General features: G+C 49.6%; 1 protein-coding gene across 1 annotated transcript; it reads left to right on the top strand.

Annotated features, from left to right (window-relative positions):
• Nucleotides 1-10,006: 10,006 nt before the first annotated feature.
• Nucleotides 10,007-60,606, top strand: ADCY10 (adenylate cyclase 10). The gene is made up of 29 exons (XM_036442936.2): nt 10,007-10,177; nt 10,623-10,828; nt 13,790-13,886; nt 15,517-15,605; nt 18,820-19,011; nt 20,367-20,485; nt 21,467-21,543; nt 23,015-23,204; nt 25,933-25,988; nt 28,875-29,028; nt 31,219-31,411; nt 32,147-32,233; nt 35,565-35,839; nt 36,683-36,819; nt 42,305-42,433; nt 44,062-44,340; nt 44,477-44,767; nt 45,486-45,549; nt 46,099-46,330; nt 47,955-48,062; nt 48,527-48,702; nt 50,219-50,375; nt 53,566-53,770; nt 53,849-53,945; nt 54,717-54,832; nt 56,283-56,400; nt 58,062-58,257; nt 59,623-59,811; nt 60,320-60,606. Exons 1-29 carry the CDS (start codon nt 10,009-10,011, stop codon nt 60,479-60,481), a joined length of 4,560 nt encoding a protein of 1,519 aa, XP_036298829.2. The 5' UTR covers nt 10,007-10,008; the 3' UTR covers nt 60,482-60,606.
• The last annotated feature ends 3,678 nt before the right edge of the window (nt 60,607-64,284 follow it).

The raw sequence follows: 64,284 nt of genomic DNA, 5'->3' as shown, positions 1-64,284 counted from the left end.
TGCTCCAGCCCAGATCCAGGCCCCAGCAAGCCCAGTGACAGTCCCCAGGCAGGCCCCAGGGGGTAAATGTCTGATAAAGGGGTCGGGGGGATGTCTGGTGAAGGTGGTCAGGGGTTGGGGGAGAGGGATCACTTAAAATGGCACAGGAGGATCAGAGGGGGCAATCAAAATGACACAGGAGGATCAAAAGGGGTTACTAAAATGGTAATCCCCCCCTCTGATTCTCCTGTGCCATTTTGATTTCCCCCTCTGATCCCCATCTGTCATTTTAAGTAATCCCCCTCCCCCCACCTTAATACCCCAATTCCTTTTTTTTAACCCCTAGAAATGAGCACAAAAAGAAAAAGCTACTCCGTGGGGTACAAGAAAGGAATCGTGGAAGACTCTTGGGGCCAAAATCTTACTGCTTTCTGCAAAGAGAAGATGTTGAGTATCCGATTGGTCTGAAAATTGCGAGCAGAGTATGGTAACCTCATTGAACAAGTGGACAAGGGAAATGCTAAAAAGCGCAAGTGTGGATCAGGCCGGCAACCATCATTTTCCAAGCTGGAAGACCTGATCTGTGAAAGGGTTGTTGACAGGAGAGCAAAGGCTTTGGTTGTGAATAGGGCTCAGATTCAAGAATTTGCCCTTGCAATGGCACCACAGTTTGACATAGCTCCCAAGACTTCAAAGCATCACAACACTGGCTGGATAATATCCTTCAGTGAAGTGAACTGTCTTTAAGAAGATCTACTGGTACAACATTGTTTAGGTTGGAAGATACTCAAGTTATTAAGCGAACACTTGCATTGATGATGCTGACTTCTCTAAATACAATCTTTCCAACATGATTGCTATGAATGAAACTGCAGTGTTTATGAGCCAATCATCTCAAACAATTGAACAGCGGGGTGCCTCCTTAGTGTACATTCCCTCCACTGCTTACAAAAGTGCACGTGTTTCCTGTATTTTGGCAATTCGTCAATGGCATTAAAATCCCACTTTTAATCATTTCTAAGGGCAAGAAGGAAAAGATTGAACGTGTTTTGGGCATTTTTATTCTTGAAACTGAAAAAGCCTGGGCCACACAAGCAGTTATAAGGAAGTGTTTAATGCTGCCGCTTGTTATACGAGGGAGCCAAAGAGGTCTGCTAGCCTGGGATGCAGCCAGCACTCACCTCGCGAAAGACATGAAGACATTTCTTCATGGAAGAAAAATAGATCAGATAATGATTCCCGCAGGAATGACGGCCTATCTCCAGACTCTTGATATTGCTATTAACAAGCCATTCAAAGAAAATTTGCGCATGGAAATTAATGACTACATTGAAAATAGAATGGAGAGAAATCAGCGTGGAAACTTTGTGAAACCTAAACTGCAAGAAGTTGTGACTTGGGTGAAGAATTCATGGGAGAAAATCACTGACAGTTGCATTTGCAAATGCACTGCAAGCAGGCTACCTTGACAAGAAGTACTCATTTAAAGACAGTGCTATTGCTAAACATGAGAGATTTGGTCCACTGATTCTGAAAGAAATGGAGTCACAAGAAATTCACCAGGAAATTCAGGAATTGGATTGTTATGATGATGTTCCAGAAGATGATGACATGATTGTCATTGAATAAATGAGTAAACTCTTGATACTGTAGAATTCACAGTTTGTCTGGTTTGTGTTGACAACTACCATACTACCGTACCATATACAGGTAATAAATTTCCTTTATTTTCATTTAACAAAAAATGTGTACTGTATTCTTCTTCATGGAAAAATAAGACATCCCCTGAAAATAAGACCTAGCGCATCTTTGGGAGCAAAAATTAATATAAGACACTGTCTTATTTTCGAGGAAACAGGGTATTACCAAAAATATTGAGTTTACTTGATTTCCTGACTAATATTAAACAATTAGATGATTCCCTGCCTGGTGTAGAAAAATAGATATTTTATTCAACCTCCCAGTCAGCTGCCCATCACTCTTGAACATCTCTTCTCTGCATCAGCTCTTCAGAGTGTCAAGATGGACTGCTGACAAGCCAACTGATAATATGTTCCATTCCTCAGAGATTCGTCAGAAATACATTCTAGGAACGGGACATGGACTTTTTGCCTTCCTCACCATTTTGACATTTGTTCTCTATTTCAGTACTTGCTACTATTCCAATATCACAAAAGTTCTGCCTAGCAACTCTGTTCTCTTAGGGTGTCTGTCCTCCTAGGGTTTCTGGTTGGGCCTCAGATGAGTCTCGAGTCCTGGGCACATGTTCCACACCCTGAAGAGACCAGATGTCTCCAAAGGCGACTTAGCCACCAACCACTCCTGGAACTTGATAACGTCTCCAGAATGTTCTTAATGGCATTAATCCTGATACCCCAAAACTAGAAACAATTCGTGGGTCAGTAGTGGAATAGATAAATACTTTGTTATAATGCAGTGGAGGAATACTATTCAGCACTGAAAATGAATAAGCATTGATGAATGCACAACAACATTGATGATGAGTATCACAAACTCTAGAGAGAAAAACACAAAGGATTATATACAATATAATCCTATTTACATAACATTTAAGAATGTATAAAGTAATCTATAGTGTTAGAAATCAGGAGAGAAGTTACCTTTGGGAACAAGTGAGGTGGTGACAGGAGATGGTGTGAAGGAGCTTCTGTAGTGCTGGGAATGGTCTCATTTTTTATATGAATAGGGATGACATGGTTCTGTTCACTTTAAAAATAATTCAAGCTACACACTTGTGAATTGTGCATTTTCTGCACAAGCTATGCTTCAATATAAGAGTTTTTTAAAAGATAGCATTGAATTTGCAGTAAATCTATTTTTTCACACCATGTGCTCTTGCATTTATTCTTCTGAAATTTGATTATTTTAGTCAGTTAAGATATTTGGAATCCTTACTGTGTCATTCAATACATTAGCTCTCCTTCCAGTTTTATCTTCGTTTCCGTCCCAGGCATGACCAGGAAGGCTCCCCTCTGAGTGGACAGTAGACAAACCAATACCCTCCAGGTCTGATTGTTGACCAGCCAACTACATTGCTATCACTCTTATAATTTTGTATCTTGCCCACAAGGATGTAAGGAATTTAGCTAAATGCCTCGTTAAAGTCAAGTTACATAGCATTCTCTATTTAAAAGTGTAATAACCCTTCAAAAAAGGAAGTTAGGCTAATTTGCTCTTGGCTCTGAATCCATTTTGACCCCTTTTAATCAACCTATTGCTGATCCAAGCGCTCACCTATTGTCGGGTATGGTAATGAGGCTGCTCACAGGGATTCCAGCTCTTTCCCCGTGCACACACGGAGGCTAGCACTTCCACACCTACTTGAAATTAGACATGTCTGCATAACTTGCTTTGGTCAATGTCACGTGAGTGGCAGTGACATATGTCAGTTCTGGAAGAACACTTTGGGAATGAGCCTGTCCCACTGACTCTCCCCACTGTCCTGGCAGCCAGAATGTCCCAGGTTGGGTCCCAAAGTGAAGGCAAGAATAGAGCAGAGCTTGAGCCAACCTGCAATGGCCACGTATCATGAGAAAAAGACGAACAAGGAATAAGCCTTTGTTATTTCAAGTCACTGGGATTTTGTAATTACTTGTTAAGGAAGCAAAACCTAACCTCTACTGACTGGCTTGATACATTATGTTTACAAGTCTGTTTTCTGGAGTCTGCAGTTAGCCTCATCTTTCAACATTTAGAACATCTCCAGTTTTTTAGCCCATCTTTTGTTCCCCATTATTTTTTGAGATTATAGACATATCTGTCAGTGCTTTCAATATCTGTGGATATAGGTTATCTGGTGCTGACTACTCGAATTTATTTTAAATGACTGGGGGCTTTATCACCACTTATCATCTTGGATTTCAATTCTTTATCAGCAATATTTGTTATACTTTTCAATTCTCCATAGTGGAGAAGGCAGAAGTAAAAAAATTGTGTATTCCATCCTACTTAAGCTTTGTCGTTATTCTGCTTTTATTAATAACCTTGCTTCCAATAAAACCTGAAAAAGCCCCGTTAGTTTCTCTTAACATCAGCATTTTTCTTAGATCTCAGGTTTTTCTTGGCATTCTGTTTTCTCACACATTTCCTTATCAAGTGCACTATCAGAAATTGTTTTATTTACTTATTATCTATTGATTGTTCCTCATATATGCTATGGCTTAATGCTGCTATTAAAAAACAAATAAAAACAAAAAAATAGAACAAAAACCTTAGCTATATGCTTCTTTTTCTATCTTTTGTTAATTTCTTAACATTTAAGTTCACCACAGCTTTTCCTCTTATTTTTTATTGATTTCAAAGAAGAAGGGAGAGGCAAAGAGAGATAGAATCATCAATGATGAGACAGAACCATTGAATGGCTGCCTTTTGTCTGCCCCCTACTGGGGATTGAGCCCACAACCCCAGGCATGTGGCCTTTACTGGAATCAAACCCAGAACCCTTCAGTCCACAGGTCAATGCTCTATCCACCAAGTCAAACCAGCTAGGGTCCAACTTTTCCTTTTACAGATGATCTAATACCTAATCCTATATAATAAAAGCCTAATATGCTAAGTGTCTGATCGTCTGTTCAGACAATCAAAGTGTAATAAGCTAATGACATGCTAAGGCTGCTCAACCACTGGCTATAATGTGCAATGACCACCAGGGGGCAGTCAGTTGACTGGTCAACGAATCAGGACTGAGCAAGATGGACTGGACACGCCCTGGAGCCCTCCCACAATCCCTCTCCAGCTGACCAACCTCCCACGTCCCTCCCCAGCCCTGATTGTATACTGGTGGGGTCCATCAGCCTGGCCTGCGCCCTCTCATAATCTGGGACCTCTCAGGGGATGTCAGAGAGCTGGTTTCGACCCAATCCTGCAGGCCGGGCTGAGGGACCCCACTGGTACATGAATTCATGCACCAGACCTCTAGTATTTAATACTCATCTTTAGAGGTTGCTATATATTTTAAAGTTTGTTAAATATACTAATGTTTTCCCTGATTTTTTTCTTTTTCTTTTTTCTTAAATTTCTTTATTGATTAAGGTTTTACATATGTGTCCTCATCTCTCCATTAACCCCACCCCCCTTCACACTCATGCCCTCTCCCCACTGGTGTACGTGTCCATTGGTTAGGTTTATATTCATGCACACAAGTCCTTTGGTTGATCTCTCCTCCTTTCCCTCCCCCTCCCCTATCTTCCCTGAGGTTTGGCAGTCTGATGGATGTTTCTCTGTCTCTGGATCTGTCCCTGTTCATCCCTGATTTTAAAAGAATGCTTTTCTTACTCTAAGATACAAGTTAACTACCTCACTTTTTCCTTGTAATACTTTTATGTACCCCAATATGACCTACCTCTGGTCGGAATTTCTAAGTAGTTCCTTCCTGTTGCTAAATAATAGTTCCTCCTTTTAAAAAAAATTTCTCTTGTTTTCTGTATCACCTATTCTGGGAACTTGGATTGCTCTGAAAAAGTGGGGGGTGCAATCCCCGTTTAAGGTGGTAGAGTGTGAGCATTTGATTTGCCCCAGCAGCTAACGAAAGGCCTTAGGAAGACCTAACTTTCTCAGAACTAACAAACAAATTAAAATATCCACATTTCCTTCCACTCACAGTTTAAAGCCATACACATGCACATACACACACACACACACAGGCTTTAAAAGGCGAAAGATTTATACAATCTGAAGAGAAACCAGAGTATCACACTTTAAATGTTTCCCTCTAAGGCTGTACCTTAATACACTTAATTTCTTTTTTATATATAGTCCTCCTCTTCCCTAGTCACCTTTATATAGCCACACACATAAACTCACGTCTGCACTATCTCTTTTTATTTCCTAAAAAGGAGAGAGAAAAGATAAAAGGGAGAGTGAGTCCCGCCGCCGTGGTTGAGCGTCTACTAACCAGGAGATCACAGTTCCTGGCCAGGGCACATGCCCAGGGTTGCAGCCTCTCGCCCCAGTATAGGGCATGCAGGAGGCAGCCAATCAGTGATTCTCATCATTGGTATTTCTATCTCTCTTCCAATCCTTTCCTCTTTGAAATCAATAAAAATAAAAAATAAAATAATAAAGTAAATTTTTTTTAATAAAAGGGAGGGAGGAGGAAAGAGGAAACATGAGGACGGAGGAAAAGGGGCCTGGATTGAGTGAACAGTGCCCGGCCACCGTGTCCCAGGAAGGCGCCCCCTTCATGGCACCGGACAGAGCCCTTCAGCTCCCCTCCTGCACCCAGCCTGCGGGCAGTGGTGCTCACCCCGGTAACCGCTGTCCGAGGGCCCGGCCTAGTTCTCCTATAGAACCTTGGCCCTTTTGAAGGTGACTGGACAACTCAGGCCCCGCACCCCCAGCTGCTTCCATAAGCAGTCCACAGGTTACACCAAAGCAAAGGGAAATAGAAATAGGAAAGTGAGTGAATGGCTCTACGTCGGATTGCCTCCACTCCCAGCTTCTCTTTCCAGAAGGTGACTGTGGGGGCTGCTTGTGTGGCCCTAAGCTGCGCGCCGGTGTGGAGCATGAGCACGGCAGGAGAGGAGCCGCAGGACCGGGCCATCGTCAGGATCGCCGCCCACCTGCCGGACCTCATCGTGTACGGAGAGTTCTGCCCCGAGCGGCCCTCGGTGGATTACTTTGACGGAGTCTTGATGTTTGTTGACATTTCAGGCAAGCACGACAGGGATGTTCAATGTGGGCAAGGGATAGGTTGGCCTCAGAGTGTCCATTGGTGGCAGAGCTCGGTGGCAGGCTGCCTTTCCCAGCTTTTTATGAAAACATCTTCACCTGCTAAAAGCATGGCAGGTCACCGGCAGCCTTCAAGGTGCCCAAGTCCCTGACCTGGAACTTCAGGCTCCTGTGTCCCTGCCCCGATTTCAGTGACTCAACCACCAGGCTCCACACACATCTCAGGCAAAAGGGACCTCCGCAAATGGTCTCTCCAGATGGCGTCACCGTAAGCTGGCCACCGCTTCCAAAGCGTCGGGATTTTGTGTGCTTTCCTTACCTTGGGATGGAAGCTCTAGACCCCGTTGAAGGAACTGCGGTCATTCCTGTGCAGTGGAGGGATTTGGAGGGAGGAGTCCCCGGTGCTTTCCCCTGACCCCTCAGCTGATCACCGGAGGGCGGAGGCTGTACAGCTGACACCTGGCCAGCCACAAAGGCCTGGAAGAAGCCTGGCCAGTAGCTAACGCAGGGCCCGCGGCTCCCCAGTGACCCCCTCTCCTGCTCTGGCTGCTTCCTCCAAGCAGCCAGGGAACCGCCTGCCCTGTGCTGCAGGTTTCACGGCCATGACCGAGAAGTTCAGCACAGCCATGTACATGGACCGAGGGGCTGAGCAGCTGGTGGAGATCCTCAACTACTACATAAGCGCGATAGTGGAGAGTGAGTGTCCCCCGGGCCTGGCCAAGGCCATTGCAGTTGGTGGTTTTCCCTAATTGTTGGTTATGAGCTGATGTGGTCCCCTTGTTTAGCGTTCAGTTTCCCCCAGGAAATGTGCATGAAGCCAGTCTTTTTGAAATACAATACAGTGCAAGGGAAGGAATGCAAACCAGCCTCACCAACATGGAGTATTCAAGGGAAAGGATGTTTTGCATTGGTTCAAGGACTGGCCAAGCCGAAACCGGTTTGGCTCAGTGGTAGAGAGTCGGTCTGCTGACTGAAGGGTCCCAGGTTCGATTCTGGTCAAGGGCATGTACATTGGTTGCGAGCACATCCCCGGTGGGGGGTGTGCAAGAGGCAGCTGGTCGATGTTTCTCTCTCATCAACATTTCTAACTCTCTCTCCCTCTCCCTTCCTCTCTGTAAAAAATCAATAAAATATATTTAAAAAAAAAAAAAAAAAAAAAAAAAAAAAAAAAAAAAAAAAGGACCGGCCGAGAGACTCCTTTGAAAGGAACTGTAATGGTGATACTCAATAACACCAAAAAGCCAGCACCGGTATAACCCAAAAGTAGTCATTAGGAGAATGCCGAGTGAAGAGGTGGGTGGTTTATAAGTAACTCATCAGTGATTTGTCTTCCAATGATGTCTTCTGAAACGTGTAGAAATGGCTGAAAACCTGGTCTCCTTTTCAACCTCTGCCCACCGCCTTGGCATTATTAACATGAACTATTCATGAAGAAAAGGAGTGCCCTGGCCAGTGGTTCTGAGTGTTGGCCCGCTTATGGAAAGGTCACTGGTTCTATTCCTGATCAAGGGCGTGTACCCAGGTTTTACATTCGATCTCCAGCCCCAGTTGGGGCACCTGCAGGGGGCGACCAATCAACGTGTCTCTATCACCTCTCTCTCTCCCTCTCTCTCTCTCTCTCTCTCTCTCTCTCTCTCTCTCTCTCTCTGTCTCTCTCTCTTTTCCTCTCTCTCTCTCCACCCCTCCCTTCTACTCTCTCTAAAACTCTATGGAAAAAATATTTGTGAATGAGGATTAACAGGGGAAAAGAGAAAAAAGAAAAGGATTTACTCTGTTAAGGTGAACTCTGGGTCTCATCTTCTATGAGGCTCTAAGTCCCCTAGGAATGCCTTATAGCAGCCTCTAGGCAAAATGTGATGCTTCTGGAAAGCAAAAACTATTCCTTTTTTTAAAAAAATTTATTTATTTATTTATTTATTTACTTACTTATTTATTTATTTTTGCATCCCACTCAGCACAACAGTATTCAACAAGTTTGTGATGAAACGTATATAGGAGGAAAAATTTTTCCTTTATATCAAAAAACCTAAACAAACAAAATGCAAGTTGGTAATAAACAAAGCCTGAGTTGGCCATGGTGGTGGTTTCCCATTTTCCTGATTCTCAGTTCTTATGGGTCCTGCCACGCACCACTCACAGGGCCACTCGGCCTCAGCTCAGAGTGCTGACATTGAGCACAGGAGCCTCCATTACCACAGCGACCTCATTGGAGATCCACCTCCTCTCCCGGTTTCCCATTCACAGAACCAGAGCATGTTCACAGTCCAGTTCAAAGTCCTCACTTTGTGGGTGAGGAAACATACCAGGCAGGTTTCAGTAACTTGTCTGAGATGACATCTTTCTTTTAATCCTCACCTAAGGATATTTTTCTTTTTCTTTTTCTTTTTAAATGACTTTATCGATTAAGGTATCACATTTGTCCTTATCCCCCGCCCCCATTCCCATCCCAAACCCCTCCCCACCCATGCCCCCACCCCCCTGTTGTCCGTGACCACTGGTTAGGCTCATATGCATGCACACAAGTCCTTTGGTTGATCTCTCTCCCTTATCCCCCCCTCCTGTACCTGCCCTCTGAGGTCCGACAGTTTGATCCATGCCTCCTTGTCTCTAGGTTGTTCTTGTCCATCAGTCTATGTTGTGCATCATTTCCCCTAGATGAGTGAGATCATGTGATACTATCTAATGTGATACTATAGAAATACACTTGTAAGAACCGAAAATGAGACAAGCAATAATGGTTATGCTGAAAGGCAAATGAATCAGTCTGTAGTGAGTTTCTTTCTGGGCCAACAGTTCTTTTGAGTCCCAATTTCTATGACAAACAGTTCTAAGGATATTTTCCCACTAATTTTTAGAGAGAGTGGAAGAGAGAGGGAAAGACAGAGAGAAATATCGATGTGAGAGAAACACATTGATTGTTTGCCTCCTGCACGAGCCCTGAACAGGACCTGGGGCTGGGGAGGAGCCTGAAACTTAGATACAGGCCCTTGACTGGAATCAAACCCTTTGGTCCACAGACTGACGCTCAGTCCACTGAGCCAAACTGGCTACGGCTGAGATGACATCTTTAGCACAAGTCTGCTCTCTGAATTGCTGTTCTCTTGACCTAATTTCTGCTCCATGAAGAATGAATTCTTTTTATTAGCTTTAAACAATTCTAGTTTGACTTAACTTTTTTTTCTTCTCTTTTTTTCCCCTCAGAGGTGTTGATTTTTGGAGGAGACATCTTAAAATTTGCAGGTATGGGAGGCATCTCAGAGGCAGCGGCGCCAGGAGCCTGGGTAGAGGCACGCTTGTGTCCAGATTTCATACAGAGCAGACTGGTCTCCAGGGCAGGTCATGAGCCCCTGTGGTCTGTCTCCTCAAGGTGACGCCCTGCTTGCCCTGTGGAAGGTGGAGCGAAAGCAACTGAAAAACATGATCACGGTGGTAGTTAAGTGTAGCCTGGAGATCCACGAGCTGTTTGGGACCCAGGAGTTAGAAGGCATGGACATCCGCGTCAAGATAGGTAGGCGTTTGCCCTGGCTGGTTTGGCTCAGTGGATAGAGTGTCAGCCTGTGGACTGAAGGATCCCGGGTTCGATTCTGGTCAAGGGCATGCACCTTGATTGCTACTCTATCCCAGTAGCAGCCAATCAGTGATCCTCTTACATCATTGATGTTTCTATCTCTTTCTCCTTCTCCCTTCCACTCTGAAACCAATAAAGATATAGTAACAAACAAACAAAAGATACGTAAAGTTTTTGAGGAAGGAGAGACAGCTGGGTGCTCTAAGGAGATAAATGTCACAGGAAATGAGATATGGTAGCTGGCTTTCTGGCTTTGGGAGAGGAGGTGTTTTGGAATGCCTGGGCCCAGAAGAGGCGGTCACACCATGATTCTGATTTTCCCAAGAACCCGTGCTGCTGGGAATATCCCAGAACTTCCGCACACCTACCGTTTGCCTCCTCCCAGGACTGGCTGCGGGCCACATCACCATGCTGGTCTTCGGAGACGAGAAGCGCAACTTCTTCCTGGTGATGGGCCAGACGGTGGATGACGTGCGCCAAGCACAGAACATGGCGCAGATGAACGATGTCATTCTGTCACCGAACTGCTGGCAGCTCTGCGACCGGAGCATGATTGAGATCGAGAGGATCCCAGACCAGAGAGCAGTGAAGGTTCGTGGGGTGCTGCCGCTCGCAGAAAGCTGTGGTCTGAGCCAGGGGCCACCTGTCAGAAAAACCACTGGGAAGGCGGGCCCCATGAGGCTCAGGAGGGGTCAGTGTGGGTCCACCTCAAGGCTCTGGTCTGAGACACCTCGGCTGAGTTCAAGGGGAGATGGCCAGGCCCTGCGGTAACGAAGGGGTGGCATCTGGCACAGAGGCCTCTCTGGCTGGAGGAAGAGAAACCGTCTCCTGGCCAGTCCCCGGGAGCAGGCGTTGTCATTTTGGGGGCTGCCAATGGCCCTCACCTGCCCTACTCAACGCCCGCCTCGCCCAGGGCAGGGTCCACGGAGGTGAGCAGGGCAGCAGTTGGGGTGTGTGTATGGGGAGGGGGATGACTGTTGGGTGGCTGCCTGGTGGAAACACTGTGACTTGACATTGAAGGCTGATGTAAGCACGGCTGTCCTGGGCATATGGTCACTTAGGGAAGCTGTGCCTTCCGAGTGTGTGAAGGGGAGGAGAGCTGTGCTGACTGGGCCAGGAAAGAGCTGTGTGGCAGAAAGGAAAATGGAGGGTCCGAGTAGAGGCTGGCAAAGGTGAGAGCCCCCACTGGGCCAGTGTGGCCTTCACACCCACCACTTGCTCTTCCACACGCCCTCGTACCCATTTAGCCACTCCTTATATCTTTCAAGATAGTTTTAATTTTCCATTAATTTTAGCCTCACGGAAAATTTTAAAAATAATAGTTTCCTTATATTCAGCTTCCCCAAATGGTAACTTCTACACTAATAAAAGAGAAAGATGCAAATTGACCATACCTCTGTGATGCCCACCAGCCAATCAGGAGTGGGTATGCAAATTAACCCAACAAAGATGGTGGGTTAATTTGCATATGCAGGCTTCTAGTCTGTAGGCCTGCATGTAGGCCCTGAGCGGCCAGGGTCCCAGAATGCCCCTGGCTACTCTGGGCCTGTGGGTGCAGGCACCAAGCAGCTGGGGATGGGGCGGGAACATCTGTTTGTACAAGCACTGGTGTCAAGCAACCTGAGTCCATGCCCTCAGCCCGGCAGACAAAATGTGGAGTCCCCGGCCTTGGGAGTATGCCTGCAGGATCCACTGCATGGCCTGGGTCCACACCCCAAGCCTGGCAAGACACAAAACGGGGCTACTGGCCTTGGGGTGTATCCCTGGTGGCCAGGGATATACCCCTAGCCCAGAGGACATAATGCAGGGCATCCTCTAGGCATGAGCTGCAGAAGAAATGCTTTTTCTTTTCTTTTTAAAAAATTGTATTTTATTGCCAAAACCGGTTTTGTTCAGTGGATAGAGCATCAGCCTGTGGACTGAAGGGTCCCAGGTTCGATTCCAGTCAAGGGCATGTACCTTGGCTGCGGGCACATCCCCAGTAGGGGGTGTGCAAGAGGCAGCTGGTCTTTGTTTCTCTCTCATCGACGTTTCTAGCTCTCTATCCCTCTTCCTTCCTCTCTGTAAAAATCAATAATATATATATGTCATATATATATATATATATATATATATATATATATATATATATATATGTTATTGATATTTTTTTACAGAGAAGAGGGGAGAGGACTAGCAGTCAGAAACATTGATGAGAGAGAAACATTGATCAGCTGCCTCCTGCACTCTCCCCACTGGGCATGTGCCCCCAACCAAGGTATATGCTCTTAACAGGAATCAAACCTGGGACCCTTCAGTCTGCAGGCCAATGTTCTATCCACTGAGACAAACCAGTTTGAGCATAAACACCTTTTCAGACCACTGATTGGCTAAGCTCCCTATATGCCACCACTTGCAGTGTTCTTGGTAACTTGGGTAATAAGAATCCAAGAAGGCGATCTAGGGTTTTTCCACCTCACTCCTGGAGGAAAAAACAAAGGTCTGCTGCTGGAGGGGCTAAGAAATGTCATATCCTGCCCTAACCTGTGTAGCTCAATGAATAGAGCCTCAGCAGGGGTTCGGGTTTGATTCTGATCAAGAGCATGTAACTAGGTTATAGGTTCCTCCCTGGCTGAGGCCCAAGTCAGGGCTCATGCAGAAGGCAACCAATTAAAGTGTCCCTCTCACATTGAAGTTTCTCTCTGTCTCTCCCTCTTTCTTTCACACTCTCTAAAAATCAATGAAAACATATCTTCAGGTGAGGAGAAGGAAGGAAGGAAGGAAGGAAGGAAGGAAGGAAGGAAGGAAGGAAGGAAGGAAGGGAGAGAGGGAGAGAGGAAGGGAGGGAGGGAGGGAGGGAGGGAGGGAGAAAGAAATGTCATAGCCTATGAAAGAGACATCTTGAAAATACCTTTTAAAAAGTTGTCATTTTTTCATGGTGAAGGGACTGGAGTCCGTGTTGATAAAAACACCTTGGCAGCTGCAGTGGCTGGCTCATGGCTTCCTGGTCTTTTATGACCTCGACACCTAAGAGGACTGTGGGTCCATTATTTTGTTTAATGTCCCTCCATTTGGTTTTGCCTGATGTTTTTTCATTATTGGACTAAGGCTGTCCATTTTGGGGCAAGAACAACACAGGAACGAGGCTGTACCATTCTCTGCGTTTCCTGCCATAGGGTCATGATCCCGACATGAATCTCATGACTGGTGGTGTTCCTAATGCATCATGGGGCACCAGCCCCTTTACAGGTATAGGAAAGAAGTGGTGTATGGTTTAGCCAGGTTTTACATGAATTAAAATGTTATGAAAGGCAAAGAAAAAAAAATAGAAAGTTCTAAGAGTGGGAAATTATGTGGGTTGGCTCCCTGGAATGGCCTTCGGTATGTATATCTAGGATTGTAATCTTAAGCGATTGGAGACATTTTATGTAATCACATGCCAATTAAAGGACGCCATTGTTTGTGCCTCTGTTCACCATGTCCTAGAAGCCCCCTGCTTGTGCTGCTGAGAGATGACTTTCAAAAGGCCAGCCAACACTCAGAATAACCAAAACTTCTGTTTCTTTAATTTAGGTTAATTTCTTAAAACTACCCCCTACTTTTAACTTTGAAGAATTTTTCACCAAGTGTATGGCTTTCATGGATTATTATCCTTCCAGAGACCACAAAAGTAAGTACCCTCCATGGACAAGCACCTCTGCCTCCACCAGTGGTCAGCAGGGTGTTTCCAATGCCCAGGGCCCCATCCCAGGTGCCGCTGTCCTCAGTAAGCACCCAGCCCTGAGCAGCACACCAAGGGGCCTCCTGCCTGTCCCCACAATGGCTCCTTTCACCCATCTTCCAAACATTGCGTCTCCCCCACAATGAAAGAAAAAACAAAAACATCCATGAATCCCATTTCCCTAGTCATCATCACCAAACTTCTCAAGAGACTAACCTTGCACCCACACCTCTCTTCTCTCCAGCCTCTCATTCATTTATTCTCCCAATAAATACTGTTGGCAAGTGCCTCAGGGGCATATGCTTATTCTTTGACCTTGAGCCTTTGACATCCAGCTCCTTATCCTATTCTTCTCCCATCTACTGAGACTGTTTAAGTCAATTTGCCAACCTGTGTGGCCTCTCCTCAGGTCTCATCCTAGGCTGGCTTTAGGTTACTCTCTTTTTCTGGGCACTATCTTCACCTCTTTCCTATGATCAAGAATATTCTTCTCCAGTTTTGCTCTTACCCCTCCAAGTCCCCGGTTTCAGTGCCCTTTGCAAAGTCTCCTTCCAGCCCTTAAATATTAGTGATTCCTTGACCCCCTAGTCTTCCCTGCTTATCTCTCGGAGAACATTCTTCCATGCTTGACTCCCTGCAACTCCCAGGAGAGCTGGGACCTAGGGGGAGGAATGCAGGAACCAGGGGCACAAAATGTGAGGGTCTTGTAAGTTGCCCCCTAACTGCCAGAATCCAGCCCTGATTTGTGTCCTGAATTGTAGACACATACAACAGCTGCCTAGGGGCCATCCCCACTTCCAACATTAACATGTTAAAAAAAATGAATAAAGAAGATAATTTAACAACTTATTTTACTGAACATAAAGTGGACAGTTTATTTAACGTAACATGGACAGTTCCTTGCAAAGAGGTGCAGAATGGGCTGGAAGTGAAGAAGCTTTAATAGCGTAGAGAATGAAGAGCAGGAAGAGACAAATGAGAAAAGAGTCGATTGGCTGGCGCCACATATGGACCTTGTTTGGGGTGAGAAGGCCCCCCAAGTTGGTTTGGCATTTTTAGATTGGCTGCTGGATAGACTTCCTACGGGGACAGAATGTCATCTAAGCTTTGGTTGCTCACGTGGAACCAGGGGAGTAGGCGACTTGTTTAGGCTCACACACTGAGTTCCTGTCAGACCTGGGATGAGAAACCAGTCTCCTGCATTTTATCCCTGCTGTTCTTTCAACCCCATCACCTCCTCCAATCTGTCATCATTCCCTCTATCATCATCATCATCCCCTCACCTGCCCACTCCCATCACCTGTGGCAATAGTGTTAGCTCAAGGCTAGATGTAAAAATCTCCCCAAGTTCCAAAGAGTGAACATAATTAAAACAGGGCTTTGAGCGACATGCAATTGCATTTCGATAAACCCACAACCTCTTAGAACGTCTCCCCGGGGTTCCCTTGGCCCTATTTAACCTCTGCCCCTGACTGGCTGGGATGACCGCTGCCCCAGGGGCCGGGGCTGGGAGGCTCCACACTCCTGCACCGCAGAGCCAGCCTCTCTCTCCAAGCCTGCTCCTCTTCCGACCTCTCAGACATCCTGAGGCTTGCGTGCATGCTGGAGGCCGACCCCGAACTGGAGATTTCCCTGCAAAAGTATGTGATGGAAAGCATATCTAAACAGGTATGTTCATCATTTAATTTATTGTTGGGGGCGGGGGGTATCGGGGACCTTGGATAGCTGGAAAGATCAAGAAATCTCATAGCTACAATAGTAATCTGTGTCCTTAAAACAGTGGGCGGCAAACTGCGGCTTGCGAGCCACATGCGGCTCGCGACCACTGCCCTAGGAAAAAATACTTTAAAAACATTTTAATAATGTACTAATGTCTTTAACCTGAAGTCAAAACTTCTGGGTAAGGGCAATGTCTTGTGCATTGATCAGCAAACTCATTCGTCAACAGAGAGGCGAACCACGGCTCTTGAGCCGCATGTGGCTCGCGAGCCGCACGCAATCTGGCGACCACTGTCTTAAAATGAGAGGTGGACTGACCTTCTTGTGTAGAAGGCTGCAAATTTGTTATTCCCATCAGGATACTTTCCAGAATTAGGGCATCATTCATTATTATACTGTGACAGCAGGTGTAAACTAGGACTCAGCCGCCTTCTACAGCCGGGCAAACCGGAACTGCCCCCGGTTAGAACCGATGGCCGCCCTTCCCAAATGGCCCAGCAGAGCGATAGCACGTGGGTGAGCAGGGACACCATTTCTCCAAGTCACTTGCATTAGATTCCAGGCCTTGAAAGCTAACAATACGGGTAATTATAACTCTCAGAACTACCTCCAACCCCCTTTTATAAAACGTTTCTCCTTTTATTCACTTGGATCTAGGCCACATGTGTCAAACACAAGGCCCGCGGGCCAAATCCGTCCCGCCAGGCCTTGCAATGTGGCCCGCACCGCGCTGTCATCACTGCACTCCGCTGCGTTTCCATCACAATGACAGTTTATGACTGTTCAGTAAACCATTCGGCCCTCGATTTAGGCTGGATTTTAGATTTTGGCCCCTTCTCTGATTGAGTTCGACACCCCTAATCTAGGCTCTCAAATGTATGAATCCATAGGAACTCTAGCCACGGCAGGCTCTCCGCTGTGGTATAATCTCCCCGCCCATCCTTGTGGATATCTGCAGCTCCCTTTTACATGCGAGGAAGGGGAGACCCAGAGGGCCCCAGGGGCATTCCTGAGGCTGCGAAGGAAGAGCTTGTGGCTTCAATTAAACCTCTTCTATCTGAACCTGCTGTGTGTGTGGATGCACGCACACAGGCTGTTCCATTATTTGATGTCTCTGACTCTATTTTATTCATCAGTTTATTTTGTTCATTAGATTCCTTGTTTGTATTTTGATTTTTAGATTCAATTATCGATAGATATGTATTTATTGCCATTATATTGTTCATATTATTTTATCTTTTTTCCTCCTCCTCCTCCTCCTCCTCCTCCTCCTTCTCCTCTTCCTCCTCCTTCTTCCTCTATTTCTTCTTCAAGAATACACTTCAACATTTCATGTAATATTGATTTGGTGGTGATGAACTACTTTAGCTTTTTCTTGTCTGTGAAGCTCTTTATCTGACCTTCAATTCTAAATTACAACTTTGCTGGCTAGAGTAATCTTGGTTGTAGGTCCTTGCTAATCATTATTTTGAATATTTCTTGCTACTCCCTTCTGGCCTGAAAAGCTTCAGTTGAGAAATCAGCTGACAGTCTTATGGATGCTCCCTCATAGGTAACTAACTGCTTTTCTCTTGCTGCCTTTATGATTCTCTCTTTGTCTTTAATCTTTGGCATTTTAATTATGATGTGTCTTGGTGTGGGCCTCTTTGGGTTCCTCTTGTTTAGGACTCTCTGAACTTCCTGGACTTGTAAGTCTATTTCTCTCACCAGATAGGGGAAGTTTTCTGTCATTATTTCTTCAAATAGGTTTGCAATCTCTTGCTCTCTCTCTTCTCTTTCTAGCACCCCCTATGCAAATGTTGGTAACTTGAAATTGTCCCAGAGACTCTTTATACTATCTTCATGTGTTTTTATTATTTTTGCTCTTCTGGTTGGTTGTTTTTTGCTTCCTCATTTTCCAATCACTGATTTGATTTTTTGAATACTCTATTCTACTTTTGATTCCCTGTAAATTATTTTTCATTTCTGTTAATGTATCCTTCGTTCCTGACTGTTTCTTTCTCATTTCTTTGATATTCTAACTAATTTCCTTGAAATTCTCACTAAAATCCTTGAAATTCTCACAAAATCCCTTGAAGCTCTCATTAAGATCCTTGAGCATCCTTATAACCATTGTTTTGAACTCTGTATCTAGTAGTTTGCTTGCTTCCATTTCACTGAGTTCTTTTTTGGAGTTCTTCTGGTTTTCATTTATAACATGTTTCTTTGTCTCTGTATTTGGCTGCTTCCCTATGTTTGTTTCTTGTATTATGTAGAACCGCTATGTCTCCTGGAATTGGTAAAGTGGCCTTAGGTAGTATGTGTCCTGTAGGGCTCAATGGCTCAGCCTCCCCAGTCACCTGAGCTGGGCACTCTAGATATATGGACTGTGTGCACTGTCTTGTTGTAGTTGAGCTCTGAGTGCTGTTGGTGTCACTAGGAGGAATTGACCCTCAGGCCAATTGGCTATGAGGAGCAGCTATTACTACAGTGGAAGAGCTGCTGTGCAGGAGACACCCCTATGGAGCAGGTCTTGCTTCATTGGGACTTTGATACTTACTGAGCTTGCCACTTTAATGTGTATCTCGTGGATGTGTAGAGTTGTAATTGTCTGAAGCTGTCTACCAAGTACACTGGCTCTGTGGCCCCCCTGTAGGTGCAAAGTTAGGCACTGTCTGTGCCCTGCATAGGGGCCACCTATCAGGAGCTAAAGTGTGATCTGTAGATGGCTGCTACTTGTATTGGGCTTGGAAGTGCTCAGGAGAGGCCAAGCTGTGAAGCAAAGCAGGCTGCTGCTAGTGCCGGGCCTGAGGACTCTTATTAAGTGGTATGGGGCCATAGTATGCTATTCTTATCCTTAAACTGTAAGAGAGCCAAAATGAATGGTAGTTCTCTCTTATGGCAATGGCATGAGAGAGCACAGTAGGGGCAAGGAAGTGGTTCCTTTAAAAAAAAATTAGCAAATGTGTGAGTTCTTATTGTAAGATTTTGCTAGTGAATTCATTTCCATCTGCTTGAATTTGGGCTGGCTCTGCCATGCTGTGCCTCACACATTCTGATCATTTCACAGCTTCTCCAGAGAATTTCAACAGGCTAGTTCCCAGTGAGAACTGTTTGTGTTGATGTTGGGAGGAAGGGTCCACAGCCAAGGGCAGGTGCAAAGTGAAGTGTCTCTACTTGGCAGATTGATGACAAGCAGCTTCGGGGTTATTTGTCTGAGCTCCGCCCGGTGACCATTGTGTTTGTGAACCTGGTGTTTAAGGGCCAAGACAAAGCCGAAATCATAGGCCCGTCCATCCAGAATGCCTCTGTGCACATCAATTCTGTCCTGAGGAACTTCCGAGGTCAAATCAACAAAGTGTTCATGTTTGACAAGGTAAGTGTGATTTAATGGGTGGGAAGCTGTCAACAATTTAATGTTACCATCTGTGCTCAGGCACATTGGTGAGAGGAAAGCAATAGACACTTTTGACCTGGAAGCATTAGTCTTCATTTATATTGATGATAGTAGCTTCTGTGGTGAATGTGGCACTACTGCAGTCCAGGTGTTGTTCTCAACAGTTTGCCTCTATGAACTCATTTCACCCTCATGACCTCTCTGAGAGGTAGGGGCTCTTATAATTATTTCCATTTTACAGATGAGGAAGTTGAGGCAGAGATGAGGAAGCTGAGATAAGAAAAGTTTAGGTTTGGCTCATGGTCATCCAGCTAGTAAGTGGTGGGCTGGGACTCCAGTCCAGGTCATCTCCACATTCACCCATCTGGATCATGAGACAGGAGCATGGGACCCAAGAGCAGCCTTTAGTGTTTGCAGAAGTGGCTCACACAATCCCGGGACTTCTCTGGGCCTTGGTTTGCTCATGGACAGTGAGAAGGACATTATTGGAACGGGAGAGTATTTGCCTCAAGGGATTGTTGCAAGTTTTGGAAAACATGTGCGGCACTTGTAGCACCACGCGCTTCAGTGAGCTTCGGGTCTCCTGGCCACAGCCAGACCACTGCTCACCTTGCAGAGCCACTAGGCGACATTTCCAGGCAAGGCCAACCCACAGGGTCCCCAAACAGAGCCCTCTAGTCCCTCCACAGACCTGGAATCAGAGCCCAGTGCCCATCAGGACTGATCTGTGTACGTATATACCATTAAGCTCACACTGTCTATAAGTGTCTATGCTATATGAAAGTGTAAAATATATAGGGTACTATATGTGCTCTATTATGTATAAGTATGCCATAAAGTAGTCCATAAAGTGTGTGTGTTGATTACATATAACATTACAATGAAATGTTTTAAGTACAGTAATCATTTTAGTAGCCAAAGCAATCTCGCAGGTCAGTGTGATATCCATTTTCATGCTGACCGAGGTTCATGGCGTGTCATCAACTTGTCCGGGTTTCTGCACAGACTTTCTGACTCTCGCTGGTGCCTTCCGGCTCCTCTGTGCTGTTTCTTAGACTTGCAGCCTATGACCCGCCCACCGGGAGGCTAGACAGGAGTGTGACCTAAAGAGCTCAGCAAGGCGCATTGTTCTGGAGCCAAAGCAACCCTTCCTGGGCTTGAGTCACCGTAGAGGCTGCACCAGAAGTTACACGAAGTTAGCTAAGAATGAGACAGGGGCGAGAGGAATTACGAAGAGATCAGAAAGGGGATGTTGGTGCCCCCGCCCCCTGGGCCTCGGCTGGTCCGAGTGAACAGGTCCTGCCCACTGCTGTGCTTGCTGACTCTCCCTCCAGGGCTGCTCCTTCCTCTGTGTCTTTGGTTTCCCTGGCGAAAAGGCACCTGATGAGGTCACTCACGCCTTAGAAAGTGCTGTGGATATATTCGACTTCTGCACTCAGGTCCCCAAAATCCAGTGAGTGTTGACCTCGGCCCCACCCTCTGGTCCCTGACCCCTGACCCTTCTGTGGGATATGGGGGTTGGGGGGCAGGAGAAGGGTCAGGGAAGCAGGTGAGGGCTATTTTTAACTGGATGCCCACCCACCTGCATTCCTTCCCCTAATGCACCAGCAGAGTGGGCAAGCCCCGCCCTGCCGCAGTGGGATGGGGATGGGGATGGGAAAGGCACGGTGGAGAGAGGGCACCCCTGGAAAGCCAACCTGGGCCAGGTTTGCAAGAGAACCCGGCGGGTGTCTCTGTGCTCTGGCTTGCTTCTTGGTAGAGGTCAAACTCCCAACACCAAGCTGGAGGCCCGAGTTGGTTTTTAGTCACTGGGAGAGCAAGTGAGTCCTTGGGGTGGAAATGTGTGAAGGACCTGGCCTCTGTGCAGCTGTGAGGTGAGGTTTACCACCCCAGCCTGGCCGCTCCCGCACGGCGCCCTCAGGCTCCCCCAGCCCAAGCGTCCATTGCCCATCGGAGCCCTCTCTGGTCAATCCCAACACGCCACCCTCTGCCCTAAATGTTCCCACCCCTTGGGCCCCTCGTCATCTATAGACACAGGTGGGTGTATTGGCAAAATCAGGTTGGATGCTACCCACTGTATCTGAGTTACAATGACTCGTCCTTTCCAGCAATAACAAGGGAGGGTTATGTTGTTTACAACTAGTCCATTCAGGGAGAGGAGAACTTATTTTCTAGAAAAGTAGCTCAGACGAATACTTAACAGAAAAGTGAACCGGGTAACCACTACTGAGAACCTGGCTCTGGGTCCCAAACTCTTCCTCCCTCCAGACCATGTACAACTGCCCTGAACTAAGTCCAAAGGGGAAAGAGTAATTGATGGACAATCCTTTCCCACCCTCCCCACCCCATTCCTCACCACGTCCCCCCTTCCCGCGTCCCCTCTGCTCACTGACTTTATCTCTTTCCCCACAACCTTCTCCTCGTCGGGCGAAAGTACCGTTTCCATCGGCGTGGCCAGCGGGACTGTCTTCTGTGGCATCGTGGGACACTCTGTGCGGCACGAGTACACAGGTGGGCTGAGCAGCTTAGCTCCGCTTTCCTTCTGCAAACACCGTGCCTAGACCCCGGCTTTGCGGGAGGAAGGACAGAAAGAATGGAGACCTGGGCCCTGTCCCAGCAAGTTTGCTGTCTCCCAGATGGGGCCATGCCTTGTGGCTTTGCCCGCCGGCAGCTGGATGTATGCATTGTGGGGCTGTGCATAGGCATTGGTAGTTGAGAGAGAGCAGGGGGAGACAGTGAGCTCCTGGAGGGAGAGGTCTTTCTAAATAATTTTCCGTTGACATTCAACAGTTACTCTTCCTATGGCCTGGAAGAGGTGAGGACTGCTTCTTAAAAATTATGACTATTGGCATTCCTGGTGCATAATACTCATCTCAAAAGAGAGTTATCTCAAGTTGTCACTGCTCTTGCTATTATTTCCCTACTTCAATCCTAGTATCGTTTCAGTTGTTCAGAAATAATACCTCTAAAACACTGAAATAGTTATGTCTGAAACGATACAATTTCTGAGATTTTTCTTCAAAATATTACAGGATGGAGAGTGGGTGGGAGCAGGGTTGACCGTGGGTTACTGGCCTTTGGGACTGGGTGATGGGTGCATGAAGATTCATGAGGCTGTGTCTTATTGTATGGTCAAATTTCTCCATAATAAACAGTTTTTTGAAAAGGAATAACTTGATCAGAAGTATTTAAGTTTATGTTACAGTGCAACCTTGAGTACCTAATTAGTTGTACTATTAATCGAGGTCTTACTAGCAGCCAGGCTTTATCCAAAGCTATGTGTATGTGTTAACTCGTTAATCTTCATAAACTACCCTCTGAGATAGGCACTGCTATCCCCATTTTACAGATGAGGAGACTGAGGCATGACGAGTTAAAGTCATTTGGTAACAAACTAGTTGGAGGTAGAGCTGCGGTTCAGAGTCTGTGCACTACAGTACTTTACCCCTTAAAGCAACGTTTAAATCAACCATATGCCTCTTATAACCTCATTACACAGTCTTAAGGGATCACCAAATGAAGGTAATTCATTTTGAAAATGAAATGAAATGAAGAAGTTCATGCCCAGAAACATGCAGACCTAAAGGTGCCTCTTTGGAGGTCAGTGTCCCAGGTCCAAGCTTGTGCTTGTCCATCTTGTAGCCAAAGACCAGCTGTGCCTCACCCGAGAGCCTGCAGGCCCAGGGCGAGCCCACATACAGAGCCCTCTCCACACTCCAGGCCTCTCTGCCTCTGAGCAGATTGCCCCCGTGGCCTCCCAGCTGAGGCAGAAACTTTGCTGGCGACTGACTGAGTTCACTGCCTGCATGTTTTTAATGGCCACTGGCTGACTGCCTATGGGCAGTTGAAGGTGAGTTTGATGTCATTCATGAGAGGCAAAGGCAATAAATGGTTAAGGTGCCATTTGGGGGCAGGATTCCTCAGGTTACATTCAGTTCCATGAAGGTTTTCTCCCCCTTTGCCTTTCTCTTTTCCGTTGCAGTCATTGGCCAAAAAGTCAACATAGCTGCCAGGATGATGATGTACTACCCAGGCATCGTGACTTGCGACTCCGTCACCTACAATAGCAGCAACCTGCCAACCTACTTTTTCAAAGAGCTTCCGAAGAAAGTCATGAAAGGTGTTGCGGATTCTGGACCAATCTATCAGTGTCTGGGCCTTAACCAGAAAGTGTGAGTGTGGGGCGCTGACGTGGCAGCATTTTGCAGTAAAGAAGGGGGAGAATTACGACAGCAAAAGCAGTCACCCATTTCAGATTCAAATCCACTTTATGAAACTGAAATCTATCCCTTCCCTGGACGAAGGCCCAGATTTCAAAATCCTTCATCTTCCTCCATCCCATGGATATGGTGGAGGACCCCCTTCTGAGGATCAGAGGGGGATTCCTCAAAGGTTCTGCAGCCAGAACAGGGAACCCCCACATTGGCATGCGTGTGTCTGTGGACCAACATGGGCCAACCATTAAGTATTTATTTATCATTCCAACTTGGTGCCAGCATTGGTAGGACTAATAGAGGACGAGATATTGCTCCTCCTCTCAGCCTCCAGTGAAATATATTCCCCCAAAGCCCAGCCTGGATGCACGGGTGTCACTTTGGGGCTTAAAATTCTTCAGTGGCTTCCAGTCATTTTCAACTCCTTGCAATGACATACAAGGTGACTATCTGCCTTTCCAACCTCACCTCTTCCCGTGTCCCCTCCTCTGGGGGTCTAAGTAGATTGTCCTCCCCATCACCCACCCCATCCGGCATCCACTGGGAAAACTACAGTCCATCTTAGAAATCCAGCTCAGGGTCCATTCCTCTGGGGGCCTGGCCCTGGAACCACCCATCGCAGCCCAGCGAGCCCAGTCCTCCCCTCCTCCTGCAACTAACTCTACAGCCCGTGTTTCTCTGCGATCTCTCCTCACCCTCCTCACAGCTGCCACCCGCGGCCTTAAAAGCTCTCTGGGGATCATGATTACTGCTGGTTCATTCTGACAGCCCCGTGCCTGGTGCACAGAAGGCACTTGGCACTGAGGAGTGAGTGAATGACTTGCACAGAAAGCGCAGACGTATTATTCTGTGTACTAGCCAGCTGGAACCTAAGTTTTAAAGGGCTAGATAACAGAACTGGGGCTGCAGTAGATTCAAGGAGTCTTTATTATTCGCCTTTGTATTCCCAGGGCTCAGCGCTGTGCTTGGCATGTTTATGCCATCAATAAAATGCTGCTTGAATAAGTGAATGAATAGTAATAATTTTTTGTGAGCCCTTATTAAATATTAGGTACTTTATCTCAAAATATACAATTATTCTTTTTGTTGTTGTTAATCCTCACCTGAGGATATTTTTTCCATTGATTTTTAGAGAGTGGGAGAGCAGGACAGAGGGGGTAGGGAAAGAGAGAGAGAGAAAAAGAGAGAGAGAGAGGAGACAAAAGAGAGAAGAGAGAATGAGACCTGTGGTGCATGGGCCGACACTCTAACCACTGAGAAACACCAGCCAGAACTTTAATGCTTCTTTCCTTTTTTAAAAATCCTGCCGGGACCGGTTTAGCTCAATGGATAGAGTGTCAGCTTGGGGACTGAGGGGACCCTGGTTCGATTCCGGTCAAGGGCATGTACCTTGGTTGAGGGCATATCCCCAGTAGGGGGTGTGCAAGAGGCAGCTGGTCGATGATTCTCTCTCATCGATGTTTCTAACTCTCTATTTCTCTCCCTTCCTCTCTGTACAAAATCAATAAAATATATATATTTTTAAAAATCCTTACTTGAGGCTTTCTTCCCATTGATTTTATATAGAGTTGAAGGGAGAGTGGGAGGAAGTGAGAGAGAGAGAGAGAGAGAGAGAGGGAGAAATAGAGAGAAACATCAATGTGAGAGAGACACATTGATTGGTTGCCTCCCACACGTGTCCTGACTAGGGCCAGGGATTGAACCTGCAACCCAGGTACATGCCTTTGACCAGGAGTCAAACCCAGACTGCCTGACTCCAGAGCCTGCCATGTCATGGTTTCCCTCTGCCATCTCTGCACATGAGAGTGTGGAGCCCGGCCAGTGTTGCTCAGTGGTTGGGTGTTAGCCCATGAACCAGGAGGTCACGGTTTGATTCCTGGTCAGGGCACACGCCTGGGTTGTGGGGTTGCAGGGACTCAATCCCAAATAGGAGACTTGTAGGAGGCAACTGATCAATGATTCTCTCTCATCACCGATATTTCTATCCCTCTCCCTGAAATCAATAATTTTAAAAAAAATCTTATTTTAAAGGAAAAGTGCAGAAATACAAACTCGAACAGGGCCTCCCATGGGAGGCTGCCGTTGCTATACCAGGCGGAGCGGGTAGTACGACATGCAGACCGGGAATGAGCGATTTGACAAAAGGCTCCTTCAAGAGAGAATACGTGATCAGGCATGAGCGCCCTGCCTAGTCACCACTGGGCCCGGGACCTTGGGCAAGATGCACTCTGCACCTCTGCTTCCTCACTTGTAAAATGGACAGAATCATAGTATCTCCTCAGTAAGGTTTTGTCAGGAGCAAAGGAAATGATATATATGTAAAGCACTCATAACTGCCAGGCATGTAGCATGTGCTCAGCAAAGGCGAGGGGGGCTGTGTGAGCATTGGTGGACCCCTCCCAGGATGGGGACAGTGTGCCACCTCTAAGCTGATTGGTCCCACATCGGGTGTCTGGGTCCCTAGGAACCGGTCAGTTCTGCCAGTGCACACTCTGCAGGCAGTTACTGAGCAAGGTGCCGGAGAAGGCGGCTGTAAGTCGCTTGGACTCAGTCGCCAGGTAAGAACACCTCTTTCTCCTCCTCTTGGCGGCTGCAGCCCGGGAGCCCGGGAGCCTGGGGCAGTCGGATGGACTGGAAAGGAGGCTCCGGCCCTGCTGTGACTCTAACATCTCTGTTCTCTCCTCAGCATGTTTGGCATGGCCTACCTCATCTGCAACAGGAGTGAGGCTTACCCTCTGCTGGGTACGTAGTGGGCCTTGATTTCTCAACTCCCCTGGGGACCTGTAACAAAGCGTGAGAACAGAGTGCCAATGCTAAGTCTGCAGCCTCATGAATCATCACCAGTGAAGCCATGGTCACTATCCAGGCCAACAAAGAAAAAGAGCAGTGTTCGGGGCACGACACATGCTTGGTCTTTCCCTCCCCGCAAAGACCCTGGCACCCTCCTCCCCAAAGACCTAGGCACCCTCCTCTCCAAAGACCCTGACACCCTCCTCCCCAAAGATCCAGGCGCCCTCCTCCCCAAAGACCTAGGGACCCTCCTCCCCTAAGACCCAGACACCCTCCTCCCCAAGACCCTGACACCCTCCTCCCCAAAGACCCAGACACCCTCCTCCCCAAGACCCTGACACCCTCCTCCCCAAAGACCCAGGCACCCTCCTCCCCAAAGACCCTGACACCCTCCTCCCCAAAGACCCAGGCACCCTCCTCCCCAAAGACCCAGGCACCCTCCTCCCCAAAGACCCTGACACCCTCCTCCCCAAAGACCCTGACACCCTCCTCCCCAAAGACCCAGGCACCCTCCTCCCCAAAGACCCAGGCACCCTCCTCCCCAAAGACCCTAACACCCTCCTCCACAAAGACCCAGACACCCTCCTCCCCAAGACCCCAACACCCTCCTCCCCAAAGACCCCGACATCCTCCTCCCCAAAGACCCAGGCACCCTCCTCCCAAAAGACCCAGGCACCCTCCTCCCCAAAGACCCTTACACCCTCCTCCCCAAAGACCCTGACACCCTCCTCCCCAAAGACCCAGGCACCCTCCTCCCCAAAGACCCAGGCACCCTCCTCCCCAAAGACCCCAACACCCTTCTCTCCCAAGACCCCGACACCCTCCTCCTGAAGACCCCGACACCCTCCCCCCCAAAGACCCAGGCACCCTCCTCCCCAAAGACCCAGGCACCCTCCTCCCCAAAGACCCTGACACCCTCCTCCCAAAAACCCAGGCACCCTCCTCCCCAAAGACCCAGGCACCCTCCTCCCCAAAGACCCTGACACCCTCCTCCACAAAGACCCAGACACCCTCCTCCCCAAGACCCCAACACCCTCCTCCCCAAAGACCCCGACACCCTTCTCCCCCAAAGACCCAGGCACCCTCCTCCCCAAAGACCCAGACACCCTCCTCCCCAAAGACCCTGACACCCTCCTCCCCAAAGACCCTGACACCCTCCTCCCCAAAGACCAAGACACCCTCCTCCCCAAAGACCCCGACATCCTCCTCCCCAAGACCCTGACACCCTCCTTCCCAAGACCCTGACACCCTCCTCCCCAAAGACCCTGACACCCTCCTCCCCAAAGACCCAGGCACCCTCCTCCCCAAAGACCCCGACACCCTTTTCCCCCAAAACCCGGACACCCTCCTCCCAAAAGACCCAGGCACCCTCCTCCCCAAAGACCCTGACACCCTCCTCCCCAAAGACCCTGACACACTCCTCCCCAAGACCCTGACACCCTCCTCCCCAAGACCCTGACACCCTCCTCCCCAAAGACCCTGACACCCTCCTCCCCAAAGACCCAGGCACCCTCCTCCCCAAAGACCCTGACACCCTCCTCCCCAAAGACCCAGACACCCTCCTCCCCAAAGACCCTGACACACTCCTCCCCAAGACCCTGACACCCTCCTCCCCAAGACCCTGACACCCTCCTCCCCAAAGACCCTGACACCCTCCTCCCCAAAGACCCAGGCACCCTCCTCCCCAAAGACCCTGACACCCTCCTCCCCAAAGACCCAGGCACCCTCCTCCCCAAAGACCCTGACACCCTCCTCCCCAAAGACCCAGGCACCCTCCTCCCCAAAGACCCAGACACCCTCCTCCCCAAAGACCCAGGCACCCCCCTCCCCAAGACCCCGACGCTCTCCATTTCTTAGGCCATTTTTAAAAATCATGTTGATGAAACGATATATCATATCATTATATGTGCCTTCTGATAATCCACGGAGAACAAGACTGGCCTTGCACGGAGCTGCCAGAAAAGCTTTGGCCCCAAATGAGCCTTCAGCTCTGTTTGCAGGATGTGCTTGCTCCCATGGAATCCCAGTCCTGCCTGCTCCTTCCCATCCAGGTTTCAAAGACTGTGGCCAGCTTTCCGATGTTAATGAGGGCACCCGTTATATATACAAACACACAGTAACAGTGATGGGGCTGCAGCCCAAGCTGACTTCAGTTTTCTTTTCCTTTTCTACATTTTCCATGTTTTCTAATTTTTACATTTATAATAGTAAAACGCCCCTCAAATTCCTTTTTACTAAAAATTTGGGTTCTTAGGAGTAAGTCTACATGATTTTTTAAGTAAGTTGAATTTTCTTATCACTGATAATGCTGCTAGTAGCCATGAGATAACTATAATTGCTCACTCACGGAGAGCAAGTTTCCTTGGCAGAATTGGAAATAAAACATATCCATAATCACTCAATACAGAAGCCCTAACTACAATAAATGTATCTGCCAGTGTAATCATCTTTAGATGACTTCCACTGTGTGTCACATAGCTCATTCATAGGAAAAAAAGGAAAAGGAAGGGAAAACCAGAACTGAAGCTGCGAACGCCTGGTTTCTTTCCTGGCTGTGTGGTCCCAGCGCACCTCACCGTTCTGCACTAAAATTCAATGGACGTTTCAATGTGCATTGTAAGAGTCGCATCTATAATGCGCACTGCTGGGAATCACAACTGGAAAGCTCTAGAAAAAGACGTGAGAACATTTCAAAGTGTGCAGGACCTCACGAGAGCCCGTGAACGAGGCCCTGTAGACCCCACAGGTCTCCTTGGGTCTCGTGTCTCTGGGTGCTTCTGTCTCTCCACTACGTCACGTTGACTGGGTTTGCTCTCTTCTTAAAAATGAAAATGGCAGGCCGTGAGAAGGAGCTGAGATACTTTAGGTGCAGTATGAAGGAATTTCTGATGTCCAACTGCAGCCGCATCCTCATGTATGAAGGCTTGCCCGGCTACGGAAAGAGCCAGATACTCATGGAAATTGAGTACCTGTCCCAAGGCGAGAATCACAGGTGAGTGTCTGGCAATGGCCGTTTCTCTCTTGTCCACCCGGAGAAGCCTGATGTCCTTAAAAGTCTCACCTATTTTAAAGCTCCTCCCCTTTTACATGTTATTTGCATCATGTAAACTGCATACAACCTGCCCGTCACGGGTGCCATGCCCCCTGTGCTAAATAAATAAATAATGACAATCACATTGAACCAAGACAATGAGAAGCCTGGCTGAGCCCCGGGGACCCTGATTTCATGCCAGGTGGAGCCTGGCCATCATAGGTTAGAGCCTCCAGGGCGAGCCCAGCATGCAGGCAGGTCGAGGGCAGCTGGCAAGAGGTGGGGACCAGGCTAGGCGGGTGTGCAGGACGAGCACATGCATCTCTCCAGCCAGCTGGCTGACAGTCACGGGCGCACACCGTCGAGCTCTGTCCGGGGGTGGGAGCGACAGGGACAGGCCTCTGCATTGTCCTTGGGAAGGCCAAGCTGGTGTGTTTACCGGGTCCTCCTTTCCTGGCGTGGATGTGGGAGGGCTCTCTGGGACAGCCCTCTAGCACCCTCCCTGAGGTCAGTGTGGGCGTCAGTCGCAGTGATGGTGACCAGGTGCCGATGCTGATGTCTCACCGGCTTCCACCACCCAACCTGAAAGCTTTAGGGGAAAATGCTTATTAGCCTTCCATTATTGGTAGCTGTACTTCTACTCTTTGATGTCAGACCTGAGAGAGGCCTGTTTTGAAATATCTTTAACATTGCTAAGGAGATAATCCATAACAACCAGAAGACATGCATTCATTCATTCCATACCTTACTGAGTTAGTACTATGCTTTAGGGACTGTTAAGAGACAAACGGAAATTTGTTGTCTGTCGCTCCTGGAAGCCAGAAGTCTGAGAGCGAGGTGCCGGCCGGGCTGGTGCCTTCTGAGAGCCGTGAGGGACCGCCTGTCTGTGCTCCTCCCCTGGCTGCTGGTGCGATGACTGGTGTTCCTTGGGTCATGGAAAGATCACCCCAACCTCTGCCTTCATCTTCGCATGATATCCTCCTTGTCTTCAAATTCCCCAGTCATACTGGCTTAGGGGCCCACCCTACTCCAGCTTGCCCTCATCTTAATTTCATCACATCCACAATGACCCTGTGGCCAAACCAGGCCACGCTGTGAGGCACGGAGGTTCAGACACAGCAGATGACTTCGGGTGGGGCACGAGTCAACCCGTAGCCAGTGCCAATGCCCCGGAGATGAAGAACATCTGATTCCTGCCCTGCAGGAGCTCTCACAGGAGAGAGAGGACAGTAGAAATGGGATGCGGAAAGGACAATGGCAGGGGCCTACTAGAGAGTGTGGTGGGAGCTGAGGGAGAGGCATGTGCAACGCAGCCGTGGGACGTCAGGGAGAGTGCAGGAGGCTGCGCCTGCACGGAGAGGCACAGGTGAGCAGGGCTGGGAGATGCTGCGGGACGCGATCACACCCCAGCTGGGAGGCAGGAAGCGAAGGCACGGAGAGCGTAGACAGTCCTGTGCTGTCTGGTGGTGGTGGAGGAGAGGCTGCTGGACAGAGAGTGGCAGGAAAGCACATAGTGAGGCCTTGGAGAGTCTTGTATGTCACAGAGAAGAGTCCAGACTTACCCTTTTTAGAGGGTGGGAGCCACTGGAAAATTCTAAGTAGGAGAGAAGCTCTGTATCTATCTGAAAAAGTAGCCTCTGTGAAGACAATGCATGTGGTGTCATGACACCAGGCAGGGCAAGAGGCGTGCCGTTGGGTAGCACGGGTGAGAGGATGAGGTCTGGGGAAGAAGGCGAACAGAACTGGGCTTAGGACCCAGTGGAACAGGCCGAGTGTCTGAAGCAGAATTAAGACAGGCCTGCAGATCGCTTGGGGAGTTGCTGTTAGGACGACTGAATATGAAGAGTCAGAGCTTGCCTTCAGCCTTTATTAATTTCATAAAATATATTTAAGCTCATCCGGAGTTGCTCAGAGGTTGAACATTGACATCTGAACCAGGTGGTCACACGCCCCGATTGTGGGCTTGGTCCCCAGTCCGGGGAGAGGGTGGGGGTGGGGGGGCATGCAGGAGGCAGCCAATCAACAATTCTCTTTCCTCCTGATGTTTTTTTTTATCTCTCTCCCTCCCTCTCTCGTAAACCAATAGAAACATATTTAAAATATGTATTTATTTTTAAACTCTCTTCTGATTCTTGACTTTCTTACAAACAGGACTATTGCTATTGCCTTGACTAAGATCAGCTTCCATCAAAAATTTTATACCATCCAGATCCTCATGGCCAATGTCTTAGGTCTGGATACTTGTAAACACTACAAAGAACGACAGACCAACATTCAAAATAAAGTCAAGACACTGTTGGATGAGAAATTCCACTGTATCTTTAATGACATTTTCCACGTCCAGGTAACTTCCTCGCGTTAGACTTCCTCCGGAAATGGTGATGGGGCAGGTGTAGCGAGTCCTCCAGATGCTCGGCGACCTGGCATCCCTGACTGTGGCATCCTTTTCTTTTCCCACCTGGTGAGGAAGTGCCTCCCAATCTTCCCGGAAGGAGCATCCCCTTCCTGAGAAAAGTCACACTCCAGAAAATCCACCTGCTGGTTGGCTTTTCTTCGCCTTTCTTTTTTCTTTATCTTTCTTTCTTTTTTCTTTTTTTAAAATATATTTTATTGATTTTTTACAGAGAGGAAGGGAGAGAGATAGAGAGTTAGAAACGTCGATGGGAGAGAAACATCAACCAGCTGCCTCTTGCACACCCCCTACTGGGGATGTGCCCGCAACCAATGTACATGCCCTTGACCGGAATCGAACCTGGGACCTTTCAGTTAGCAGACTGATGCTCTATCCTCTGAGCCAAACCGTTTCCGGCTTTCTTCGCCTTTCTATCAAAGCTGTACAGTGCTAGCCCACGCCTCAGCTCCAGCGGGGCCTGCCAGTGCAGGACTGAGTGTGCCCTGCTCGTCCCCGTATCTACTAGACACAGTGACAAAGGGTATTAGCTGGAAAGGACATTATGGACTATCTGACACACGAGGACCTGAAGGCACAGAGCAGCAAAGTGGTTTGCCCAAAGTCACACAGCTAGTAGTTCCCTTTGCTGCTTTCCCGTACTTAACGTTCGCATTATTCTTCACACAGTTCCCTATCTCACGAGAGGTTTCCAAGATGAGCATCTTGAGAAAGCAGAAGCAGCTGGAAGCATTGTTTATGAAGATCTTGGAGAGAGTAAGAACGTCTGCGGGTCGAGCAATGGGGGGAGGAAAACTGGGCATCGCATCCCTGAGCTGGGCGACCTGAGGGGCAGGAAGCTCTGAATTGTGGGAAACCTTGTATCCTGAAGTGTTTCTTTCTCCTCCCTCCTTCCAACCTTGAGCTCGGAGTCCATTCAGAGGGTAGCCCCAGGCTGCCCCTCTCAGTGCCCCTGGCTGGGAGCTCAGATTATGCTAAATTTGAATGTAGTCCCTTAACATTATTCCCGGGAGTGTGGCCTCTCCTAAAACCTCCTCTTTGTCTCCCATCTGTAAGAGATGCAGGACATGTGAGAGGCTGGTATGTAGCCTCTGCAGCAGACTACCCAGGGTGGAACCTCCAGCAAGTGACTTAACCTGCCTACCCATTCGCGTTATCATCTGTAAGATGGGGAAACAATAGTGCCCAGCTCCCAGGGTCCTGAGTCTGAAATGAAACACTCAACCAGGCTCAGCGCTCTCTGTATGTTGATGGTCACCTCTAGTTCCCACCTCTCTCATAAGTCCCAGACAGCACTTCCGAGGACGAATATTCCACTCGATGCAGTAACTCCCACTCACTTCAGTGGCTGGTAGTACATCTATTTTCCTACTCCAATGCCCTTTCTTCCTCATTCTGATCCCAATCCTTGATTAGCTCCTGGCAAATTCATTCATGCATCATTAACTCCTTTCCACTTTGCTCCCCTCATCACCAGTTGCCACATCCACACGTCTCCTCAGTTGCTGGGTCCAATTTCTCCGTTGGGCAGCCTCTGGAATCCCCAATGCTCTTCCCCCTGCTGTATCGGGCTCCTCTGGAACATTGTTATAGTTTCCAACCAATCTCTGCACCTCTCCCCTCCTCACCCCAATTCATCCTCCATATAAGGGCCAGAGTATATGCAAATCCAGCCAGCCTACACTTCATACTTTCTGAGTAATCCCCATTGCTAATGAGATAAAAACCAACATATATATAATTTTTATTATTATTATCTTTTAACCTGGAGAAATGCTACTCATCCTTCAGTGTCACCTCTTTGGTGAGAACTTCCCAAATCACTAGGCATAACTAACTAATGCCTCTTCTACCTGCTTCTGTGGCACTTCGGACATATTTCTGGTTGTATTTTCCCCACTGTGTCTGTGAGCCTCGAGGGACGGGAGTCGCTTGCTCCTGGTTATATCGCTATTGGCCGGCATTGCTTCTGGCACATAATCACTGATCACTGGCATACAATGCAGGTGGCATTGATTCAGGCTTACCCTTCAACACTCTCTTTCCTCATCCGGGCACATAAACAAGGGCAGTGTGGGCAGCTTCTGAGTGCCAGGCTTTGGACCATGTGCACACAAGTGTCCTGGAGGCTTCTTAGAAAAGACGGACCATGAGTCCCACCCTAAAGACCCAAAGGGATCTGCTCAGCTTTGTGCCGTTGTTTTAAAACTTCTCGGTTGGTTCTAGTGCACAGTGTGGTTTGGAAGCCACCACTAAGATGTGCTTTCACTGTGGGCTGTGATGACCATAGTTTACTCCGTGGCCATGGCCGGTCACCTGCCCTGTCTGAATTTAATCTGCGCCTCCAGAGACTCAGCAGCCCCGCCTCCCCTGAGCTTGCACAGGACTCAGCAGCTAGTTTATGTGAAGAGTGCACACAGTGTGGGCGTGGCCCCTGCTGCTTCTACTCACATTAAAGAATCAGTTCACTGTCCTCGTTTTAGCTTTAAAGAACTGGGGCCCGTAATGGACTCTCAAATTCATGCTGTTTTGTTTCTTACTCTCCTCTCCTCGGTTCACAAATAGCACTGGCAGCACCATTAATTAAACTTTTCTGGGTCAGTGAACTTGTTACGTGTGTGCGACAAGGCAGCTTATAATACTCGGAACGACTGTCTGAGAGACTTGAAGTGTTAAAGTAGCCTTTGCTGATTGTATGCACACTAGAGGCCCAAGGCATGAAATTCGTGCAGGAGTAGGCCTGCCTTCCCCTGGCTGCCGGCACCAGCTTCCCTCCCAGCCCCAGCTTCGTCCGGAAGGTCTTCCGGTCTAATTAGCATATTACTCTTTTATTATTATAGATTATTATTGATTTCAGAGAGGAAGGGAGAGAGAGGGGAAAATAGAAACATTGATTGAGAGAATCATTGATTGGCTGCCCCCTACATGCCCCTACTGAGGATCGAACCCGCAACTCAGGCGTGTGCCCTTAACCTGACCGGAATCAAACCTGGGACCTTTCAGTCTGCAGGCCAATGCGCTATCCACTGAGCCAAACTGGCTAGAGCTGCTGCTTTTATTTATTAAAAACATAGAGGAGCAGAAGCTGGTTTGGCTCAGTGGTAGAGCGTCGGTCTGCGGACTGAAAGGTCCCAGGTTCGACTCCGGTCAAGGGCATGTACATTGGTTGCAGGCACATCCCCTGTGGGGGGTGTGCAGGAGGCGGCTGGTTGATGTTTCTCTCTCATCGACGTTTCTAGCTCTCTATCTCTCTCCCTTCCTCTCTGTAAAAAATCAATAAAATATATTTTTTAAAAAAACATAGAGGGAAAGAATGGGTAACCTCATTTCTTCTCAGAAGGAACCACAAAAAGCTAACCCAGCCTGGAGCAGTGAGAGGGGGCAGGTTCCCAATCGATGCTAGTGTGCAAATACATAATTCAGGCCAGGCAGGGAAAGGCAGTCTGCACAGAAGAGGGTATGGGGTCTGCATTCAGTGTGATCCACTCAGAGTTCCAGCTGGAGCAGCAGCAGGTGCTGGGGTGCAGGACTGGCTCTGCCACTTCGAGTGCAGCCTCTGCAGGCCTAGCACCGTTTGTGTGGCCAGTGTATGCGGCCAGTGCTTGTGGTCAGTGTGTGTGGCCAGTGTGTGCTGGATATGCATGGGTGGAATGATTGCATGCGGCCGGTGTTTGTGGTTGGTGTGTGTGGCCGGTGCGTGTGGCCGGTGTGCGCTGAATATGCATGGGCGGAATGAATGTCAAGTCGATATCCCTGGGAGGCTTCATTTGCCAATAGATTCAAATGACATGTGGGAAACGACTGTTATTTAATGGAATGGGTGCTTTTTCTTGGCCACAATCCCATCTCCCCTACAAATTTGTATTATCTTTGCACCAAGATTTGTCCAAGTAAGAGTCCATTCCAGCCAGCTCTTTCCAATTTGCCACAAATTCCAAGCTCGTGGTATCTGAATTCAGCTTTGTTGGGAAGAAAAATGTTTCATTCAGCCCCACACAACCCAAAGGTCCTCATGCAGACCCACACGTGGATAAACCCTGAAGTCCCACCCACTGCATTTGTCTTCCCGTTTCTGTCCCTTGTCCAGACAGTGAAACAGGAAAGGGTTATTTTCATCATCGATGAGGCCCAGTTTGTGGACGTGACCTCCTGGGCCTTTCTGGAGAAGCTTATCCAGACCGTCCCTATCTTCATCATCATGTCCCTGAGCCCATTCCTCGACATCCCCTGCAAAGCCGCCAGTGCCATCATAAAGAACAGGAACACCACCTACATCGTCATTGGCGCCGTGCAGCCCTGTGACATCCGCAACAAGGTCTGCCTGGACCTCAACGTCAAGGGCATCCCCAAAGAACTGGACTTGTGAGTAGCCTGTTCTGTCCCGAAGGCATCTTGCCTTCACTGCGCGGGTCCAGGCCGCTTCAGATTCCTTAAGATGCGGCTTCAAGTGACTATTTCCGCCTCTCATAGCGGCCATCCCTCAGGCTGGTAGGAGGGATGCCGTCCTCCTTTCCTTGTTAGAGTCCCTGCTCAGACTCTAGCCCCTGCTCAGGCACCCTCTGTGCCTGCTCAGACTGCGTGGGTTATAACCTGTCAGTCAGTTTGCTTCCCTCTCCTCTTGCTGGGTGTGGGTTCTACTCTAATCAAGTCTTAGGACATTATCAATGAGCAAGTGACTCAAAAGTCAAAATGGTAAACATGAAAGACCACAACCTGCACCTAATCACCTAATCGAGGTCCTGCTCGGCGGGCCGCGGGGTGGCCTGGTGCTGGTGTTGCCTGCCGGTGCATGTGGAAAGCTGGCTGTCTAGTCAGTGCCTCCCGAGCCGCTAGGTCACCTCCTCCTGGGGTTTGACAGGAGTCCCCTGAGGCACACAGACAGCACCCCCCTTTCCCGTTAGCTGGCTGTTCACAGCCCACCTGGTCTCTGCCGAGCTTCTTTCTAATAAGGATGTCTTGCTTCTGCAAGAAACATCGAAAATATAAACCAGAAATTAATGAAAATGGCCATTTATAAGGTGAGGAAGGGAAACAAGACTGAGGATGTCCCTTATTTCATAGTTTTGGCCTTGGATAGATGGTAAATGCTGTAGGTAATTAGAAAAGGAAAGAAAAGCCATGGAGTCTGAGAAGAGATTATCTTCACGTGATTGAGAAGACTCCAGTGGCTCTTCCAGGTGAGGAGGTGCCTTGTGCTCCCTGCAGGTACCTGGTGGAGGGAAGCTGTGGGATCCCGTTCTACTGCGAAGAGTTGCTGAAAAACCTTGACCAACACAGGGTGCTTGTTTTCCAGCCCATCCAGTCTGAGGAAAAGGCGAACGTGTCCTGGAATAACCTGTTCAGTGAGTCCCACAGTGAGGGTTTCCCCTGTCCTTCCGCAGAGAGGGCAGCCAGAGGGGCTTTCCCTGGGCGGCCTCCGCCAGGGCCAGAGGGTTGGGGGAGTCAAGGGCCGTGGGACCTGGTACCTCCAACGGCGAGAGAACGTAGCATTTTCGAGTCCCAGGAGACAGCATTACTAGGCAAGTTGACTATTCAGGCTTTGCCATTTCTGATCTATCTCTTTCTGATCCTAACCAAGTCACAAGTAGAGTACCGTCTCCTTTTGAATGTGTTGGCATTTGTATGTGGGTATTGAACATGTGTAAAATCTATGGTTTTTTTTTAAAGTCATTATTGTTGAGAGTATTACAATGTCCCCCTTTCTTCCCTACATTCCCCCTCCCCCGTGCCCTTGTCCACCCCACCCACAGGCTTTCACCACACTATTGTCTGTGTCCATAAGTGACACATACATGCATATAAAATCTTTGGCTAATCTTTTCCTTCCTTCTGAGAATCGTCAGTCTGTTCCATGTTTTCATGCCTCTGGTTCTATTTTATTCATCAGTTTATTTTGTTCATTAGATTATTTGTTCATTTATTTTGATTTTTTGATATCTATCAATTGTTTATAGGTAAGTATCTATTGGCATTTTTTTGTTCATATTTTTTTCTCACTTTTTTATTAAGGTATTATATGTGTACATATCTTACCATTGCCCCACCCCCCCACCCTACTCCCATACATGCCCTCACTCCCCAGAGTTTTGCGTCCATTGATTATGCTTATATGCATGCATACAAGTCTTTCAGTTGATCTCTGATCTCCCCCACCACTCCCTAATCTTCCTGCTGTAATTCGACAGTCTGTTTGATGCTTTGTTGCCTCTGTATCTATCTTTTTGTTCAACAGTTTATAATTTTCTTTATTATCCATAAATGAGTGAGATCACGTGGTATTTTTCTTTCATTGACTGGCTTATTTCACTTAGCATAAAGTCCTCCAATTCCACCCAGGTTGCTGCAAATGGTAAGAATTTCTTCTTTTTTATGACAGCATAGTATTCCAATGTGTAGATGTACCATAGTTTTCTGATCCAGCCATCTGCTGATGGGCACCTAGGCTGTTTCCAAATCTTAGCTATTGCAAATTGTGCTGCTATGAACATAGGGGTGCATATATCCTTTCTGATTGGTGTTTCTGGTTTCTTAGGATATATTCCTTGGAATGGGATTACTGGGTCAAATGGGAGTTCCATTTTCAGTTTTTTTGAGGAAACTCCATACTGTTCTCCACAGTGGCTGCACCAGTCTGCATTCCCACCAGCAGTGCACGAGGGTTCCTTTTTCTCTGCAACCTCGCCAACACTTGTCTTTTGTTGATTTGTTGATGTTGGCCATTCTGACAGGTGTGAGATGATACCACATTGTCGTTTTGATTTGCATCTCTCAGATAATTAGTGACTTTGAGCATGTTTTCATGTGTCTCTTGGCCTTCCTTCTGTCTTCTTTTGAAAATATTCTATTTAGGTCCATTGCCCATTTCTTTATTGGATCATTTATCATCCTTTTATTAAGTTGTATAAGCTGCCTGTAGATGTTGGAGATTAAACCTATATCAGTGATAACATTTTCAAATATGTTCTCTCATACAGTGGGATTTCTTGTTGTTTTGTTGATAGTTTTTTTTGCTGTGAAAAAGCTTTTTATTTTGATGTAGTCCCATTTGTTTATTTTTCTCTTTAGCTTCCATTGCCATAGGGGCAGTATCAGTGAAGAAGTTCTTTTGGCATATGTCTGAGATTTTGCTGTCTGTGGATTCCTCTAGTATTTTTATGGTTTCCCATCTTATGTTTAAGACCTGTATCCATTTTGAGATTATTTTTGTGTACGGTGTAAGTTAGTGATCTAGTTTCATTTTTTTTTTTGCATGTATCTATCCAATTTTCCCAACACCATTTATTGAAGAGACTGTCTTGACTCCATTGTATGTTCATGCCTCCTTTGTCAAATAATAATTGAGCATAGTGATTTGGGTTGATATCTGGATTCTCCATTCCATTTATCTATATGTCTGTTCTTGTGCCAGTACTATGCTGTTTTGAGAACAGTTGTTTTGTAATAGAGCTTGAAATCTGGTATTGAGATCCCTCCTACTTTGCTCTTCTTTCTCAGGATTGCTGTGGCTATTTGGGGTCTTTTTTTAATTCAGATGAATTTTTGGAGAGTTCTTTCTAGGTCTGTGAAATATGCCATTGGTATTTTAATAGGGAGTGCATTGAATCTATAGATTGCTTTGGGTAGTATGGACATTTTAATGATGTTGACTCTACCAATCCATGAACATGGTATGTTCTTCCATCTTTTTACATCTTCCTCTATCTCTTTTTTCATTGTCCTGTAGTTTTCCACGTGTAGCTCTTTTACCTCCTTATTAAGCTTATTCCTAGGTATCTTAATTTTTTTTTGTGCGAAGGTAAATGGGATTGCTTTTTTAGTTTCTCTTTCTGAAAGTTCACAATTGGTGTTTAGAAAGGCCATAGATTTCTTGGCATTTTTGTTCATATTTTTCTCCTCCTCTTCTTCCTCTTCCTCCTACTCTTTCTCTTCCTCCTCCTCCTTCTTCAAGAATACTCTTCAACATTTATGTAATAGTGGTTTGGTGATGATGAACTCTTTTAGCTTTTTCTTGTCTGTGAAGCTCTTTATCTGACCTTCAATTCTAAATTACAACTTTGCTGGCTAGAGTAATCTTGATTGTAGGTCCTTGCTAGTCCTTGCTAGTCATCATTTTGAATATTTCTTGCTATTCCCTTCTGGCCTGAAAAGCTTCAGTTGAGAAATCAGCTGACAGTCTTATGGATGCTCCCTCATAGGTAACTAACTGCTTTTCTCTTGCTGCCTTTATGATTCTCTCTTTGTCTTTAATCTTTGGCATTTTAATTATGATATGTCTTGGTGTGGGCCTCTTTGGGTTCCTCTTGTTTAGGACTCTCTGAACTTCCTGGACTTGTATGCTGTTTTCTCACTAAGTAGGGGAAGTTTTCTGTCATTATTTCTTCAAATAGGTTTGCAATCCCTTGCTCTCTCTCTCTTCTCTTTCTAGCACCCCCTATGCAAATGTTGGTAACTTGAAATTGTCCCAGAGACTCTTTATACTATCTTCATATGTTTTTATTATTTTTGCTCTTCTGGTTGGTTGTTTTTGCTTCCTCATATTCCAATCACTGATTTGATTTTTTGCATACTCTATTCTGCTTTTGATTCCCTGTAAATTACTTTTCATTTCTGTTAGTGTATCCTTAGTTCCTGTTTCTTTCGCATTTCTTTGATATTCTCACTAATTTCCTTGAAATTCTCACTAAAATTCTTGAAATTCTCACAAAGTCCCTTGAAGCTCTCATTAAGATCCTTGAGTGTTCTTATAACCATTGTTTTGAACTCTGTATCTAGTCGTTCTTTTTTCTGGAGATTTCTTCTGTTCTTTCATTTATGACATGTTTCTTTGTATCCACATTTTGGTTGCTTCCCTTGTGTTTATTTCTTATATTATGTAGAACTTCTATTTCTCTTAGAATTGGTAGAGAGGTCTTGTGAAGTATGTGTCCTTTAGGGCCCAATGGCTCAGCCTCCCCAGTCACCTGAGTTGGGCACTCTAGGTGTGCCCCTGTTTCGGCTGTGTTCACTGAATTATTGTGGTTAACCCTTGATTGCTATTGGTATCATTGGGAGGAATGGACTCACAGGCCAATTGGCTGTGAGGGCCATCTGCGACTACAGTGGAAGAGCTGCTGTGTAGGAAATACCCCTATGGAGCAGGACTTGCTTCATTGGGGCTTTGGTGCTCACTGAGTCTTCCCCTTGAGTATGTCACTTGTGAATGTGTAGAGTTGTAATCTGGTGTGGTCTGAAGCTATCCACCTGGTGCACTGGCTCTAGGGCTTCCAGGGAGATGTAAAATTAGCCACTGCCTGGGACCACCTGGCAGGAGCTATAGAGAGATCTTCAGGTGGCTGCTACTTGTATTGGGCTTAGAAGTGTCGAGCTGTGAAGCAAGGCAAGCTGGTGCTAGTGCCAGGTCTTGGGCCTTTCATTGATAGGTTTGGGAAAGGCTGCTTGTTTGAGAGGTTTAAGCAAAGTCTGAAGCCTGAACCAGGACAGGCCATTCATCTGGAAAAGGTGCTGCAAACAGCTTGGGTTAGACTGCAAATTGGATGGGGCACGGCCTAAGGAAATCATCAACATGGAACAAAAAGTGTGGGTCATGCTGATGGAAACTCAGATATGGCTGCCAGTCAGCTCTGGGACAGGGGAGATCCAGCACAGGAACAATGACTCCTCTGAGCACCGTGGTCAGGGAGAAAGCCGCCTCCTAGTTCCTGCCCCAATGCCGGACAATCCAGTTCCTCCCCTTATGGCCCTGGCTCCCCCAAGGTGTTGCTCAGAGGAAGGGGACCATGAAGGTTATGTGCTGGCCCTCTAAGAGGATCTTCCTGGGGCTCCAGCAGCTTCTGTGTCACTCAGCCATAACCCTACTGGTTTTTATAGCCCTAAGTTGTGGGGACTTCTCTTCCCAGCTCTTTAACCCTGGGCTGGGGGACTGGTATGGTGCTGAGACCCCCTGATTCTCATGCGAGGCCTTTACAACAAAGATATCCCTCCCAATTAAACACACACACACACACACACACACACACACACACACACCACATGTCGGTGTCAATTAGCCCATTCTGCACCTCCACCAGTCTTGTTGTACTTTCTTCTTTATTTCTATAGTTGTAGGACTCTCGTTCATCCAGATTTCAGGCAGTTCTAAATGATGATTGTTTTGTATTTTAATTGTAATTTTGATGTGGTTGTGGGAGGCAGCAAGTACTGGCATTTACCTATGCCACCATCTTGGTTCCCTAAAATATATGATGTTATATACTATAAGATACTTAGTGATAATCTTTAAGTCAAATTTTTGTGAAACTGCATGTACTTCAATAGTTTTTGTTTGTGGGGGGGCAGGGAAAGAAAACATCTTTTTTTGTTATTTATGTTAATCTGCACCTGAGGATATTTTTTTCCATCAATTTTTTTTTTTTTTGAGAGAGAGAGAGAGGGAGGGAGGAGGGTGAAACAGAGAGAGTAAGAGAGATGTTAGAGAGACACATTGATTGGTTGCCTCTCACATTCTCTCCAAACTAGGGCTGGGACAGAACTTGCAACCCAGGTACATACCCTTGACCAGGAATTTAACTTGTACCCTTTGGTACATGGGGCAATGCTCTAATCATTGAACGATATTGGTCAAGGGCAGGACAAAACATCTTAGGAATAAATTTAGATTTTTTTTCATATATCATTTTTTCTTAAAAACAATATTCCAAACTATTTGGTGAGCCAACACACACTTCTGCCTGTTCTTCCTCATGTGAGCCCACCTCAAAGTGCATCTGAAAATCAAGATAATGACAGAACAGTGACTGTCCACTTTTCTTGCCTTTTACCTCCTGAAAGAGAATGTTGCTAAGCCAACAGAGATGTTAAAATCATTTACTCTCAGTGGTGATGATGAAAACGAGGAAGTCTGCAAACTCGCTAGTGGTGTCAGATTGAAGAACTTGTCACCACCAGCATCACTGAAAGGTAAAGACAACTCCACCTGCTGCTCCTTCTCCAGAGCCTGAGCACCTTCTGTTTCCTACAGTGTTTCCCAAAGTGTGGTACGCGTACCCCCAGGGGTACGGGAAGAGTTTGGTGGGGGTACACGTTGCACCGGAGTTTGGTGGGGATATACACAGCACCGTGCTTAGTTGCGCCTAATTCTACGTTCTCATGAGTATGAGGGGTACTCAGCGTTATGAAAATTATAGAAGGGGTGCACATATGTCAAAAGTTTGGGAAACACTGCTAGGACTAGGGACTGAAAAGGAGATAGGATCAGCACCCAGGCGTGGCTTGCTTCTCATTGCCCTGGGCGGGGGAGGCTCCAGGAAGGTGGGACTTTTCTGCTTCTAATTAGGAGCCACCTCCCTCGTGTGCATATTTTGGAGTCTGATTTGAACAAAGTTTTCTTTTTTTATTTTTAATATATTTTATTGATTTTTTTTTTTTTTTACAGAGAGGAAGGGAGAGAGACAGAGAGCTAGAAACATCGATGAGAGAGAAACACCGACCAGCTGCTTCCTGCACACCCCCTACCGGGGATGTGCCCCCAACCAATGTACATGCCCTTGACCGGAATCGAACCTGGGACCTTTCAGTCGCAGACCGATGCTCTACCACTGAGCCAAACCAGTTTTCGGCTGATTTGAACAAAGTTTTCTTCCGCTGCATGCAAGAATGAGGTGCAGTACATTCTCAATTAAACAGAAACCAAGTAAGGAGAGAGAGAAGGTAATACTGAAAGTTCTCTGCCATTTGTTTTTGTAAGAGATGGCAAAGAGGAGAATTTATATCAGAGATGTGTCAAAGAAAACAATTTCCCAGCCAAGTCCTTATATATACTCAGCTCCAATTCATGCTAGCTATAAAGAACTTTAAATGATTCAAAGGATGACCGAGGGGGTGACTCAAGGTTCTCAGTCTCCAAAAGAGCCTCTAGCTCATTTCTGTGTTTTCATTCACTGTGTCCACCAGCATAGGAAGGTGGCCTAGCGTGGCTTCTATAGTGGTCTGTGGACAAGTTGAGAAGTTCTCATTTTGTCCCTGAGGAGGGTGAGGTGATGGCATTCTGGTCCGATGTCCAGGAAGACATTTGAGCTCTGACAATGAGCTCAGAAGAGAAGCTGGGGTTGGTGCTGGGAACCCTCTGACACTTTGTCATGAACATAGAGATGGCAGTGGCGTGTCACAGGGAAAAAGGACCTCTGGGGAGCACAGAGGAAAGCCCGATTGCTAGGAGATCCCAGGAGAAAGAGTAGCCAGGGAAGGAGATAGAGGACCAGCTATCCTTCGGCATACAGAGGGCAGGCCCTGTGTCTTCACCTGCGGTGGCCCATCCTTGTCACACTTTGACACCATCAGAACGTTGACATCAGCCTGATGTTTGCCTGGCCTTCATGCCATGCGCATTTTTAGGCCCTAGCATATGCATTGTTCATGCTTTCAGCACAAGCACTCTGTGAAGTGGGCACTGAAAAAACACTCCTTCTGGCCTCACCTGGTGGGGTCTCTGTGACCAAGCGCTGTAGAGCAGGACAGGGGTCTGTCTCTAGAAAGTATCTGATAAAGATAGACACGCAGTTCCCTCCCATGTGGCTTTGCACTTGCAGAGATCTCTTTGGTCCAGCTGGACAGCATGAGCCTCTCGCACCAGATGTTGGTCAGATGTGCGGCCATCATTGGCCTGACCTTCACCACGGAGCTGCTGTTTGAGATCCTCCCGTGCTGGAACATGAAGAGGATGATCAACGCCCTGGCGACCCTTGTGGAATCCAACATCTTTGATTGTTTCCGGAACAGCAAGGAGCTCCGGAAGGCTCTGAAGCAGAATTCGGACTCGTTTGAGGTGTACCATCGCTCCTCGTCTCTGAAGCCCGCAGAAGGAAGGGGTGAGCGGGGCCTGGACGGGACCCATCTCCTGTTAGTGAAGGCACAGCTGAGTCAGAGCTGACCCACGGTAAGCAGCGGGAGCGGGTTCGTGCCCCCGGCCCTCCGCCTGGCTGAAAAGCCCTCTGTTCCCTCCAGCTCACAGGGAGAACGAAGCGCTTCATGAGCTGGAGAGCGAGGTGATCGAATGCCACATCATCCGGTTCTGCAGGCCGATGATGCAGAAGACAGCCTACGAGCTGTGGCTGAAGGACCAGAAGGTGGACATGCACTTGAAATGTGCCCGCTTCTTAGAAGAAAATGCCCACAGGTGCGACCAGTGCCACAGCGGAGACTTCATCCCCTATCACCATTTCACGGTGGACATTCGGCTCAACTCCTTGGACATGGACTCCATCAGGAAGATGGCCAAATCCCAGGGATTTAAAAGTAAACTTACTTCTTTCTTAATTAGCTCTAACCATTCCTGGAGAAGGTGAAGGTTTCAAGTCCCCTTGAGATACACCAGATGGCAATTTCAGAGCAGGGGGCAGGGAGGTGGGCAAACCAACCCTCTCTCATCTGAGAAGGACCTTGGGAGAGGCCTGCACAGAGGCCTGGGCACTGATCCTGTGGGGGCTTTCCGAAGACGGCGATAACGAGGGCTTCCGCTGTACTTCTATAAATTTATAGATCTGCAGAGTAAAGCATTTGCCTGGAAGCCAGCAGACGTGTGATCTGAGACAAGTCTCTCTCCTTCTCCCAAGATAGAGAAGTGGCTAGAATAAACAATTCTCATTTGTTTTCTGTTTTCAGGTCATCATGGAATTTTCTAACATATTTAAGTTAGGCTGGACTGAAGGTTTTTTGTGCTTTTTTTAAATCCTCACTAGAGGATATATTTATTGATTTTAGAGAAGAGAGGAAGGGAGAGAGAGAGAGAGACATTGATGTGAGAAACATTGATCAGTTGGCTTCTGTACTCACCTCGACAGGGGATCGAACCCCCAACCTTTTGGTGAATAGGACTATGCTCCAACCAAATGAGCCATCTGGCCAGGGGTGACTGCACATTTGAAGTCAAGGTTCCCGTGCTCCTTGTAACTAAACACCAGGCATGTGCTGGGCAGAACAGCTCACTGACCTATACAACTCATTTATTTTCTAGCTGAAGACATCTTTTCCAAAATAGAGGTCATGAGGAAGTCTGAGACAATTTCAGAAACTTCCAGGTACAGGCATGTATATAAGTGTGTAGGGGGTACAGCATAGACAACTGTCATTCAGTTTCATAGACTGCTAGAGTCATCCGTCCGGCCCGCACCTCTGGCCTCTGAGGCAAAGTGGAGAAAGGAAGGGGTGAAGGGGAGGTTTGGTCAGTTGGATCTACATTAGGTTTTCTTATCTTGTCTTTTCTTAGTCTGTAAAGATGTTTCGTTTCAAAAGCTATACTGGTCCTGGCTGGTGAGCTCAGTGGTTAGAGTGTCGGCCGAGGACTGAAGGGTCTCAGGTTCCATTCTGGTCTAGGGCACCTACCTGGGTTGCAGGCTCGATCCCCGGCCCCAGTTGGTGCGGTGGGGGGGGGGGGGGGAAGGAGGGAGACAACCAATCCATGTGTCTCTCTCCCATTGATGTTTCTCTTTCTCTGTCTCTCCCCATCCCTTCCACTCTCTCTAAAAATCAGTGGGGAAATATCCTCAGGTGAGGATTAACAGCGACAACAACAAAAGCTATACTGTGTCTGCGTGTAATTACTCCTCTTTATTTCTGCATTTGGACAGTTTCGAAGAAATCAGAGAAAAGATGCTGAATTTCATTGACGTCATCATAGCAAAAATAAAGCCGGCTCATGAAGACATCATCCCCTTGGAGTCGTGCCAGTGCGAGGAGATCCTGGAGGTGGCCGTCATGCCGCTGGCCTACCACTTCCTGGCTCTGGGGGAGAACAGCAAGGCCTTGTACTACTTCCTGGAGGCCGCGTCCGCCTGTCTCCTCCTGGAGGATAACTACATGGTAAGCTGCTCCCACCCGCTCTCCTCCGGAGCCCCAGCAGCGGAGTGGGAGCAACGGGGAGCACAGCCCTCCGCTCCTCCTGTTCCTGCTACCCGCCAGCACCCCTTCCTTTGGAAATCAGTTGCTCAGACAGGAAATTGAGGAGAGAAAAAAGGTGCCTCGCTGGTTTGGCTCAGAGGATAGAGAGTAGGCCTGTGGACTGAAGCGTTCCAGGTTCCATTCCGGTCAAGGGCACATACCTCAGTTGCAGGCTCCTCCCCGGTCGGAGCATGTGCAGGAGGCAACCAAATCGATGTGTGTTTCTCACCTTGATGTTTCTCTCTGTTCCCCTTTCCCTTCCACTCGCTCTAAAAATCAATGGAAAAGTAATCTCAGGTGAGGATAAAAATAAAATGGTGAGGACAAATTGCAAAATAGCATTATGCGTTATTTGTAGAAACCTGCAGTGAATTGTCTACCTACATTTGGGGGGAGGGGGTAGCAGTGGGGAGGAGGGCATATGTCATTCCCAAAAGGATGCAGAGAGGACGCCTGGCGTCTCTGCCTCAGGCTCCCCGGCTTGGCTAGCTTCGCAGCCCTGAGGAGCCAGGCCTGCATCCCTGACCTGCAGGCGGCCTGCCCCACAGCTTACAGCCCGCAGCCAGCGCTGTCGCCACAGCAGGCCAACCAACCCTCGCACTTTAGATTTGCCTACCGTTTAAAATTAAACCCTCCCCAATGTCAGAAAGCCCCAGTTCTCTCAAGCGTGTATGTTAAGAATGAAAGTCTCCTCGGCACATTTGATACACACATGTAGGCCGGGCGGACGTGGCCAGTGAGTCCCAGGAAGATACGGTTTCAGGAGTCCTGGGGCCAACTTGCTAAACCCGTAGGGAGTGAGATGCCAGGAAGACAAGGATAGGATGCTGAGCTCAGAGAAGGTTCTAGAATGTGCCTTTCACACCCTCCTCTCCAAAAGTCTGGTAAGACCAGGGCTGGCCACCACTCCTGTCTACCTCTGCCTCCCACTCATGCCCCTTGGGCTGCATGAGACTTGGGGAGAGGAGCTTTTGGGCTTCATCTCTTCCAGGCTGACCTTGCCTTGGCGGTCACATGTGCCAGGACACCCCTGTCTAACAATGCCATAGGAGGTTGAAGAGGAAGTGAGGAGAGTTGCTCAGGCCTTTCCTTCCTCTTCCAGTTCCCCAAAGATGGCCTGGAAAGGGACATGGGGATGAGGCATAACTGGTCCCAACAGCAGACCAGCTTCTCGCAGGTGTGGGGCTGCGTCAGGGCCATGAATGTGTTGTTGGAAATAAGGGAGGTGTGGGGTGGAAGTACTCAAAGGAGGAATTTCAGGCCAGGGGGCTGATGTGACAACCTGAAGATGCAGAGATTTCTAGATTCATCTTCTAGAACAAGTGATCCAGTGGACAGAGATGGGCATGCAAGTGGCCCCTGTCTTCAGCTGGTGTTACCCATCCTGGTCCTGTCTAGACTTTGGAGGCCCTGTCTAATCAGGAGTGGGCTTGGAGGTGGAGGCGAGACCTGAAGTGGCCCCGGTTCTCCTCCTCCAGTGGCACCTGGGGTGGTGGCCCCTCTGTGGTCTGGGTCCCTGCTGACTCAGCACCTCCCATCTCTGCAGGCATACACACATTTGAATGAGGGAGAGAGGTTGCTGAAAATCCTCAAGAAGAAAAAGTCTTGGAGTCATACTTTTGAGTCTGCCATCTTCTATGGCCTCAAAGGTCAGGTAAGAAACCATGAAAAAGATAATTTTTCTGTGATTTTCCATTGGGGCTGTACATAGAAGAAGTAGACACCACCCCTGTACTTTGTACAACCTCTTCCATCCTCTACCCCAGTTCCCTTTCTAAGACTCCAGAACCCCAAGCGCCAGGACTCAGACCTCACTGTCACTTGCCAGCAGCAAGGTCTTCCTTGTCTTTCTTGATATTGTTATGAAATGTCCTAACAGATCTCCAGAATGGGCATGGGCGGGTAAACGTATTCTCCGAGGTAGATGATTCACACCAAAAATGCTAAATGCTAGTCATTCAACCATCCTTCCACGCACACATCCAAGAAACACCACTATGCACAGGGTGGTTGTTCCTGGGCCCTCATTGGCCATTTTCCTGTTAAAATCTCAAAAGGCTGTATTGTTGGAACACACCAACTAAGCCCAGAATCACTGCTTTCCCTCCTTTCCCATAGGTTTGTTTTAACATGGGCCAGATGGTACTTGCCAAGAAAATGCTGAAGAAGTCACTGCAGCTCCTCAACCGAGCTTTCCCTTTCACCTTCCTCTCCATTTTCTTCTATATCCATGTTGAGAAAAACAAACATCATTATTATATGAATCAGCAGACCCCAGACAGCTCACCTCCAGGGTAAGGGAAGGAGCCGGGAAGAGCTGAGTTCTCGTCTCACTCCGGAGGAGGGAGGTCTAAGCATACACCAGAGACCAGACCCCAAAACAGTTGTGGAGGTTGGACGTCTGAGATCAGGCAAGGGCCTTGTTGGGGTCACTAACTTCTCAGTGTGCCCCTATGTGGTGGAAGGGGTTGGGGGGCTCTGTGGAGCTCATGATAATGCCAGCCCCACTCCAGGAGGGCTCCACCCTCATGACCTGATCACCTGCTCACGTCATCACTTTTGGGAGTTCCGATTCAACAGATGAATTTAGGGGGATGCGTACAGACCATGGCAGAATGTGGTTGTTAAAATTAGGCAGTTCCTCCACTGAGCTGAGACTCAGCCGCCAAGAGCAGCATGCAGAGGAGGAAATGACATGCAGGACTGGCTTGGCTGGAGGTGGATGAGTGTGGGGCCTAGCTGTGTGACTCTGAGTCTCACCTTCTGCTTATGTAGGAGAACCTTGGTTCTTGAACCTCTCCAATCTCGAACAACTTGCTTCTCAACCCTTTCATGCTGATGCCTATATGTCAGTGACACGTGTCTTGGGTGGCAGACAGAGGAGAGTATGAGTGAGTTTACCAATAAATCTCATGTTGTTAACATCTCAGGAAATTGTGCTGTGAAAATTTTTGTATTTTCTTGCTTTTATTGCTGCTTATTATTAAACTGGAGGCACAATGCATGAAGGTTCATGCAAGAATGGGTCTTCCTTCCCCTGGCTGCCAGCACCACCTTCACTGGGCTGGAGCTGCCTTTCTGCTTTCCCATGCTGCCCAGAGGCCCTGAGTGGCTGGGCCAGTGCTGAAGGCAACAACACAGGCATTCCACCCTGCTCCCAGCCACTCGGCACCTGTGTCTGCTAATTAACTTTCCATCTTTGTTGGGTTAATTTGCATACTCACTCATGATTGGCTGGTGGGTGTTATGAAGGTATGGTCAATTTGCATCTGTCTCTTTTATTGGTGTAGATACATACAGTAAATCTCCATGGGTCCTGAGAAGGTTAGTGACAGCAGCAGAGTGAAAGGAAAATTGTGAGAACAACGATAGAGCTTCGACATGCACTGCCTATAAGAAAGGTTAAAGTGGGGGCTCATTTAGGGTCTGGAACAGATGAATTCAATTCACATTATTTCTCATGGGGGAAAAACTCCGGTTTTCGAACAAATCACTTCTTGAACAGCCTTCTGGGATGAATTAGGTTTGAGAACTGAGGTTCCCTTCCATACATGGTGGTCATCAGTATCAAGTGTGGTTAAATGACAACAGTGTGTTTTTTAAGTAGCTTCTCTTAAAGACCAATGACTGGACTGCTGATTTACATAAACAATCTTAATGCTCACCAGGTCAATATTCTAGTGCCCATTTTGCAGCGAAGAACATGTGTTCAGAACACTGATGTGCCGTTGGGAGGGACGGCCGCAGCGGCAGCGAGGGGCAGAGCTGACCCTTCCTCTGTGACCCCCCACCCCGCCCTCCCTCTCGCAGGAAGAAGCGGCTGGCGGAACTGCACCAGCAGGTCAACTGCTTCTCCCTGCTGTGGAGGATCTACAGCCTGAACTACTTTTTCCACTACAAGTACTACGCCTACCTGGCGGCGCTGATGGAACTGAACACTGCCATGGAAACACAAGACAAGTTCGAGGTAGGGGGCTTTCGTGGCCGCTTCTTAAATTTCTGCATCTTATTTGGCGAGACAAGCCTGGCCCAAGCCAGCGGGGTCTCAGAGTCATGAGGACCGATCCCAGCCTCCCGCAGGCCTGCTCTGAGGCCAGTGGTTCAGCACTCTGATCCCAGGGTCCCTTACACGCCTGACGATTCTCCAGGACCTCAACATAGCTTTTATTTCTATGGATTGTAGCTATGATATTATGATGTAAGAAACAAAAACAAAAAAATATTTTAAAAATAATGAATTCATTACATATTAACACAACATTTTGGTGGGGAAGGGGGGAGTATTTCTCTAAACAAAACATTTAGTGAGAAGAGTGGCATGCGTTGATTCGGTTTGCTAAATTTTTGCAAATACCTTGATGCCTGACTTCCTGGAAGACAGGTTCTCACTCCGCTTGTTGCAGAATTTACCAGGCCACCGAAAACACACAACGCGTGCTCAGAAGATTCCGTAAAAACCCTTTATTTGCAGATGGACTAGGACGGTGACTCAGGGAGTCGGTTTCCACAGCCTGAGCACCGAATGCGGAGGGTCTCTCCCATGTACCCCCTTGGTTTCTCTGTCTCCCCAAATGTGGACCAGGCTTCCAGACTTTTCTCGGGCTTTGCAGTCCCTCTGTGGGTTGGGGTGGGGTAAGTGAGATTTCACCCAAAAGCCTGGCCTGGGTGGTGCCAGTGACCTCCCCTCTGGCTGTTAAGTGCTTGGTGTGTGGCCCTGACAAACTGGGAGTGTTTAGGAAAACAGATGATTGCCTAAGGAAGGGGCAGTGACTTAATGACAGACTAACAGGAATGTGCACCAGGATACTGGTGACTGGCACAGATTCAGATTGCTAGCCCCCAGTTTGTCCCCTGTATTCCCCCTCAGGCTCCCGCTGTGCTCACTCACACCCCTCTCCCCTGGAAAACGCTGTGTACCTGTGAGAGAATGAGGATGCACAAGGAAAGTGCCGAACCATGACTCACGTGTCAAAGGTTTTACCAACTCACTAATTAATAAGGGAGCTGGTAAAAGTTTCCACCGGGTCCAAGGAGGATTCCATTTACGAAAGGATGCGAAACAGCTAATCAAAGGGCAATCAGTCATCACTGTGTCCGCCTCCGTTCCCATTTCCACGGGAAAGCCGCTGGCTTGGTCTCCTGCGGCATCTGGAGTTGCACAGAGACAGGGACGAGCAGAGACAGCAGTGCCGGGGGCTGGACAGGACACCCACTAAGTCCCGTGGTTGTCCCCTCCCCCATTTTGATCTTTCACTATTTTTCCCAACACAAAATGTCTTAATATTAAGAAATCAGCTTTGATCTCTGTGTGTCCTCCCCAAAAGGGTCACAGGGACCACACAGGGAGAAGCCCTAGTCTGGATCCAACCTGGCAAGTCCTTGATTAGATGAAAAAAACTCCAAGTCACATGATCAAGAAATGATTAAGCTCAATGGTTAGGGCATCGGCCCACTGACTGAAGGGTCTTGAGTTCCATTCCTGATCAAGGGCATGTACCTCAGTTGCAGGTCTGATCCCTTCCCACACGCACCTGTCATAACACATAACTGGTGTGTGAGGGAAGCAACCAATTGATGTGTCTCTCTCATATAGGTTTCTCTCTCCCTCCCCACCTCCTCCTCCTTCACTCTCGCTAAAAAAAAAAAAAGGAAACAATATCCTTGGGTGAAGATTAAAAGATAACTGATTAAGCTAGACCTAGCTCATCTAATCAAAGAGACCCAGTTCCTTTATAAAAGCACATCAAGTCTGGGCTCCGGAAGCCATCATTCCTTCTCGGAGCCGTCAGTTGTTGAGTGAAATGCATGTGGGATGACTAAGTTCCACCATTCGTTCTTTCAGGAGGCCAGTGTAGGCAAGAAGGTCTAAGGCCTATGGGACTGGGCCTCTGCCTGTGTCCTGCCATCCTCTCCTGCTCCCCGCCCTCAGACATCTAAGCTCAGCCTCTAAGGGTCCCTGCACTGGTTGTCTCCTTGGCCTGGAGTGCTCATCCTGGGACCTGGGCTCCCACTTTGCAGCTTGAAGGTCGCCTCCTCAGTGAAGCCTTCCTTGATCCCCTCACCCCTTCACTGTCCAGCCTGTCCCCCTCTTTTAGTGGCTCATTCCTGCCTGACGTTCTCTTTCACTCCGTAGTCAGTGTGTGGCCTGCGTGACCCCCGCCGGTGTGTCTGCTCCGTGAGAGAGCGGCTGCCTTGCTGTTGTCTCGTTCGGTGCCGAGCTCCAAGGACGGTGTCTGGCACCTACCTAATCGTGTCCAATAAGTACTTATGGAATGAAATGCTTTACTTCTCCGGCAATTCTGGCGCTTTCTCTCAAAAACGTGGTGGCGTTGGGGGCCGTGGAGGGTAAGATGGAAAACTGGATCAGCGGACGCTGTGGCGGAGGTGGCTGGGCCTGAGGGCAGGCGGCTGGCGACGTGCTCCCCGTGCCCACACCCCGGGAGGCGGCCCGCGCGCGGCCCGGGAGAGAGCGTGAGCTCAGCTCCCAGGACCCCTGCCTGGGTGAGACCGCCTGCGAGCGGGGCATTTCCCCGGGCAGTGAAGCGGGTGGACTGCGTTCTCTTGGCCCCAGTCCAGGCAGCCCCTGGCTTCACTGCAGTTCGGACTTCTCATTGCCCAGCAGCCCTCTCTCACCCACCACCACGTCCGGCCACCCTGCCCTGCTGTCAGCGCCTTTGGAAACATGCTCTCAGAGAGCAAACCAGCCTTTCCTTCTTACTAAGTTACAAAAATGAGACGTGCCTGTCCTAACACATTAAACACTGCAGACATGCATAACGTGGAAAGTAAAGTCGCTCTTCTCCCTCTTCTCCGTTGTCCAGCCCCAACAAGGGATGATTACTGTTTACATGTGGGGGTGAGTCCTTGGGGCTCTTTACCATGTGACCACAACAGCCACCCGATATAAGCCATTGCTTTTATTTTTTACACAGAAATTGAACTTCTTGTTTAAGGCCTCTGTGGCCAGAGGGGCCATCACGCTTGTCCAGGTGGTTTGGGGGAGAGGTGGCAGAAACCCAGTTTAATTTCTGTACCAAAGCCCGGGGCGTGGCCAGGTGGCCAGTTCCATTCTCCAGCAGATATTGGGCAGCTTCTCCCCGCTGCCTGCGCGGGCTCCATCTCGGTCCTGCCCTTCTCTCCCCCATCTGCCATTTCAGATCATCAAGGCCTACCTGGACTACTCACTGCTCGAACAGCTGGCCAGCCAGGACAGCACGTGGTTCAAATACGAAATCATGGCCATGGAGATGATCTTCAGCATACCCCTGAAAGCCGAGGGCATTGAGATCATGGCGTACTTGGCCGACACACTGGGCTACAACAAGTTCTTAATGGGTCATTTGGACTTGGCCATTGACTTCGGTAAGGGCTGGCTGAGCCGGACGGAACACGCAGGTATAAGTAACACCCGGAAATCTACTGAAATTGATTTCTCCTCAGGCTCTCGGGCCCAGAAGATATGGGGACTGCTCCGGAATCCCTACAAACAATACAAGGTCTTCTGCTGGCTCTGTAAAAGTCTTTGCCTGAAAATCAGGTATTTCTCTTTTTATTTTTTAAAATATATTTTATTAATTTTTTTTTTTTTTTTTTTTTTTTTTTTTTTTTTTTTTTTTTACAGAGAGGAAGGGAGAAGGGATAGAGAGTTAGAAACGTCGATGAGAGAGAAACATCAATCAGCTGCCTCCTGCACACCCCCTACTGAGGATGTGCCCACAAACCAGGTACATGCCCTTGACTGGAATCGAACCTGGGACCCTTGAGTCCGCAGGCCGACGCTCTATCCACTGAGCCAAACTGGCCAGGGCCGGGTATTTATCTCAAAGCATTTTCCAAAATTAGGGGGAGGAAGCCATAGTGACTGAGTGTTCTGGGCTCACTCCCCTGGCCCTCAGGTGGGTTGGGAGGAAGCTGTACAGAAAGATGATGTCGCGGATCATCGTCATCCTTTAGAAACCAGTGCTCTTTCCCAGAATTCTTCCACACTTAGCTCCTCTCTCCTCTCTGGCCAGTGACCAGAGGAGAACCAGATGGCCATCCCCACAGTGGGCACCAGAGGGAGGGAACAGGAAAAGCCGCCTGGGAGAGCAATGCCCAGAGACTAGCAGCGAGGACCAGAGCCCCGAGGGGGCCTGAGCCTGGCCACCCCAATGGGGAGGTCCACGGAAGCACAATCTGAACGAGGAGTCGACTGGAGATTTAGGGGGGGGTTTGAAGCTTTAGGGTTGCAGTTGGTCCTGAAGTACCGGGCAGGACTGAGACTGGCCAGCACCGGCCTTGATTCTCTTCTCCCTGAATCTGCCCTCAGGCACAAGCAGCTGATCCAGGTGCTGGGGTGGCTGTGGGACATCTCCGTGGCAGAAGAGAACATCATCAGCAAGGCGTTCTTCTACTTCATGTGCCTGGACACCATGCTTTATTCCGGTGAGCCCGGCTTCGGGGTCTTTAAGGGACTTGGGGGGGGACACACTCATGTTGGAGTGTGTGGCAGCCGTCAGGGCTGGGGCTACGGGTCACCAGGTTTCTGGCCGGAAAGAGGAGAGGCCGGTGTTAGGGGGTGAGGGCCGTCTGGAAGGTGCAAGGATTGCGAGGCCAGCAAGGAAAAGAATTCAGTCTGGAGGACCCTGTCGGCCATAAGCTGCCAGTTAGTGAGTGTCCCATCAATTCACACAAGTGACAGTGTCACTTTGTGTCCTTAAATGAGGCATTTTAATTACTCAGGACATACGGAGTAATGCCAGGTTGAGAGTGAAGGTAGGATTGCTGATGGTCGGAGTTCCGGGTCACTGGCAGGTGCTGGTGATTTGGAAAACAAATCCACTCACCTCCAGGTTCCCCTCGCGTGGGCAGCACTCAGGGCACATGTTAAATCAGAGGATACCAGGTTTGGAAGGGGCAGCAAATGCTGCTGCGGACGGGAAGGGTGGGTGGGAGACAGGCAGTCCCAGGCAGCACTTGGCCAGCTTCTTGGGCTCAAGCAGGAGAGCTGGTTTGTACCCCGCTCCTGCCTCGTCAGCTGTGTGGAAGTGAATCGTGTCTACCCACGCATCCACGAAAGCTGGGCATGGCCACCACGGGCAGAACAACGATGTGGCTGTGGCAATCCACAGGTGTCTCTGTGTCAGGCCACTCTGACGCCTTCTATTGATCTTGGGTATCCTATCTAATAAAGAGGGTATATGCAAATTAATCATCACTCCATAACAAAATGGCTGTGCCCACAGCGGAGGCTGATTCCTGTAATGAGCCTTAAAGAGCAATCAGCAGGGACCTGAGACTGCACTCTCCGCCTGGTGACAGGGAACCTCAGCCCATGCCTCCTGCCCCAGTGCCAGGCTGGGAGACCTCAGGCTGTTCCCCCCCCCCCCCCCACCATGCAGGGCTTGACAGGGGATCTCAAGGTGCACCCCTGGCCCAGGCCGGGGAGCCTCAGGCCACACTCCCCACCCCAGAGTCAGACCAGGTGACCTGAGGCCAAACCCCCCACATGTGGGGCTTGACAGGGGTGGGGCTGGCCAGGTCTGGGTCTCACGTGATTTCAAGGTGCATGTGGGTAGGCGGGGACTTGACTCTGGTTCCCACGGTGTGCTCCAGACTCGAACAGGAGGAAGATTTTCATATACATTTTACTAATTTTCTTTCATCTCTGACACTTCTATTATAGAGAAAGGGCAAATAGCAATATTTAAATATTTCCTCTAATTCCCTTTTAATGTGCATGAATTTTGTGCACCGGGTCACTAGCGATTTATAAATACCCGAGTCCCCCCCAGATTCACAAAGTAACTGGAGGTTCGACCTCTCTCCACGGTGGGAAGTTCGCTGAGAGCCACCTTCCCTTTGCTGAGGCAAAGCTCCCCCGTCTCCCTCCCAGGGTTTGTTTACAGGACCTTCAACGAGTGTGTGGAATTCATCCAGGAAAACGAGGACAACAGGATCCTCAAGTTCCAGAGCGGGATCCTCCTGGCCCTGCACTCGTGTGTGGCGATCTGGTAACCGTGGCTGCCTGTCATTCAACCCCCAACCCTGAACCCATTCGGCCCCACAGAAGAGTTCTTTTGAGATTTTTTTTTTTTAAGTGAAAGTATTTATAAATCATCCTGCAGACAGATGGAAGGCATCAGGGGCCTGGCCCGAGACACGAGGGAATCGCCTGCTAGTTTGCGCCCCTCCCCCAAGACGGGGAGAGACGCTGCCTCAGGCGTAGGCACGGCAACCAGCATCGCCTGCGCCCGGGTCACGCTGGGGTGCTCTGGAGACCAGGGGAGAGAACACGTGCCCCGAGGAGGGCTGAGGTTGAGGGAGACTAATACAGAACAACACTTGCCCCTCCCCGAGATCTGACCGTGCAGACAGACATTGCTGGTGGAGCTGGTGTTGGAGGGTGTGGCCGATAGCTGCCAGCGCGCGGGCCTCTTGTGGGGCTCCGCGGTGGGCAGTTCTTGGGAGCTACAGTGTCGCCCACGGAGGCGGGGGGAAGAGCATGCCCCTGCTGGCTGTGGGCATCGCTGGCTCTCAAGGTGGAGGGGAGGGTACTGAGCTCTGCCTGCCTAACGCTTCTCCCAAAGTCTGCCATCCACCACGTCACTCCTGGTCATCGGAGGAGGGAGGGAGGGAGGCCAGGAAGGGGCACGGAGCTGTGTGCCAGGGAGGGCCGCCACGTCAGGGCAAGGTCAGGGGTGAGGGAGAAGCATCCTGCCCAAAGTGTGGGCTTGGTCCTTTGCCCCGTTCAGTATCTAACTCAGCAAGCCTGCAGCCGTGGCCTGGGCTTCAGGGCAGCAGACCTGTAAGGCTCAGAGCACTTCATGGAACGTCTTCCCTCGCCGTTCCCAAGGCTGGCAGCCACTCCTGCTCCACTTCCCATCTCAAATCACATGTGCAGCCGTGCTGCCGGGCATTCGGAGACGCCGGGGAGAGGTCAGGTGACAATGTGGAGACATTGCTGAGCAAAGGGCCGCAAACGAGAGCTGTTCCGAATGTGAACAGCGGTCTCCTCTTATCAGAATGCCTGGGGAGAAGTTAAAGCCCCCAAAGGAATCACCTTGCCAATAAAAGTCCCAAGAGATTAAAGTTCAAAGTCAAATTAACTTGCCAGCGTGAGTTCAAGTTCAAGGAGTCTGAAGTCCAAAGGTTGTTCTAACTTATTACTCTACTCTGCAAAGCTCTTTCAACAGCTGCGGCCTTGGCACCCCCCGGAGAGCTTCTCACACGGGTCCCGGTCCTCCCCGTCTGCTTGGCGCAGATCTGAATTGGACCAGAAAGCCAGCATTTCTGTGGTGCATCCGCCTGACCTTGATGATGCCAGTGTGTGACCCACACTTTGGGCAGCACTGGCTCAGGCCACCTCTCTATGGATTTGGAGCCATGTCTTCAAGCCCTGGAAGTTACAGCTCCACGTGTCTGATTGATCGGCTTCACTTGTTAGAGTCCAAAGAGTTAAATGGACGGTGGCTAGTAAGGCCAGAGTGTTCCCAAGGATTCTATTCATCTCACACCATCAAAACATCCTAGTCTCCCCTTGTCCATACCGCATAGCGCCCCCCGGTGGGCTCCCAGAAGCCCACGTGCTGGGCCCGCCTCGGGCGGCCAGCGTGAGCCCTGCGCCCACGCCACGGCTGACCCGCACTCCCCTTGTCTTTCTGCGGCGGCGCAGGTATGGCAGACTCCAGCAGTGGGACGAGTTTCAGATCTTTTTCAATAAAACCAAAAACCTGGTGCCAAGAAGGACGCCCACGGCTTTTTACCTCCAAGGGATCTGCAGGTACTTGGAGGCCCAGGCCCTGCACCTCCAGAAGCAGATGGAAGGGCAGTGGGAGTCTGCGCAGGACAGCGGCGTGGAGCTGCTCAAGGTGAGGCTGCCGCTGGGCTCCGGGTGGGTTCTGTCTCCTCCGGGGCCGCGGCTCCTGCACCTCCAGACTGCAAGCAGCCCCCCCCCCCCCCCCAGCTTTCTAGAGAGCGCTCCGGCCAAACGCCTGCCTGTCTTCACGCCATCTGCCCCAGCAGTGCCTAAGCAAACGCTCATCCACCCTTCAACAACCACGGGACACCTTGGAGAGGGCACCTTTACACACGGGGGCATTTCATATTTTAAAAATCTGAATTTCTGATCCTTCTTTTAAAACCTGGAGTAGATGGCAGCCTGAGGCCCTCCGTCCTGAAGGGCAGCTATTGGCTGGACCTGACAGGTGACCCTCAGGGCACACTCTCTCCGGGGGCAGGTGGCCCCGCTGCTGCTCAGCGACGTCAGCCTGCTTACCTGCGTCACTTCCTGGCTCCTGTCAGTATGCAAACCCATGAGCCCTGATGCAGAGGAACCACATCCCTGAGAAATGACATAGCAGGATGTGAAGTGAGAAAAACAGTGTTACTCTGCCATGTGATTAGTATGATCCTAACTGTGGTGGGTGTAAGTGTGTGTGTGTGAGTGAGTTTGTGATTGTGTGAGCCTGTGTGAGTGTGTGAGCATATGTGTGAGTGCGAATGTGTGTGTGTGTGTGTGTGTGTGTGAGAGAGAGAGAGAGAGAGAGAATATAACAAAATAGTGAGAAAGTGCGAACCCAAATTATTTCCTTCTGTGCCAGGGTTATGGGTGATTCTTACATTTTTTGCTCTTCTTTTCATTTCCCCCGGAAACCTTAAACCATCGACTTCTATTGCTTTGTAATCAAAAGAAGACCTATTTTTACACAGCGGTTGTGGGGAGGGCTGGTGCGCTGCTAGGCTGCCCTTTGCTGGGGCAGACCGGCGTGCACACCTGGGATTGGGAGAAGCCGGGAGCAGCTGGAGGCGGATGGGGGAGACTTGCTTGCAGGCCCAGTAGCCATCGCACACACAGTTCCCCTGGCGCAGCAGCCAACACAGAGCGGCCTCGCTGGCTGCTCAGAACGTGCTTTTAGGCCAAGTCAGACAGTGACATGGGCGCTGGGCTTCAGGGAGGTGCCTGCACGGTGCGCACAGGCAGGCCGCAGGCCACTGCCGTCCCGGCAGGGGCGGAGGGCCCTGAGCCTGCGAACACCCAGTGGGCTCTGCTCAGGGTCCCACAGAGTCCACCCGCTCCGCACTCTGGGTCTCACCTCCACCCTGTCCCAGGTCGGTCTCGGTGGCGGCATGTTTTCCTTGATGGCTCTGTAAACAGACATGTCCCCAAATCCTCTGTGGAGGGAAGGCTGCAGCCCAGGGCCGCGCTGGGCCCTCACACGCTGGCTCTTCCTCAGAACCTGGAGAGCACGGTGGCTCAGAACATCACCGGCCCCATCTTCCTGCCGAGGCTGTACCACCTGATGGCCTACGTGTGCATCCTCATGGGCGACGGGCAGAACTGCGACCTCTTCCTGAACACGGCCCTGCAGCTCGCCGAGAACCATGGGAACATGCTGGAGATGTGCTGGCTGAGCCTGAACAGGGTGCGCGCGGCCGCAGCCGGCGGACACACACACACACACACACACACACACACACACACACACACGCTCACCCTTCTGAGACGCCGGAGGCTGAGCGCTGAGGTTTGGAGGGTGTGGGAGGCCTCGGGAGTCTTACTGTGGGGGTGACACGCCCACAGCGCAGGCATGTGCACCTCCTCTTCCCCTCCAGCTCCCTGGAGCCAGGCCGAGGCCCCCTCCCGTGACCCTCCCCGCTTCACAGTTTGCGTAACATCTGAGTGCATCTCTCTTCTCGCCCTGAGCAGCGGGAACCGCGCTCAGCACCCAGCGCAGCGCCTTCTGCCCGGGTCAGAGGGATAAGGAATGGGAGTGCACGTCGCCTTGTTTGTTTACAATCACATGTCAGCAGTTTGGGCAGAAACATTCATTCTTCGTGGCTCCACATGGTTTCCAAAGCCCGGAGATCTCTGAGCCCGGATCTCACTGGCCAGCGAGCGCCGACCGGGCCTGTGTTCTCTCTGCCCCCCAGGAATGGTGGTACTCCAACTCCGACCTGAACAAGGACCAGTGGCTGCACACCGTCGTGAACCTCCCCACGTGGGAATGCATCTTATCCGGCAAGGTCAAGGGGCAGGACATTCAGAAAAACAAGTTCCTCATGAAGGTGAACATCCTGGACAATCCTTTCTAATGTCTCCTGAGAGAGGAGGTTTTAGCGACTCGTCCATCGCCACCTTCCTGTGGCCAGCGCTCCAGCCCCTCGCTCCCTCTCCTGTGCCCGGAGCCAGGCCTGGTGGCTTCCCCCTGGGCCGCGGGCAGCGCCCCTCCCCGCTGCACACCATGGCCTGCGCCCCTCCCGCCGTGTCCCCCCCGGCTGCTCCCGCCCATGTGGGACTAGCACACGGGGAGACAGCGACACTGAGATGGAACATGTAACAGATGCGCTTCTAGTTAAGCTATTAAACCGAGCATGTTTATTTGTAAACGCCCAGCTGTCCAGTCTGTGGAGATGCACAGGTTTGCACACAGCACGTTCCCGCCACGGTCTGCGAGGGCGGGACTGGAGGAGCCGATGTCGCAGAGCCTGGCGGCCGCTCCCAAAGCCCCCTCCCCACCTGCCCCACCGACTCTGCCCCAGCGAAACGTTAAAGGTGGAGCCATTAGCCATTTGGCTGCAGGCATCTTTTGCACAAACACAGTTCCCGCCTTTTTCTGTGTGACGGAGCGGCAGCAGCACGTCCGGGGGTCAGAGGCGCTGCCCCAGGCCGCCTCGCCGGGCCCAGGGCAGAGGGAGCTCTTCCTGGCGCTGGCGCCTCTGAGGCCGGGATCGGTGGTGCCAGGCCAGCCCGCTCTGCCCCGAGCCCGCGTCCCCATGCAGGTGGCCTCCCCGGAGCTGCACACGGACTTCCCTTTGCTGAGCCCCGTTGCCTTCTGATCCTGGAAGGGGTTCCCCCGATGAGCACACCCCGACTCTCAGCATTCCCACAGGCAATGCCCACACAGCGCCCCTTTTGCAGGCCGGCATCTCATTGTCCTTCTGCCAGGGCGCAGCGTGCGTTGTTCCTCCTGGGAACACAGCGGAGCTCCAGGAGGAGGTGGGATGTCCCTGCTGGTACCACGAGGTTAGCGCAGAGGCGGGGGGTGGCGGGGCCCTGGCCCCAAGGGCGGTGGGGGGGAGCCAGGGCTAGGAAACACGAGCTTCGGGCTCTAGCAGGGGCCCCAGCTCTGCAGCAGTCACCTGGCCTCTCTGTTCAGCGCGTGCACCCCAGGAGATGGAGTCCTCAGAGTGAAGCCGGAACCGGGGAGGGGCCAGCTGGGGAGGACAGGTACCCACAAACTCTCCTCCAAACCTCACAAACGTCTTTCAGTTGGTTTATTGGCCCGTAACCGAGTGAAAGCAAGACTGGGCGCGGCTGGAGGTGGCCGTGGAGAGGGCGGCGGCATTGGAAGTGGAGGATGAGAGTCCACGCGCTGATGAGAGACAGGGCAGAGGAGGGTGAGCAAAGGAGGGCAGACTGAAGACTTAACCTTCCACGCGTCTGCATCCAGAGGTGCATGCGTCCAGCTTTGCAGGAACCCCGGTTTACGCCACCAACCAGTTGGTTGTGTGACCTCTGCGTCAGTTTCCTCAGGGTTGGCCTAAGCAGATTGTGACAAGGTCCCTCCCCTCCCCATCCTGCTGTGATTCCAATGGACGGCCGTGGGTGCATCCTCTTTCTCACCAGCAGATGGCAGCACCCGCCGTGCTGTGGCCGCCGCCCAAGGAAGAGAAAGCTTCAGTCTTCAGAGGCACAGCCTGAACACTCACAGCCCCACCCTCATTCCTGCCGGAAGCTTCCAGCATCGGGTTCTCAGGGGCATCACCTGAGAAGGCAGATTCTGGCTGGAATTCTTTATAGGAGAAGGCAGATAACCCACGAAGGTCTCAGGAGCAGAGAGGAATGGAGATGTGACGATCCTTTTTCCCTCTAATATGTCTGACCTCCCCTCCACTGACCTGAGGGCAGTCTCCAGCACTCTGCCAAGTCAGTGCTTAGAAAGTGTTACGAATTAATGAGCCTGTTGAATAACTTTTTTTAAAAAAAGCGGCAGTCACCGGGAGCACCCTTATGAGGTGTCCCCTCCCACCCACTGCGCCCATAGCGAGAGAAAAGGGGTGAGGGGACCCTGTAGAATCCGGCACACCCATCCGGAGGCTGCCAACAGAACTGCCGGTGACGAGGACCTCTGGTCCGTCCACACGCCATGCTGGCTTCGAGACGTGCTCAGCGGACGGAGGGTCAGACCTTTATCTCTGCTTTCACTTTCATCAACATCAATTGTAATGGCCGTGCGTGGCCTGCGCAGTAATGCCTGCAATCACCTTAAAATGCCACCGCAGCCGAAACCTGGTTTGGCTCAGTGGATAGAGCGTCGGCCTGCAGACTGAAAGGTCCAGGGTTCGATTCCGGTCAAGGGCATGTACCTTGGTTGCGGGCACATCCCCAGTAGGGGGTGTGCAAGAGGCAGCTGATCCATGATTCTCTCACTGAGGCTTCTAACTCTCTATCCCTCTCTCTTCCTCTCTCTTCCTCTCTGTAAAAAATCAATAAAAAATATATTTAAAAAAAATGCCACCGCAGAGCCCCTGAAGGTTGGACAGGGTCGTTGCCATAGTAGAAGGTAAGGCCAGCGTGGCGTGGAGGGGAGACAGTAAACGATCAGAAAGCGAATCCGGCCAGAGAAGCCTAACCGCTTCTGAGTCTCTGACGTGATTCCGGGCTTCCTGGTGTGGACAGCGAGTCCGTGTTAACCCGGCGCCTCTCCCCCGGAGGGCAGCTCCGTCCCCGGGCCTCTGCGTCCTCGGAGGGGACAGTGTTGCAGGGAGGTCAGGGCAGTGCCAGGCCAGGGAGGGGCCGGGCGGGAAGAGCGCCCTCTGAGCCGGGTTGAAATAGACGTGAAGCTGACAGCGGGAACCGCATCCATGTTGTCCTGTGGGCTTTGCCAGCGGCCGCGGCCGAGGCCCTGCGTTTCCAGCCAAGCGGTTCTGCTCCGGAGTTACTGCTTCTCCCCGTGGGCTTGTCCTCTGCGGCTCCACCTCAGTGAGCCAACATGAGATCATGCGCTCAGCTCCCCTCCCGGAGCCGTGTCCTGAGGCGCCCTGGGGCAGAGGCCTGGGCTCCGCTTCCCGGCTCACAGGGCGTGGGGCCCCCTGGCTGCCTCCCCGAGGTTCCCCGTGGGTTCCGAGGAGGTTGTACATTCCTGGAAACCAAATCCTGGAGCAAGCTCTCAGAAACAACACCCGCCTCCGCGCCTGGCCCTGCCCCCTCTCCGCCCCCCCGCCCCCGCTCCCTCCCCCCTCCAATGCTTCGCTCAGCAATGGCTGCCAGCGGAGAGGGCTGGGCTGTAACCCCAGCACATCCAGACACGCTCTGAACTGGGTGTGCTGGAGTTCGAGCCGCCAGGGCTGCTGCTGGGTCAGCAGGAGCAGGGACAGGGGTTTGCAAACGTCCCACATCCCTCCCGGCCTAAGCACACATTCTAAGAGATTCCCTAAAAAGTAAATTTAGATTTTATGTTCCTTTTTATCTGGTTTAAAGAAACTCTGTCATTAAAAAATAAAAATAAAAATCCAAAGCCAGCGAAAGCATGGAGAATGGATCTAGATTAAAAACCCCATGTCCTTGGAGTCCTTGCTCATCAGGGGAAGGGGCCCCTCGGGTCCCTGTGCCTGCTGTGCCCACTCCCACAGCGGGGCGGCCAGGCAGGCACAGGGCCCAGTTCACATGCCCTGAAGGACGGAGAAACACGCCTGCGCCTGCCATCAGCCGTGGAGGGCAGGGCTCCAGCTCCAGGGCTGCGGCAGACCTCAGATTTCCTCTTCCAGATGCAGGAGATCAAAGCACACCTGGCCCTCCCCACGCTCCGGCCTTTTAAAAGGCCAGCGCATAGGCCCGTGGGGAAGGGACAATGGACAATGGCTCCCCCCCCCCCCCCCCCGTTTGCAGGGGCAGG

This window comes from Pipistrellus kuhlii, unplaced genomic scaffold, assembly GCF_014108245.1.
Source record: "Pipistrellus kuhlii isolate mPipKuh1 unplaced genomic scaffold, mPipKuh1.p scaffold_m20_p_18, whole genome shotgun sequence".
NCBI classification, from domain to species: domain Eukaryota; kingdom Metazoa; phylum Chordata; class Mammalia; order Chiroptera; family Vespertilionidae; genus Pipistrellus; species Pipistrellus kuhlii.
The sequence above is the reverse complement of the archived record's forward strand: the minus strand, read 5'-3'. Positions and strand labels throughout refer to the sequence as shown.

What these genes read in the sequence shown, in the direction of transcription:
- ADCY10 (XM_036442936.2), top strand. Translation starts at nt 10,009, where the DNA reads ATGAGCCCCTGTGGTCTGTCTCCTCAAGGTGACGCCCTGCTTGCCCTG. An exon ending in TTATGAAGATCTTGGAGAGA is followed by an intron (nt 32,234 to 35,564) that starts GTAAGAACGTCT and finishes TCCCTTGTCCAG; the next exon opens with ACAGTGAAACAGGAAAGGGT. An exon ending in GCGGCGTGGAGCTGCTCAAG is followed by an intron (nt 58,258 to 59,622) that starts GTGAGGCTGCCG and finishes GCTCTTCCTCAG; the next exon opens with AACCTGGAGAGCACGGTGGC.